At 37.4% G+C, this 72,089-nt stretch overlaps 2 protein-coding genes and 1 long non-coding RNA gene across 19 annotated transcripts; all 3 read left to right on the top strand.

The window, feature by feature from the left end:
- The first annotated feature begins 18,273 nt into the window (after positions 1-18,273).
- On the top strand, positions 18,274-19,520 carry LOC120293134. The gene is made up of 2 exons (XR_005550830.1): positions 18,274-18,595; positions 18,696-19,520. It is a non-coding gene; the product is annotated as an uncharacterized LOC120293134 (long non-coding RNA).
- Positions 19,521-26,520: 7,000 nt separating this feature from the next.
- LOC120293860 (disease resistance protein RUN1-like) lies at positions 26,521-30,075 on the top strand. Its single transcript, XM_039313634.1, has 2 exons — positions 26,521-27,318; positions 28,938-30,075. The coding sequence occupies exons 1-2, from the start codon at positions 26,846-26,848 to the stop codon at positions 30,073-30,075; spliced, it is 1,611 nt and encodes a 536-aa protein (XP_039169568.1). The 5' UTR covers positions 26,521-26,845.
- Positions 30,076-35,130: 5,055 nt separating this feature from the next.
- On the top strand, positions 35,131-52,186 carry LOC104444934 (tRNA-specific adenosine deaminase TAD2-like). Of its 17 annotated transcripts, none has more exons than XR_005550803.1 (8): positions 35,131-35,681; positions 38,212-38,365; positions 40,548-40,658; positions 47,527-47,686; positions 47,784-47,871; positions 50,360-50,487; positions 51,183-51,283; positions 52,082-52,186. XR_005550803.1 is itself a non-coding variant. In XM_039311938.1 (4 exons), the coding sequence occupies exons 1-4, from the start codon at positions 35,604-35,606 to the stop codon at positions 47,568-47,570; spliced, it is 306 nt and encodes a 101-aa protein (XP_039167872.1). In that variant the 5' UTR covers positions 35,131-35,603; the 3' UTR covers positions 47,571-49,592. The 17 variants fall into 17 exon arrangements, 4 of the variants coding, with proteins under 4 accessions (XP_039167872.1, XP_039167873.1, XP_039167871.1 ...); XR_005550806.1 differs by having other exon boundaries at positions 47,766-47,871; XR_005550798.1 differs by having other exon boundaries at positions 35,132-35,681; positions 47,776-47,871.
- Positions 52,187-72,089: the final 19,903 nt, after the last annotated feature.

Genomic DNA, 72,089 nt, shown 5'->3' with positions numbered 1-72,089 from the left:
TTGATCCACTTCCCCCGTCTCTCCCTAAATCTTGCCCAAAGTTCACTTCTTGGAACTCCATTGACTGTCATTATGGTTCTCACTTGTTCATTGGACGAAGGAGATTGATTTTCCTTTGTCAATCAATCTGGCTTTCTTTCTTCCGTTGTAGTTGTTTTGAGGAGATTTGGGTTTATAAGTTTTCACTAGTAGTCTCGTGTTTCCCCGAAATAAAATCGTCAACAAACTACCTTTCAGCAAAAGTTTAATCTTTAATTTTCAATATGAATCGGGCTCTGTTGCAATTTGATAGGAACTAATTTGCATAATAAGGATTACCGATGATGACAAAGGTGAATCTAAAGAATTTAAAGAATGAACAACAGCAAATCAATATAAGTGGAAATTGGAATTGGTTCGCCAGCATCCAACTGTGGTATGGACAATCTATTCAGGAGAGAGAGAGAGACTTGCACTTGTTATGTGGTTCGCGGAGGAGTTAATGGTTGGCCCAAAACATACAAATGGAGGTAGTAATGAAGCCCCAGGGGTCACCAAAACGGACCTTGGGAGCTTCCTTTGAAACATGCACCCATCTCTCTCGCAAACTCTTGGAAACCTTCGACAAAAATGTTAGATACCTAAATTTTGACAATCTATTTTGTGATTTGTTGCATAAAAAATTAGAGACCATCGTTAGCCCTTAAATAAAAACATTAGTTAAATTTACATATTTATATTATGAAGCATTTTAATTTAGTAGTAATAAGCCCGCATATATTTGGATTTCAATTGGACCGGTGGCGGATGAATTTAAATGAATAATTTTAAACTTGATTAGATTAATTAGACTGAGTCCATAAGAGCATGAAATTTTGGCCAAGACCATGGATGCTGGAGAGTTGAAAATTGCATAATTAAAATGTCAAATTGGAAAATTAATTTATGAAAAGAAAACTTGGGAACAATTAATCTCGATATTATCAAAATTCAAATCATAGAGGATAATTGAGCAAATTCATTTGATATTATCACAATAAGAGAAGAGAAGAGTTTCCTACTTTTAACATAGAGTACATCCTTTAAAATTCGAATTATTAGGAAACAAGGATATCTCTTACTGTTAAAAGAAATCCTAATTGTCAGCCTATAGAAACTCTATTATGTTCCTTGTTGGATTATTTTAGAATTCGAATTGGAGTGTGAAGCGTGATTTGCAGAAAAGCGTGAATCCAAGCGGTGAAAATTCGTTCCTTGTTGGATTATTCAAGCTTGCAAGTAGGCTCGAAAGGCCCGATCTCACCGTCAAAATTCGTGCACGCCTTCACTTCTTCAACAGAGTATCATTGAAGCCCAGGCCGCTGAGGCTCTCCCAGCACGACCTCCTCCATTTCGACGACGCCGTGGTGCTTACCGAGAAGCGTGAGCTCTGCTCGGTTCCCTCCTCTCCATATCAATGTTTTTTCCTTTTTTAATGATCTTGGATGGAGCGAATTTGAATTTTGAAACTTACGATTTAGTGCTCTGAACTTTCTTTTCTTTTTTAATCAGTGACGGAGAAGGTTACAATACACACCAATTTCTCTATATTTGGATAGTATTCAGCTGGGAGTAATGCAGAAAAATTCGATATACACGTACACTAAGTGATTCTTTAATTGGGTTGTGATCTTCACCTTCTACATGTTGTTCACTGTTTCGCTTCATCCTTTGAGATGTTATCACAAATGGTAATGGTTTTCTAGATTACTACAGAATTTGAAGCCCACAAATTCACAATGAAATCGTTAGCAGATATATTCTTTGACAGTGATGTTTCAACTTTGTTTAATTAAAATGCTAAAATTAATATACAAAAAGGCACCCTCCACGTGGCTCAAATGGACGAAATAAAACAGTGACCACAACTATCAACTTTGTGAACATGCAAATCAGGATCTTCTGCATCGCTCCAATTGAATGCTATCAAAGTACATAGAAATTGGGGTATATAATCCTATCCATCGCCGATTAAAAAGAGAAGAAAAAAATCAAAACAGGAAAAGCTAAGCTTGAAACCCAAACTCTCACAAACGTAATCTTCTCATGATAAAATATAAAAAACTTAGATAGAAAGACAAAGGGAACAGCTCTTACTTCACGTGGAGATAGGCTCCTTCGAGCAAGTGAATGGTGGGTTGTACAAAAGCTTGAAGCTGTTGAATATTTCTATAGTGTGAACTTTGGAGTCCTATTTATGGGGCCTAATCTTCAGTTACATAAGCTCTCTAGAGTTTTCTAGATCTTTTTTTCTTCATGGATTCTAGGTGGGAAGACAGGCTGCGGAAGAGGAGAATAAGGTGCAAAGAGAGATAGTAAGGGAGAAGAGAGATTGACGGAGGGGTTAGAGTAAAGGCGTAAAGTGGGCCTCACCATAAATACGTAATGATTAATGAATGAAGTGATGACCAATGTGGACAGACAGGCTTATGTAATACTTTTCGATTTTAATTTGTGTCGAATAAAGAAAAGTTTAATTTGTTACATGTTTAGATAAATATTTCTCTTTCATTTTCCACTTGAATTTAAATTTTGCAATGCTCTCATTTTTTAATTTTTTTCAATTTGTAAAGAGAGAGAGGAATCAACTTATTTTTTTTTCCATGAGGCTCTAAAACCACATCAGATTATAAGCGGCTTCTTAAGAGGATTTTACGATTCATGCTTCTTATGCTGAGCTGTGATGACTCCGGCTTTGCACCAAAGACAAGCATTTGACATGCTTTGAAATGTTAGAGAGCTGATGATACATGGGAAACAACGGGAAGAGATTTTGTGAGCTCACACCGCCTCTCAAAATGTATACGTGCATATCACAACATTCATAGTAAAATACATACACACCAGTAGTTGTTGGAGAAATCTTTCTGGAATATTTTGAAGCTGACAAAACATTTCTATCAGTCTAGTCTGAAGTTTTGCAGACTCTCCTATTAAAGTCTGAAGACCTCCGGACTACCAGACTTAAGACTCAAAGTCTATTCTCATTGACAGTTTCTAATCCATTGAAGAAAGGCTATCCATATCTACTTCATTAAGGATTTGGCCTTATCGACTGGAGAAGATCTCTTGGCTGGATATGACATAACGGATTCATTTATTCAAATCAAGAATGATTAAAGATCCGATGATTGGCAAAGTATTCTTGGAAGGTTCTACTTATGGAAACCAAGATCCTGATTGTATGGGCGAGCAGAATTGATGGGCTATCGACATGTTCTTTTAATAGCTCGAATAATCTTCCTAATTGATTCTGTCCAACGGGAGGATTGGAAGAATTCCTTTGGTAAGTGCCAACGGGTATGATGGCACAAAGGAGTATAAAAGGAAGACGTTCCAGCTGTTCGAGGTGGTGTACGAGAGAAGAATTCCAAAGTCTGAAGCTCTTTGATTCTTAGTCAATTCATTTGCTGAGCGAAATCTTGTACACAAAAGAGAGTCTATACTTTGAGATACCTTGAGGAAGTGTGATAGAATATCTACACTTTGTGGAATCAAGGGAAAGCGATCTTTGTAACATCTCTTTTGTTCATAGTGAAATCCAGCCAGTGGGCTATCAGTGCAGAAGAGTGGGCGTAGGCTTGGAATAAGCCGAACCACTATAAACCTTCTGTTCAATTTTCTCTTCCCTACTCTCTGCTTTACTTTAATCGTAGTTCGATCTATTAACCAAAGGAGAGCTTCCTTTCTAATTTGTCTAGTATTGCTTTCATATCTCGAGAAATTATTTAAACACCTATTCACCCCCCTCTAGGTGCTATTACTAGCTATATCAGTAGTCACATATCAGTCTAATAAGTTCAAAGAGACAAAAATTGGAACGGGACAATGTAAGAGTTTTCCTTATGTGGGCTACATTAATTAAGATTGTAATTACCATTTTACGAAGTTGGTCTAATAAGGTAAGGCATAAAGTTTCTTAACAGTCGAATATGGGCCTGGCTTGTGTTGGCCGAGTTGAGCCTGGCCCGTAATGAGAGGGCCCATCCAAAACTCTATAAATAGCACTAAGGTCCCTCCTCTAGCCCTCACTCTTCCAAAATTCTCTCTCAACTCACATAAGGTAATCTGTGAGTGGCGGTCTCATCGAGCCAGGAACCGAGGGTAATAGAGGAGAAGATCTTCAGCATTGAAGGCTCGGATTGCTGTCATTTTGCTCCAAGAACAATGAATACAAAATTAGGTACACAGATCTTTGTCCTTCCCTTTAAGATGTTCGATTTTCTAGCTATGTTGATCTTGGGAAGTCGTTTAGATGGCCTACATTTGGTATCAGAGCCTGCATAAACTAGAACTCGAACATAAGGAAATGTTTTGAAGAATTTATCTGCATGAAACCTGATTTTGACCATGTAGTCAGATTAATCTTGCTGAGCTGAGAGTTTTCATGGGTAGCATGTATCTGACGATGGCCGAAATTCATGTTTATACCCATTTTTGGACTTGACTTAAACTCGGAACATTTTGCTCTTTTTCATGATTTTTAGTCCGATAAAAGTGAAAATTTATTGCATATATGGCTTCTCATCGTCAATACGAGCATTTTGGTGGGTAAAATGCCTCTAGACGATGCCGGAAGCGGCCGCACGCGCCGAGACAGAGCTCGAAGTCGGTCCCACGCGCCGCCGCGCCGTCTCGCGCGCACGCTCGATGACGCGTGGCTCACGCGCCCGCACGTGCGCGCATGCGCGCCGACGCATGGACCGACACGCGGCTTCACGCGCGCGGACCGCCTCAGCGATTCCACCTCCGCCGACACGTGTCGGCGATGACGTCATAGTGACGTCACATGCACTGCCTTACGTGCGACCGCCACATGGCATGTGACGTCACTGATGACGTCACCTGGACCCGACCCAGGTTGACTAGGTTGACCCGACCCGTTGACCGGTTTGACCCAACCCGTTGACCGGTCGAACCGGTCGGACGATCCGACCGTTAGACCATTGACCGGTCGGACCGATAACCGGCTTTCGGACCGAATCGGTATGCCAGCGAGTGCCGCACACTCTAGCGACGCGTGAGGGCGCCGTGAGGGCGCGTGTGACGTCCGTTGGGCGCGTGGTTGATATTGGCGTGCTCGTATGTGAATTTCCTATCTTTTGGTGTGCTTATTTTCATTTTTTGATGCCATTAAGAATATAAAAATGCATGTGAAACCCTAAGGTACGTGATTTTGGGGTAATTTTGGTGTATTTTCATGTATTTCTCTATGGTTTTGGAAATATAAAAGCATGCCTATGATTATATCATCACTTGAGGAATATGTGTAGTGTTGATTTACTAGTAGTATGTATTAATAGATGGAGCAATGCAATTAGCATAACTTGTGGTTTTAGTGACTAATAACCCCTATCATCAAGTCTAAAATCACATGTGAAAGGTAAATTTGAGTTATAAAATTATATTCCTGATACGAGAGAATTTCGATAATTCAGTTAGGTTGTGACCGCCAAAGTGGCACACTTGATTGGTTTTGAGAAACATCGTTCGCATATTGTAAAGGGATGTCTCATATTCTGATGCATGTTTATACTCCCAAAGGAAGTAATTGTGTGTTAGTTTATGGAGGGATACATGTACAGCATATGGTTGAAAAGTGACTAGCCTTAGTGGTTCATACACCCAAAGGTGGTGAATTCGCGAAATGTTAGAATATATTTTCATGGACCGCTGTCATGTGAAGAGTATACAATTGCATGTCATGTATTCTGCCTAAAGGTGCTTATATGATGATGTATGTAGTTCTTGAGATATATGTTTAGCACTCATATAATGTTAATTATATGTATTGCTTGCAAAATCAGTCACATTCTCTATAAATGGCAATTCCATTGCGATTAAGGTTCTTACTGGATCAAACTTCAAGAAATGGAAAGAGGATTTTCTGTTTGGGATGGAGTTGGCAAATGTTCATATTGCTCTTACTGAGGATAGGCCGGCAGACCTTACTGATGCCAATACAGAAGTCCAGAAAGTACGTTTTGCTGCATGGGAAAAGAGTAATAAAATTTGCTTGCTCATTATGAAACAGTCAATTCAGGAACATTTGATGAGTGGCTTGCCAACTGACTGTGCTGTTAAGGAAATGATGGAAGCTTTGGAGGCTAGGTATCGTGTCTCTTCTAATGCTAAGATAGGTACACTTATGCAATCACTCTTTAATATGAAGTATGATGGTTCGACTGGAGTTAGAGATTATGTGCTTAGGATGGTAGATCTTTAGACAAAACTCCGAATTCTTCAGGTTGATATCCCTGAAGCTTGCATTGTGCACCAAGCATTAAATACTCTTTCTCTTGACTTTGGAATTATCAAGACGAACTATAGTTCGCAAAATGAGACTTGGTCAATCAATGACCTTATAGTTAGAGCAGTGGTAGAGGAAGAGAAACTGAAGAAAGAAAGAGGGCATCTTGCCTTGTATGCCTCTAGTCCTGCCAGTAAGAAGGGAAAATGGATTGCACATCATAGAGGAAATCCTAAAGCCATAGGGACTTCTAACCATATAGCTCCTAAGAGGGGAAATCCTGAAGCTATTGGCCCATCCACCACTGTGGCTCCTAGAAAGGCACCTTTTAAGATGGAGGGTGTCCTTTGTTATTTTTGTAAAAAGAGGGGACACATAAAGAAATACTGTGATGGCTATAAAGCTTGGCTGTCTAAAAATGAGCATAAAGGTAATGATTCTTTGGCATTTGTCTGTGAATCCAACCTATCTGAAGCCTCATCCAGTTCTTGGTGGCTAGATAGTGGTGCAACTAATCATGTTTTATTTACCATACATGAATTCACAAACATAAGGACGCCAAATCAGGATGAATCAAAGCTCACTGTGGGAAATAACAACAAGATCGATGTTGAGTTCGTGGGAGATGTCATTTTGATTTTAGATACTGGTTTTAATATGACGTTAAGAAACACTTTCTATGTACCTTCCTTTAGACAGAACTTAGTTTCCGTATCATGTTTGGACATGTGTGGTTACTCTTTTGAAATAAAGAACAATACAATATATATGTTCTTTAGTTCAAACAAGGTTGGATGTTGCAACATGTTCAATGGATTGTACGGATTGTGTTTATCTCCTAATGATATATACGTTGCTAATACAGTTGAAAGTGTTGTTTCCAAAAGACCTCTACCTAAGGAACGGTCTTATGCGTTATGGCATAAATGATTAGGTCATATATCCAAAGAAAGAGTAGAAAGACTGATAAAAACACACATCCTGCCTACTCTTAAAGGTGACCTAGAGACTTGCATAGACTGTTGTAGAGGAAAGATGACTAAGATAAAGAAGAAAACCGCAGTTCGAAGTTCTGACTTACTGGAAGTCATTCACACCGATATCAGTGGACCCTATATTGCAACTTTGGATAGAAATTTTTATTTCATCACGTTTATCGATGATTATTCTCGGTATGGTTACCTATTCCTGATTAAGGAAAAGTCTGAATCTCTTGACAAATTCAAGATCTATCGAACTGAAGTTGAGAAACAATTAGGAAAGGTAATAAAGGTGATTAGATCTGATCGAGGTGGAGAATATTATGGTAGACATGGTAATGTTGGGCAAATTAAAGGACCATTTGCTAAATACTTAGAGGATTCTGGGATAGTGGCTCAATTCACTATGCCTGGAAGTCCTGAACAGAATGGAGTGGCTGAAAGGTGCAATCGTACTCTTATGGATATGGTAAGATGTATGATGAGTAGGACTAATTTGCCAGATTATTTTTGGGATGAGGCTTTAAAAAAAGCCCTTTATATATTGAATCGTGTTCCTACCAAAGCTGTTACATCGACTCCTTTTGAGTTATGGACTGGACGCAAACCAAGTTTGAATCATTTCAAGGTCTAGGGATGTCCTGCAGAAGTAAGATTGAATAATCCAACATTAGGTAAGTTGGAGGCTAAAACCACTCGATGCTACTTTGTATCTTACTTAGAATATTCAAAGGGATATTGGTTTTATAATCCAAGTGGAGGAACAAGGATTGTAGAATCACAGACGGCCAAGTTTCTGGAATTTGATGTAGCCGAAAAGCATGATTGCTCACAAATTGGTGAACATGACAACATGATGAGACCGGCTATGTCTTTCTCCTCACTTATGCAGACAATTATGGAGCCTACTGTGCCACAAACTGAACCTGTTAATACTGAGAATCCTATTGATGAAACGGCCACAGATGAAGTTCTTCAAGTTCCTCAGACTCAAAATGAAGTTACAGTGGCTCCCCTTAGAAGGTCTACTAGGGAAAGGCGTTCAGCTATACCACCGGACTATATAGTCTATTTAGGAGAACATGATTACGATATAGGCTGCATTATAGATCCAATGACTTATATAGACGCCGTTTCCTGTCCTCAATCAAGTTTGTGGTTGGATGCAATGAGAGATGAGATGCAGTCTATGAAATATAATGGTGTTTGGGAGCTTGTCGAATTACTGGAAGGTTGTAAGCCTATAGGTTGCAAATGGGTTTATAAGACTAAAAGAGATTCAAAAGGAAAGATTGAGAAATTTAAAGCCAGACTTGTGGCCAAGGGTTTCACTCAAAGAGAAGGGATAGACTATGAAGCAACTTTTTCTCCAGTTTCTTCTAAAGACTCATTTAGAGTGATCATGGCATTAGTAGCTCATTTTGACATGGAATTACATCAGATGGACGTTAAAACTGCTTTTCTAAATGGAGACCTTGATGAGGAGGTTTATATAGTGCAACCTAAAGGTTTTACAACAAATGATCCAAGTAAGTTTGTGTGTAAACTAAATAAGGCTATTTATGGTCTCAAACAAGCTTCCAGACGGTGGTACTTGAAATTTCACAATGTTGTTACTTCTTTTGGTTTTGTTGAGAACAAAGTAGATCAATGCATATACTTGCAAGGTCAGTGGGAGGAAAATTATTTTTCTTATACTTTATGTGGATGATATTTTGCTTGCAAGTAGCGATGTTGGATTACTGCGTGAAACAAAACAAATGTTGTCAAAGAATTTTGACATGAAAGACCTAGGTGAGGCATCCTTCATTCTTGGTATTGAAATCCATAGGGATCGTTGTCATCGTATTTTAGGTTTATCTCAAAAGGCATATGTTGATCGTATTTTGGAGAGATTCAACATGCAGGATTGCAAACCAGGAACTGTTCCTGTCGTTAAGGGTGACAAGTTGAGTCTCTCACAATGTCCTCAATCAGATTTTGAGAAAAACCAAATGAAGGATGTGCCTTTTGCTAATGCACTTAGAAGTATCATGTATGCTCAAGTTTGCACCAGACCAGACATCGCTTTTGTAATAGGGCTTTTAGGCAGATATCAGTCAAATCCAGGACATGATCACTAGGTTGCTGCCAAAAAGGTCTTGAGATACTTGAAAAGAACAAGAGATTATATGCTGATGTATAGATATGTCAATGATTTACGATTATTGGCATATTCATATGCAAATTTTGCTGGTTGTGAGGATGATAGGAAGTCGACAACAGGATATATATTCATGTTGGCAGGAGGCGCAGTATCATGGAAAAGTGAGAAACATAAATCTATATCTTCCTCTACCATGCAAGCAGAGTTTATAGCATGTTTTTCAGCTGCCACTCAAGCAATTTGGCTTCAGAACCTCATTGAGGAATTGACCGTATTTGATTTTGTGGATAGACCCATACAGTTATATTGTGATAACAATTCTGCTGTGTTGTTTGTCAATAACAACAGAAGTCTCAAAGGGTCTAAGCATATGGAGATCAAGTTTTTGACCATAAAGGAAATGGTACAGAATGGTGAGGTTATAGTAGAGCATGTTCCCACGGATGATATGTTGGCAGATCCACTGACTAAAGGCTTACGCCCTTGTGTATTTGAGAGACATATCATGAACATGGGCTTGGGAGAATCGGTGGATACTATCGTTTAGTGGGAGCTATTTCAGGTTTGCTCTAATGAAGTTTGCTTCTGTATTTTGTTACTTTTTGTAACGTTTTGATATATGTCAACTCCTTCTCTATAAGTTGTTATTGAGTTGTGTACATATATCTAAGGAAAATCTCAAGGTACTGTGTAAATCTTGAGTAAAGGCTAGGGGCATCCAGTTATTAGCCTTATACATATATCTCAGTTACACATAAAGAAATGTTAACCATAAAGATGAGACATATGTAGGTTCATTAGAACCATAAAGTTATTCTCTAGTGCCACATCCGGTTTTTTGTGACACTTAAAGGAAAGAGAATGGTGACCAACAAGGGTGATAACACATAAGGTATTACTCTTTATGAGGTGTTATCCATTTGCCACACAACCATATTGAATACATATCAATAAAGTTGAAAGCATTCGTGATCATGGAAGGCTCTGTATGAATACATGCAGTTACCGCCATGATTCGGTGTTGGAGATCTTATGGGATAGGATTGACTATTAAGAATTGCCACTAGACCAACATAAAGGTGCGCACATACAGTACAATCTCAATTAATATAGCCCAAGTGGGAGAATGTAAGAGTTTTCCTTATGTGGGCTACATTAATTAAGATTGTAATTACCGTTTTACGGAGTTGGTCTAATAAGGTAAGGCATAAAGTTTCTTAACAGTCGAATATGGGCCTGGCTTGTGTGGGCCGAGTTGGGCCTGGCCCGTGATGAGAGGGCCCGTCCAAAACTCTATAAATAGCGCTAAGGTCCCTCCTCTAGCCCTCACTCTTCCAAAAATTATCTCTCAACTCACATAAGGTAATCTGTGAGTGGCGGTCTCATCGAGTCAGGAACTGATGGCAATAGAGGAGAAGATCTTCAGCATTGAAGGCTCGGATTGCTGTCATTTTGCTCCAAGAACGATGAATGCAAAATCAGGTACACAGATCTTCGTCCTTCCCTTTAAGATGTTCGATTTTCTATCTATGTTGATCTTGGGAAGCCGTTTAGACGGCCTACAGAAAAAAAAATTATCATTCGACTGTTGTTGGAGGGTCTGCAACTGCAGGGACATGGCAAGAGGGAGAGAGGCATTGAGGTTGGTGATGGGCCATTTTCCCAGCCCTTATGGTACGACTCTGACTCCACAAGCCGATGAGTTCCAAGAAGAAAGAGACTCTTGTGAATTCCGCTGTGAAGCGAGAAATCGTTTTCTTGGAAGTTTGTTATGCAAATGATGGAGATGGATGCAAATAGAGCATAGACATAAGCTGTCTTTCCTCAGGATGCATTTCCCGAAAATTGCCAAAATTCTCCATTGAAGGGCCTTAAACGTGAACTTTGTCTGCACTGATGAACTTTGTCTGCACTGATGTTATGATGTGTTCAATTTTTCTTTTTTTATTTCGCCGGGTAACTACGTCGACCACTGTGGTTATTATCACATTATATAGGGCCCACAGCCCATTGCTTAGAAGACCCGGGCCTCTAGGTAGTAAAGAAGCAGCTGCATGAGTGAGCCTGGTGCTGCAAACGCCATACCACTAAGCCCAAATTTTTCCTTTTGTATTTATATCATTTATTTTATTTGTACATTTATCGGAGCGACCCCTCATTTCTCTTCCGTCCAATTGACCCAACATTCACGCTCACAGAAATCCATGAGCTGAAAATTCATTGAAATGTTTCAGGATTGTGGATTTCTAATGGTTGGTCACGATGAAAAGTCATAATATCTTCCTTGTAGAAACTATGGTCGACCCCATTCTTAAGGCGTATTGCGACTAGATATACCTAAATTCCTTGTAGAAACTATGGTCGACCCCATTCTTAAGGCGTATTGCGACTAGATATACCTAAATTCATCACTTAATCAGGGAAATTATAATTTTCTGAACAGCCTTAAGATCAGAAGCCATAGTTAAAAGTCATGATATTTGCAATCAGCCATCCCGATATGAGTAAATTAGGCGTCATTGCTCTTGCAAAACACACCCCAATTACATCAATTGCTAGTAATTTTAACTAAGTTTATTTTTTTAATCAACACTCAAGGTTTTGATATATTCAAAGTCAAGAAATTTTCTATTGGAGCGGGGGCTATCTAAGAATAGATTGCGTGGTCAAACATTGGTTAAAGAACAGAAAAAGAGGTGCCTACAATAATAATTGCAAAGAGAGAAGTACTTGTATTTGTTTAGACAATCTAAACCCTCGTGCGAAGCAAATACTAAAAAATGCAAAAGCAATTGAAGGCCACCATGAGTCCATGACAATGAACTTTTGGAATATCAAGATCTGGCTTAGTGTTATCGCTCTTGATTTCGAGAAGACTCCTTGAAAGAAGAGATATATGCTCTCATATCATACTTGATGAGGAAGAAAAAGCGAGCAGCTTCCTATATTTGACGCGTTTCTGTAGAGGTTGTTTGAACGTTAATTATGAAATATTAAGTATTAATCAATAATATAGGCGAATGAGAAGAGAAACGGGCAAGGAAGAGAATGAAAAAATTTCTTACCTAAAATATAGAGTAAGCCTTGATGCAATTAGGAAAATTGTAGAAAATAAGAAGAGTTCTAGAAAGCCACTTCCACAATAGTAGAAGCTCTTTCATGAACTTTTAGTAATCCAAATGGCTACCATTTGAGGATAATAGATTAGATTAGTTTGCAATTATATAACGATACAGCTAGAGGAATGGAGCAAGACAATGTCAACAATAGGGATAGAAGAATCCATCCGTACCTAAATAGAGTCTTTGATTGACCGATTGGTCTTGGCTACTTGTGTCGAGGTCCCGGTCATCCACCGAGGATATGGGTTTAAGCGTCCATGAGGCTGGCATGGGGTCCTTGGACTAGGGTGTCGAGGTTGTGGGCCCAACCCTAAGTTCCTAGTGTCTCAAAGTATAATATCTCTTGATGTCTCTCCAAAACCTTATGGACAATCTCAACCAGCAAAGAGAAACAAATACACTAACATTTAGCTAGCCCTCAAGGTCCTTGGTGACTCAAATGTCCCATGATTTTGATGGTAATGTAATTGGGGTGTTACTGTTAGAGAAACAAATACACTAAGGCTACGTTTGGTAGTCAAGATAAAATTTATAATAGATTAGTCTATCCTACATTTGATGCCTACTCAAAATAGGATAAAATCGGATATAAGAGAGATATAAGCTAGATAAAACTATCTCATAAGGGAAGTGAGATAATGATAGATAGGATTCCTAACATTCATATTAGAAAAGTTATTTTTTTTTAATAATAAACTTCTTAAATTAATAAAATTAACAAAATTAAAAAAATATTTCAATATAATAATACTTGAATTCTAATATAAGAAATTCAAAATAAAAATAAAAAATTAGTTATTTTAATTTAATCTTATTTTTATTTATATATACGAATTTAATTCTATTTTAGAATATAGATTCAACATATTTATTACATATTTTTGGTATTTTAGAATTTTAGGTATATCAAGTATAGTTTACTATTTAATAACATTTTATTAGAGAGTGAGGGAAGGGGAAGAAAGAAATAACAAATAAATTAACTAAAAAAGAGAGAAAAATAAAATAAAATAAGCAAATAAAAATGAAGTAGGCAAAATGTCGCGAGAGACTTTTATCATCTCTATTTGTAAAATTTTTGATTCATTTATACTAATATGTCATTTATACCAAATAATGTAAATAATATGATGTGAATATATATGACCGTGGTAACCAAGCACTTGATAGAATATAATAAAATCATTGGATTTCATATCTTATCTTATCCATTTCTATCTTAGTTAGAAATTTGAACGATCAAACATAGCTAATAGTGTTAGTGAAATTTCAATAACAAGTGTCGCTTGGTAATTCAATTTGAAGTTATGGGATAACTACCCTTAATAGGTTCTCCAATAGTTGTATTTCTCTTGAACGATTTCCACCGATTAACTTCACCTTCCTTTATTTCCGAGAGTTATGTATTCAAGCTTTCACGATCTCCTGACTTTTAGACAGTTATCCCATGCGTGCTCCTCACTCCACGAACTTGTTTCGAAAGTAGCATGTGACATCCTGAAATTCGACCCCGTTTCGATAAAGTGAAATGGGCATGTCGTCAACGTGCCTATGGTCCTTTTTCTCTGAGCTGATCACTCACGAGTTAACTAACCTATTGGGTGAAGCCGTTAAGGGATGTATCCGCAGTAAAATCCCTAAAAGCTACTCAATTAATTGGATTGGACTAAAATCGCGTTTGATTGATTCTAACCATGAAATTTAAATTGGTTTCGGGAATCGAATATTCGAGCGTGTCACAATTCATTTTTAGGACCGTCTCATCGTCTATCAATTTATTGACGAGTCCGAAATTTCAAGAAAGAAATTATCGGAGGAAAAATCGAAGACCGGAAGGCATTAAAAAGGAAATGGAAAAGAAAAGAAAATTTAGAATAGTATTATTCTTTTTCTTTTTTTCTCTCTCTCCCTTTTCTCTCTTTCTTTTCTCTCTCTTCTCTCTCCTCTCCCCTCCCCCTTCGTGCGGACAGCTTTCCCCACCGACTTCTCTCTCTCTTTTCATTTTGACCGGTCAATCCTCATCCTCTCTCTCTCTCTCTCTCTCTCTCTCTCTCTCTCTCTCATCTCTCTCCCTCGACATTCTCTCTTTCCCCCACCGTTCGAGCGAACCAGAAGCTACAGGAGATCGGAAGCAAAAGCCAGCCACCGTCGCCGCCTGTCCCGCCGCCGCACCGCACGCCCGCGCACGCCGCACGTCCGCCGTTCGCCGCCCGTGCGCCGCCTGCGCTTGCCGTCCCTGCCGCGCGACCCAGCTCCCGTTCGGTCTCTGTTTAGCCACCGTGAGCGGCTGAGCAGGCCGCTGGAGCCGCCGTCCGGCCTCACCGGAGCCCCGCCTGCTCTCCCGACCTCTTACCGCCCCCAACCCTCTCTCTTTCTCTCTGTTTTGCAGCCAATCCATCAAACCCGCGAGTGGGTTTCAGCCGGTTCGTGGGCCGTTTCGGGCCGTTTCCGGGCCCCGAACCCGAGCCGTGCTTTGGGAAGTTTCGTTACTCACGTCGCCCTCGTCGGATTGATCCGATTTGCGCGTGATTTGGTGAGTAATCTCACTAATCCAGGATTAGTTGGCTAATTATGCTTAAGGTTGATTTAGATTTAATTAATTATGTTTAGGTTATTAGATTAGAATAAATTAGCAATTATTAGTCAATTGTGATGCGATTTAAATAAATTGATTGCGCAATTAACAAGTAGACGTGGTCTACTAATTATTGGAAGCATCTCGGGAATTTTTCCGACCCTTAGTGGGTTTCAATTAGGCTTTGCGGGCCTAAGTGGATTTTTTTTTTAGTATTTAATTATTAATTTTCGGAATTAAACTAATTAATTATTTATTTTCCAAAAATTCAACTGAGATGGTCTGGAACCGGAAAATTATGCTGATAACCGTGGTGAAGTCCGTTTATTTAATCGGGCTTTATTTTGAGCTAAATTGAATTTTTAGTATTAATTATTTAATTTTCGAAATTAATAAATTAATTAATTATTTTTCAGAAATTAAGATTTTGATGGCCGACGACCGAAATCTCGTGCTGATCGTCGTGGCGCAGTCCGTTTATTCATTTGAGCTCCACGTTGTATGGAATTGAATAAATTGTGATATTTTAGGATTTACCCTAAATTGATTGAAATTGATTGAGATTGAATTGTTGATTGGTAAATGGCCAAGTATGTTATTCAGCGGTTATAATGCTTGTTGAGTTGATTTAATTATTTGATTGAGAAATCGTTGGGTATTGGTTATAACCTGAAAGGAAATTCGTGGGCTTGGTGAATCGGAATATCACCTGGAGAATGCACGTGTATTCAGTGGTTGATTATGTCATCTTGGCGAAGAAGTTGCCTTAGAGAATGCTCATAAATTGTTGAAAGTTGATCATGCCTGTGTGGCGATAGTTGATCATGCCTGTGTGGCGATAAGTGATCATGCCTGTGTGTGGCGATAGTTGATCATGCCTGTGTGGCGATAAGTGATCATGCCTCGTGTGTGGCGATAGTTGATCATGCCTGTGTGGCGTAGATTGTGCCTACGTGGCCGTATTTCTGTGTATCGATTATCGAAAGTGGTCGAGTGGGACCGTAAAGCCATTGAGTATCGAAAGTGGTCGAGTGGGACCGTAAAACCAATAAATATTGAATGTTGTCGAGGGGGACTGTGTCTTCCACCTTTGCTTAAGATGTGATATGAGGATCGTAGTTCGTAATTAATGATTGAGATGGAATAATCGAATTGACCCAGAATGGTCCATCTGACATGTAATCGACGAGGTCGATTGATCATTGTTTTGATTTGATGTTGTGAATTGATTGACTGAATGGAAATGACCGTGAGTGGTCTTGTTGGCTTGTAATCGACTAGGTCGATTTGATCGATGCTTCGATCGGTGATATGATTGCTTAAGTGTCTATTGTAAATTGTACCGACTTGCGGGTGGGATCGATGCTAAGGTACGTCTTCCGAGCTATGCGTGTTTAGGCAGCCTTTAGTATAATAGTTTACTAATCGGGCTTAGTGGGGAAGAACTCGCCGAGACGTAGTCTCATCCCAGTTTGGGGAAAACATTTCAGGATCCCGACGAGGAGCCGAGGAGGAGGAATTTGTGAAGGAGAACTCGCAGGTGAAATTGAGGAAGAGAATGATCTGAGTGAAGAGGAATCAGAGGAGGATCAGGATGATCTCGAGTATGACTTAGACGAGGATTAAAATCTCATCTCTTTGTGAACCTTTTGTATATGTGTAGATAGAGTGAGACTGAAGTTGCGAATAGTTTGTGAAGTGCTCTATTTAATGCTATGTATAAAGGTTTGGTTATAAATTTCAATATGAAAAATATAGCCTGCTTTTCTATCCCATTGTTTTATTGTCTCGGGGATTTATAATTGCTTCCGCATGTGCTTAAATATGAAAGGGTCGGCGATACATTGTCCTGGGATATCGCAGTATAAAATCGACCAAGTGAGAAGGATGTGTGCGTGCCCGAGGATCGGGGCGTGACATAGCAACCTTTCCCTGCCCACTTTGATTTTTAACTGCTTTGTCGATTGTGAATCCTACATTTAACGCTTCTCAGTCGAAGACCTGTCGGTCAATCTAATGTCTTGACTCGAGTCAATTACCATAATCCTGTGCTTTTCAATCCTTCGAAGAACTCTGATGGTATGCTGCTCTTTATTCGTCGGTATTCATGCCGGCATTCATAACTTTGTTGTTCATCTTCGTATATTTGACAATTGAACATTGCCAAATATTAACTCCTACAGTCATCAACAAGATGTCTCATGCGTGATGATGTTAGCCTATTTTTCACATGACTGTTTGTGCTCACGTGCTAATTGTTTGTATTCATGGATCGAATATTTTTTGTGTAAACAATACCCAACCATCTTTGAGGCCCAATGAAAGCTATTCATAAGAAAAGGTATCATTAAGCATGTATCTATCTTTATATTTAAGAATACATGTAAAAAAAAATTGTAATTGATTTTTTAATATTATTATTTCGGGGGTGCATCCATGTTTTTTCCAATGCAGCTCCTACTCATTGGCAACCTGATATCAAAACATTACTTTCAATGACATAGTCTCATCAATTTCGTTTATAACTTAGGATCAAGAAATCTATAATTAGTGTTGGAACACAGGTCTCTATTCATTTTCCATTGAAATTCTTTTCTAACAGCTAGAACTTCGTCACTAGAAGCTTTAACAATAGTGTTCTCATGTATCAGGGCATATCTGCCAAGGTCTTGCTTCGAAAACTAGTTAGGAAGTCACCACATTGTCCCTTGATCATATTATTACATCATTTATTTGATAGCAAAGCATTTACTATCAAAGGGACCAAAACAATTACAAACCAAAGTATTGACTTGGCCATAACAACCATGCTTCGGTAGGGAAATAGTCCGCGTGATTTTTTATTTTTTATTTTTATTTTTTTCTGTTAATGCACCCTCCCAATTGACAATTACCGACGTCGATCTTTTGGTTTTAACGGAAAGGCAAATTTTCCTTTTTCCGGAAGCAAAACGCGAATAATTTTTCTTCAATGTTTTGTGGGGAAATCAAGAGGGCCCCGGCTTGGCTTAAAATTAAAAGGCAGGCATACATGCACCATAATTGGCAGAAATCTAAGGAAACTCAAAAGTCATATGAGATCAAATTGTAGTTTTTGTACCGTAATAAAGGATGAGATGGGGAACTTTATTTAAAAAAATACGTATGAATAGAAGGGTGAGGTGACGCAAGCAAGACCTCAAGAGAAGGTTCTAGAAGATGTTGCGTGGCTGGAGACGAGAGATTCTCTGTAACGGCACGGGAGGAACACGTCCCGTCACTGAGAGATTAACGGATTTCGGTTCGAGGAGATAAAGAGCATCGGCTGATGGGGCTGAAGATGATCAAGCTACTTTTCCGTCGCCGCCGTCCGCCGCCCTTCGCCGCCGTTCGTGATCTCAGCTGCGTTGGCTAATGAGCCGGACTCGCGTTGGTACCGGTTTGGCTCTGTTCTTGGCCGAGCTGATTCGAAGGTCGGAATCCTTTGCAAAGCCAGGATTTCGTTCGTTGGTTGAATCGCGAAAGGTCCTGTTGCCGATTCGAGCGTTCGTCGCAATGCAAACGTCACGGCTTTTTTAATATCTATTATTATCCTTGCTATCGAGATCGATGTTCCTTCTTTTAGGATTAAAGCACGCGTTGGGCGCGATTGGATTGTTGCCTTGCTCCGAGTGCTGCTGGTTGATCTTACTTCGAATCAGGCCGTGAATTTGAGCCTGAGACAGCGTAATTTTACTTCACGATTTGTTGACCACCGAGTGTTTGATAATATGCCTCTTAGTCGTTGACATTGAATGGATTGCGGTTTCGTTCGAACTGAAGATGCGCAGACGTAGACTCATTATTTTCTTGGTGCATTGATTTGGTTCGGGTTATGTTTCATGATCATCAGGATTGATTCTGAACGTGTTCTGTTCTGTTCGTCTCTTCTTTGTATTTGGCATGTTTCTTTGCTGCGTTCGATGACAATGGCCGCTGACGAGAGGAATCGGGATTCAAACTGATGGTCCAAGTATCCTTCTCTAAGCTCAGAGGAACGGCGCTTGTTTATCCAAGTATGTTCCTGTTCCTATGCTCTGCGTTTGAGTGATTATGGCCTTCGTGAGTGACGGTGATCTGGTAGGGAATGGAGAGGCCGATAATGAAATTGAATCGGTTCTGTGGTGAACCGAGACTGTGATGGAGATCCGGGGATGGTTGCCGGCATCGACAGCAGACGTTGAGGGGAAGGAGGTTTCCGGGAAGGAAGTTGACATCTCTAGATCTCAAGGTTTCACTGGCAATATAGTTTTGTCGTATTTATTGATGACGCTTCATTCAGCTTTTTGAATTAAGGGGAAGAAATTATCGACTCTGTAAAATCTGACAGCATATGAGCGGTTTCAAATATTGGAAGAGTTCGATTTGATGCTCCCTTCCTCCAAGTTCTTTACAACTTGTCAAGTACCAAATTATAATTAATACGTTTCTCTAAATAGCATGGTATATTTATGAAGGATGATGTTTTTGAAATGAAACTCAGGTTATAAAGAAACTTTGTTGGCTGACTACCTTTTCTAAAAGGTTTGATGTTTTGCGAAAAATATGGTAAGTTTAAAAGTCAACAGTACTTCTCAAAATTTAATTTGAATTTGGGTCAAAACCAGAACTAATGATTATTTGGATTTAATGCGAATCACTAAATTCAACCTTTTGATGAACCTACATTTGGTATATTTTTAGTAGGCTCGGCTTGCTAACTTGCATGTTTTGCAGTATGTTAAATATTTGACATAGCAGAGTCAATATTTGAAGATTGTCAAAGGGAATTCATGCATATCATTGGTAGTGGTTACCAATGTAAAAAAAAAAGGGTATTTTGAAATGTAAGTTGTGACATGCTTTTAAATCGAAAGCTTCAACACCATTAACGTTTTCGGCTGCTTCTTTTAACATTCTTTACAAGTATAGTAAAGTGTTGTATAGAATTGCTTTTATTAGTGGGAGTTACTTATATTATCATGCTGGTTATTATGTTTTAATGTTTCATAGTTGGTTCCATCTAGAAGGTACTGAAAATCAATTGAAATCATTTTATGGCATATTTTCTCGTAGAAATAATAAGAAATCTTTGCAAGTGCATTACATTGCCAAAAGATTAATGATTGGATAGCAGGGACCTGAGAATTTATTTTTTGTTTGAAGATTTTGGAAATGTTAATTGATTTTGATCAAAGTACTAGAGTACATCATTGATCTTGTGAGATTTTGCGGGACAATCGCACTATTACTAAGGTCTAGAAGACTTAAACTTATGAATTCATGCTTTGATACAATGTGAGATTTTGTGGGACTATTGTAACTGTTCTAAAAGCTTAAATTATTAGATAATCCGTGCTTTAATATTTATTCATTTTGATCTTCTTCATTTTATTTTTTAAGATGTGCATAAGGTATTACTTCTCGAGATTGGATGGCCATCTTGGGTATGACGGTTTTGCTAAAAGGATATCTTTCAAGGAAAATAACATAAAATAATACTGCAAGGTTAATATCATAAGTGAGGCATAAGTGTCAATTGAGTCTCTCTGACTTTTTTTGAAGTATACAGTTTTACATAGAAATCAAAGGAGGACCGGACTTTAAAATAGCATTAATGGATCACATGCAGACATGTTATTTTCGGCTATGTCATCACATTGACCCATCCTGATAGACTAGCATATAGCATTTGTAGTCATGGTTGTCTGACATTGATTGAGAGAGGGGTTATGATGGCTATGGTTCGAACTTCGATGTTATTGTGTTTGTTGGTGGTGGTTGTTTAATGTTTTAGCAGCCTTAGAGTTATTTTATAAAATTTAGTTTTTTCAAAAATGTCTTGCAATTAACGTTGCCCAAGTGAAAGAATGTTGAAAATACTTATGAATGTGAGTTAACATTAATTGCACAATATTTTAGTTTGTGAAACAGATTGTTATAAAGTTAATAAAACGAGACAATGCTAAATCACCAAGTTCGTTCATGTAATTATATTATATTGGGCTTAGCACATCTTAGTTACAGTGATCGTAGTTGAATGATCAATATAGGTCAGTATTTTAATAATGACTTGTGATAGATGAGTCTCTTAGAACATGCTATGTAAATATGTTATAGTCCTCTCTCCTCTCCTAATTTCATACGCTTATTGTTTATGCAATGAGACCGTCCAAAGGAGAAGAAGGACAAGAAGACCTACTCTCGAATTCGTACAATTTCATTTGTTTTGATCAGTTCAAGAACGATGTTTGGCTAAACCAGCTACGTGTTTTTTTATTTAAGGATAGGTATTTCTAAATTATGTATACCAATTTTAGATTGTTGAATTTCTTACATTATCAAATCCAAAACATGGAGTGAAACGGCAAACTGTTTTTTCAAGCCTAGCTCTCGAAAATATTGTGAGAATTTCTTTCATCGATATTCACCTTGGTGCATGAATTTTAAAGACTAAAAGAAAAAAAAAAAAAGGGGCCAAATTATTATATGAAAAAGAAAAAAAATACATCACATATGTGCATAGTAACGTAAAACACCACAAATTCTCTGGTAATTATTTCCACTCATGTTTCGTTTTTTTATTGTCAATTAAATATATAAATAAATGTTGCGTATCTGGGCAAGCTTCCAAAACACATGTTTTTCCATTGGGCGGGCTTGGGCCTAGGGAAGGTCCCTGGAAAGTCCGAACAAGAGTAGCTTCGGCCCGAGCCCGTCTAGGTCCGCACGGTGATCAGGTCTAGTTCAAAGACAATTCCTACGTTAGTAGCTATACCTTGACTGACTTAGCAAAGTTTGCTTATACGCAATTTTGACATGTTTATTGAATATTGGATTATTTGTCACTCCTCCCATATATTTGGAAATCCATTGTGATTTTTCACAGTCTAACCGATGTGGTGAATGAAACTATTTCTTGACTTTTTTGTGCATGTAAAAGCTGTGTTGTTAATTAGATTTGATGACTTGCTAGCTGAAAATCAAAAAAAGAAAAACAAAATTGTGGTGACATTGGGAGAAATGCTAATCTTTGCAAACAGATGGAACACTAGTTCCTTTTTCTTTTTTTTACCCCTTTAAAATTTTATTGTTATATGCTTGCATAGACAGCTTTCTAAACCTGGGAAAAATTATTCAGGGTTAAGAGAGAGAGATCTATGCAAAGATGCAATGAAAATACAAGCTCCTGCACATTGAAGCATAAATAATCTTTCTTGCTTCGATACGTCCTCGGCATTTTATTGATTTGTATATTTATAGATGAGCAAAAAAGAAAACCACTCCCCTAGGCAATCTTATTGTTGTCTCATAGTCACATGATTGATCGAATTAATATGCCATGCTTTGGTGCTAATGTTGGTTCTACGACAATGATCTCATACTGTGACATTATATACACCTCCCAAACTTAATCCACAGACTGGCCAAGTAGGATCTTGAAGAATGCATTGAAGTATGATTTCTCCATCACTGCGTTAAGGTCCGACACAAACCCGCACCTTAGCCCAATACAAAACTCTAGAAAATGTGCCGTCATGGCGTACTTATCGTTCCATCTAGAACTAGACCCTCACTAGTGGCCAACTTGCTCAGAGTGATAGGCCTTGCCTAGCCGGGACCTCTCACATTTGTGCAAAAGAGGTGAGCAAATGATCATGACTTCAGAGACCTTACCTAGTCGCGCAAAGGCAAAAGGAGATTCAACAGGGAGAATGGATGACCTAGACCTAACGAGAAGCCTAAGTAACCCCGTGACCTATGAAGCTTATGTTAGTGATCTAGGTTTAAAATTGATCTAAACCACTTGCATAACATTTTTCAATTAAAAATAAAATGTACTGAAAGTGCATTTGATTTTTCTAGCGTGAGTAAGTCTCATATTTATGAATATTTGGTTCATACAAGTAAAAAATAATTAATGACGATTCTTAATTGAATTGAATTGTATGTTAAATCGATTAAATTAAAACCCTAAAGTTACAATTGGTATAAGCTCGGGATATTTTGCACTAAGTCTTCGGCTTGGTAAACCCATTAACTTTCCTTTTAATAGGTCGCCCGAGAAAGGTCGCAATAGTACTCCTCCATGATAATCTAAGGTTCAATGACTTTCTATCTAGAATTTATGTGTAAGTATAAATATGAAAACAAAAGAAAAGAAAGGAGCATGTTGAGCTTGAATGGAGAGCGACTGTGACCGTGCAAAAGCCCATGAAAGAGACTCAGCCCATGTTTTCACCGCGAGGATTTCCTCTAAACGTTTTCACAATTCCTGTCTAAAATGCTAGTTACACGCTCGGGTTTAGGGAAGGCCATTTTCGTCGTTCACATCCGAGAGAGAGAGAGAGAGAGAGAGAGAGAGAGAGAGAGCAGAGAGATTTTTCAAACGAAAGTTCGCCCTTGGGAGAAAAATTTCACCGTCTTAGCTGCATCACTGGTGAAAAAATCCTGTGAGCGAAATAATCACCCTCTATCTTGTTGGTTTTAACTCTTCCGAACGCCATTCACCATTTCTATCTGTGGTTTGCATTCCAGTTCACTTGTAGAGCCATGTCGAGATTCCCCTGTTTGACTCTGTTTCAAGATTTAGGAGCTTGAATTGTTGAGTTCCCGCTCACTCTACTCTTATCGGTGTGCTTCTTCATCATCGACACCTCAGAGGATCTCTACTCTTGTATTTGCTCACTGGCCGAGGGGGTATATTTGTTTCAAACAAAGTTACAATCGTGTCTCTTGTTACGGTTATTCTTCTATGTAAAGAAATAGGTATAGATATAAGGTCGTGATTATTTGAAAACTAGCATCTAATGAGTCTGTTTTGATTATTTGGGTCTGATCTTTGCTAATTGAAATGATCAGAAACAAGTCGCACTTGAAATCTCATACATGAGTCCCCTTTAGCTGAGAATCGCTTCACCTATTCGATAATTGCCTGAACCAAGCTTGTTTGGATTTGCCTCTGATTTTGGTTTATTCCGAGATTATATGAAAGTGTATCATATGATAGAAATCTTTCATTGATTGAGAACCACCATTCTCTTATTATCCTGTCATTGCTGAGGCCGAATCTAAGTGTGCTTTTGTTATGTGTTTCCTGCACATTATTGCTCTATCTGTTAACCAGAGTCCATGAGTTGTTGTTTAGGCTTGAATGAAATTCGAACCGTGATTAAGTACTGGTTAGTAGTTGTAACTCCTGAAGATGTTGTCTCCTTTGTTTGGATTGAGATAAGCACTTTGTTAATGTCTCTGTGAATTGCGTTAGAAACGGACACCATATGTTTGTGAAAATGCTTAAATGAAACAACGGACATACTCGAGGAATTTCTTCTGGATTATAATCATTCATACGTTCATAGCATGATTCAAATCATGATTGGTAATTTCGACACCCATTTTAACCCTGTTTCTTAAGATTTGGATGTGTGGCCAAGAGTAACTCCGATTTTTCTTGTGTTGTTCTATGTTTTCATGTGTGTCCGGGTGCTGTTCTGTGGCGACTGCCGGGGAGGAAATAACTCAAGATCGATGACTTGAACGTTAATCTCTTCATTGGTTTGTCCATAGCTTACCTTCTATCCACTTGATTCGGTCGTATTTGGATGTGACCGTAAGTGTTGGGTGACTGGTGATTGGAACGATGACTGGCGGTGGCCCCTAACAACGGCGGCAGCGGCCGCATCGGTCTAGTGACTGGAGGTTGTTGATAGAGAAGCGTGTCATTTTCGGTTCAAGAAAGAATAGACATGAGTCATTGTCGAAGTTTTGGTTTTCTCGTATGCGTGGGTTCCAGGGTTGTTACGAAGAAGATGATGGGGGCAAGAAAACGAAGTAAAAAAATTGTAATATTTTTATATCTCTTGAGTGGTTGCGAGGTAAATTACTATACAGCAAGGAAAAGCTCCTTCTCAGAAGTTGGGGATGAAATTTCGAGGAAGACTACAAAAGTTGGCTTCATGGGTGAGCCCATGACCTCACGAGAATCCACTGCCCTACTTTTGCCGGCCACAAAGGGTGTGCATGGAAACGTTTCTTCCGAAACACTTCGTACGGATTTTGTTTAGGGAGAACGAAAAAAAAACGTAAACGCGTTTGGTTGCGTTTATTCTTTTTTTGTTTTTTTGTTTACGGAATGAAATAAGAACAAAAAAAGAAACAACAATTTGTTGTTTCTTTCTCCAGAAACAAAAACGAAGGAAACGTTTCTTCTCTCTCTTCTTCTTCTTTTCTTCTTCTTTTTTTCTTCTTTTTTTCTTTCGCGGTCGCCGGCCTCGGCCATGGCCGGCGGCCGCCGTCGAGGCTCGGCCTTTTGGGGGGCGGCGAGCCTCGCCGTGGCTGGGCGAGGCTGCCGGCCTCGTCGGCCGGTCGCCCGGAGCCGGTGACCGGCCGAAAAAAAATAAAAAAAAAAAAAAAGGAAAAAATGAAAAATAAAATAAAAATGTTTAAAAAATTAAAAGAAAAAAAAAAAAGAATAAAATTTACCAAATGTGTTTCCGTTCATTTTTTATTTCCGGACCAAACGTTACTAAACGCGTTCTTTTGTTCAAAAATTGTTCACCTAGGAACAGAAACACTTTTTTTTTGTTCCCTGGAACAAAAAAGAACAGAAACATTACCATTCGCACCCAAAAAAACTCGTGTCACGCAGTTGTATGCGGTCTTCGTTCTCTAAAGTTCGAATATATTATTCTTTGTTGCCCTGCCCCAAAAAAGGTAATGCATCTTTGCCTCTAGTAAAAGAATAAATCAACAAGAAGATCAAGGGGTGGGTGAACCTAGGTTGCATCGACACGGCGTGGCACGACACGACACGTTGACACGCATTTTTAAAAATGGAAAATTCCAATACATTGAAACACATTATATATTAAATAAATATTTTTATTTTTAATTAATAGAACTTATTATAAATTTATACTAATCATTCAACGATTTCGATAAGATTCTAAGTTTTTTTTTTTTAATTTCATTATCTCAAATTTACTTTTATTTCTTTAAAATCAAACCCCCTCCCCCCCCCCAAAAAAAAAAAAAACCCCGTGGGCCAAAACTCCCTCCCTTTTTTACGTCGACAGACCCCACGCCCAAAATTTTTCACTTTTTTTCCCTCCCCACCACCTGACAGCCGTCCCCTTCCCCTCCCTCCTATCATTTCCTCCTTCCTCCAACACGCAAGCCTATTTTTAATCTTTTATTTTGCTTCACAGTTCTCAAAACCCTAGCAGCACGGCACCTTCTTCTCCTCCTCCTCCTCAGCCTCACCGCACGACGCCTATCTCCGAAAGCATCAAAGACTCGCAAGAAAAGCACCAGCATTCACCGAAGGAGCGGAAAAGGGAGTAACCTAGAAAAATTTCAGTGGAAGGGATCGGAAAAGAAGGCGGAACGCGCGGTCCTTGTGCGCGGAGAGGCTGCACACCGCCGCGAACTCCTCCTCCTCCCCCTTGCCGCCGCTGCCGCCACCCCACTTGACGACGCCGCCCTCCCCCACGAGTGCCTCCCTCGTGAAGTTCCTCCTCACGGCCCTCGCCTCACTCTTTTCTCTTTCTCTGGCCGTCTCTCGCCGTCGCGGTCTCGCCTTCACTCGCGGCCTCCACCCTTTCGGACACGCGTGTCGAAGCGTGTCCGAGTGTGTGTCAACGTGTCTCGGAAGCTCCGGCAACGTGTCGGTGCTACCTAGGGGTGAAGTACCTGAAAACAGAGTCTCAAATTTTCAGCAAATAGTAGTTGCCGATTGGTAAACTCCATCATCCGATGGCTTCTTCATTGGAACCCAAAAGGATTTATGACGTCTTCTTGAGTTTCAGAGGCGCAGATTTGCACAACAACTTCATTGCCCATCTTTACCAAGCTTTACACCGAGATGGAGTATACACTTTCCGGGATAGTGAGGAATTGAAAAAGGGAGATCAAATATTGCTGGTACTTATGAAGGCTATTGAAGAATCATGCATTGCCATCATCGTTTTCTCCGAGGACTATGCTTCCTCAAGGTGGTGCTTGGAAGAGTTGGCGAAGATTATAGAGTGCAAGGAGCAAAAGAACCTCATTGTTCTACCGGTGTTTTATAAAGCGGACCCAAGAGAAGTGAGAGAGGGCAGAAAGAGTTATCAGAGATCTTTGGGTAAGCACGAGTTTAAGTTCGGGAAGGATTCTGAGAAAGTGAAGAGATGGAAGAAAGCTCTTTTCGATGCTGGGAATTTGTCCGGGTGGCACTTGAATGATGGGTAAGTAGAGTGGAATCCATTTTTTCTATAAGAAAAGTAATATTTACAATTAAGTATGAATATTTAAAAAAAAAAAAAAACACACACACACACACACATGCTTATAAGTATAGATACTTCATCTTATGATTCTTGAAAATTCTTATGTCTGTTAAGTTTAAGTTCGTAATTTCATTAAAGAATTGGTGAATCTAAGTGTAATTTAGAAAGATAAATAAAATATGGCAAAATATTAGAAAAAAATTGCTAATTAATAGAAAAATAAACTTGGCCAGTAACTCAAATGAGAATTGTTAATCTAAAATTAGTTAGTAACTTAATTGAAGAAAATTTGGTAAGTCAAATTAAGATTGACAATCTCAAAAATGAGTAAGTAAGAAACTCAAATGAGAGCTAAGAACCCAATAGAAAAGTTGGCAAATTAGAAGAACAAGTAAACATTGATAAGTAGCTGAAGTGAGATTTGGTAGTCCAAAACTAGTAGGCCATTATCTAACATTATCAAAGATGGTAAGTCACTCTAATTATATTAGTAATTTTAAATAAAAATTAGTAAATTTGAAGCCGTAAGTTATGCAAACCAAATTTTGTTAGTTAGTATGAAATGGGTAATGTGCAGTTTATAGAAAGTAGTTGGTGATTTTATGAAACTATTGGTAAGTCACTAACAAGTTATGTGAAAGAAAAGTCACCGATTTTTTTTTAATGGCAGTTTTTTACAATTACCAATATTTATTAAAATTCACCAGCATGAAAAAAAAAAAAAAAAAAATCTAATTTTGGGCATCAAATGATAGAATTATGCCTTTAGCTTTTGCTAAGCCCTGTTCCATTTGGGTAAGGTTGTGGCTCTTTCTTTTGGATCCTCGTTGCCCTCCTCAAAGTGTAATAAAAGTTCTAGAAATTTTATCAATGGGCTATTGAGGTCTTCTCGTTTCATTTTGGTAAAATTGAGTTCCGTAGATTTTCGATTTTGGTCGACCAAGTCTAAACACGTTACAATTGGTATTTTTAGTTCAAAAAATCACATGTGGCTTTTCATAGAACAGAAACTTGGCTTTTTTCAATAATAGAAAATCGACATTGGGACTTTATCGGCTGAAAAATTCACTGGCTCATTTGAACAGAATAAAAAATTAAAACTTGATTGACCAACGGACAAAATGTTTAGTAGTATTATTGCACTTTCCCCATTTCTTTGGAAGGAAAAAGTTCACAACGCTTGATACAGGATGATTACTGTTTACAGGACACCTAAAGGCAATAACATCGTGCTTCAGGGTATTTAATAATTTTGGAATCAAAACTATAATCACCGTTTAATGATCTAAGGAGCGCTTTTTGATTAAGCGTATAAATAAATCACATATTTGTCATGTAAATTGTCATGTATAAATCAAGAGAACACGAGTCACTTGGATAACTGAAGGTTAAAACCTTGGAACTTATTTTGATTGGTGTGGAGCTCTTGGAGTTCTAGTTCGCCTCGGTGGGAATACATTGGCTGTCATTATCTGAAAATATGAGCACTGCTTTGTCATTGTTAGCAATGTGCTCTCGTTATTTGTTTATTCACATCGCTAAAATGATTCTACAACTTGTTTCTCTGTTTTTGTCAGGGATGAGTCAGAGCTTATACAAGAAATTGTGAACAAGATCTCCACTTACCTAGACCGTCCTTTACATGTTGCTAAGCATCCGATTGGCATATATTCCCGAGTCACTGAGTTGAAATCGATGTTAAAACTTGAGTCTAATGATGGCGTTCTTATGGTGGGATTATGGGGACAGGGAGGTATAGGGAAGACATGTTTAGCAAAAGCTCTTTACAATGCTCTGTTCAGAAAATTTGAGGGTGCATGTTTTCTAGCAAATGTTAGAGAAACTTCAAAAGATAGCAGGGGTTTGGTTACTTTACAAGAAATGATAATAAATGATATATTATTACCACAACAAAGATTAAAAGTGTCCAATGTGGATGAAGGTAATAATCTAATACAACGTAGACTTGGTCGCAAAAAAGTTCTCCTCATCCTTGATGATGCGGATGCCTTGTGCCACTTGGATGCTTTAGCAGGAAAAGGCGAGTGGTTTGGTAATGGAAGTAGGATCATTGTTACTACAAGAGATAAACAATTGCTAACTTGTCACCGGATAGATCAAGATCATGTATACAAAGTTGAACCACTAAGTAACAGTCAAGCTCACGAGCTGCTTAGCAAGCATGCTTTTCAAACACACCAAATCAAGACAGATCTAGTGGATGGTGCTCTGGAATATGCTAAAGGCCTCCCTTTAGCACTTGAAGTGCTAGGTTCCTTATTATGTGGTACAACAGAAGATGTATGGGAAAGTACAATAAAGAAACTTTCTAGGAATCCTGACAAAAACATAAATAATGTGCTCAAGGTGAGTTTTGATGGATTAGATGAAAATGAGAAAGATATCTTTCTCCACATTGCTTGCTTCTTTAAGGGGTGGGCAAGAGAGTGCACAAAGAAAATTCTCGACAGTTGCGATCTTGAGACAATTGTAGGATTTGATGTTCTCATTAAGAGGTCCTTGATAAGCTTTGAGCATGGAATCATACGAATGCATGACTTAATTCAAGCAATGGGTATGGATATTGTGAACCAAGGATGTCGAGATGATCCTGCAAGACGCAATAGACTATGGTTGTATGATGATGTCATCGATGTTCTGTCATGTGACATGGTCCTAGATTTTTTACTCTTTTACCAAACACGCATAGTCTAAATTAGTTCTATATTTACAGGGAGATTATGCTGTAAAAGCCATAGTGTTGGCACTACCTGAGCCAACAAAGATGCATATCAATCCCGATGCTTTTACAAAATTGAGAAGGCTTAGATTGCTCATCTTGCACAACATGCATAGTTCCGTTCAAGGTCCTATATGTCTTCCTAGTGAGCTTAGATGGTTGGAATGGCCTGGATGTGCTCACGAGATTCCAAAATTTTCAGCTAGTCCAAAGAAATTAGTGGGACTTGATATGAGTAACGGCAATATCACAGAAGTTCTAAAACAATTTAAGGTACGCATTACCGACATAGACCTTTTTATTATCTACTTAATTTGTATATGTAGATGCATATTATATGTATAGTATATGAATGGAAGTGTTGTTCTTCTATTTCAAGCACCAACTTGCTATTTTCTTTCAAAAGACCCTAATTACTTATGTTTTACATGCAGCAAAATTGACATTTGAAAAATTAAGCGAAAAACTTCATTAGAAATACTCAATGGAAACATTTTTGTTAATAAAATACAAAATAGAAAGAAGTTTTATACATATATGTGGAAAGAGAAAGATATTGCAAGATTTAAAAATTTTCTACGAAGGCCATTGCATCATGAAAAAATTCGACTTTTCATATTGAAATATGTGAGATAAAAAAAAATCAATTTCATGTATATGTCCATGGTATAATATTTGTAGAATAAGTAATTAAGGATACTTGATGGAAGTAATATTTATAAAAAAAAAAGATTGAAATCTTTTAAAGTTTTAAAGTAAGAGATCATCTTTGCCTTATGTATGGTATCGATAAAGTTTGCATACTTTTTAAACCTAATATCTCTAACTATCGACTTAGATGTATTTTGAAATCGATCAAATCTACCTAGCGAAGAAATTCAAAATGCAATTTGTTGTCAGTTGTTTACATATAAACTTTTTCATTTCACAAAAACAAAATTGTATATTAATCGAACAAAAGGGAAATAAAACTATGACGTATCTTCCCATTGACATGTATATAGAAGTAAAACACCCAAGGAGTTGCTGGTTCAGTGGTAGGCCACGTACCCAATGCACGTTCAGCATCAATAAAATTGGCTGAGTCGAAGGTTTGAAAGCAAGCAAGGCATTGTTAATTGCTTAAATAATTTCTTAAGGAGCAGCACTTCCAAGTGGACATAATAGTGTTTTTTAGGAACTTTGCCAGCAATGTGTGCACAACTAAATCAACGTCAGTGATCCAGTAGGGGCATTCACTAGTTTCTTAATAGAAAGTTAGAACTAGATTTTGAATTGAGTACATGAAATTTTTATTTTTTCCGAATGTTTTTCAAAGTTGGCTTCGTCGTACTTGCATGACTTAAAAAAAAGTATTAATCTTTACGCAAATACGTTGTGAAAGTGTTTAAATCGCCCATTTTTCTACGATATATAATTAAAGCTAAATTTAGTGGAGTCTTCATTCCTATGCTCGCCACATGGTACTTCATTTTATTTTTGTGATTGCCATATGACATCACATGTGGAATAGTTTTGTCACATAGTCCACATCCACACTCGCCATGTGGCACTTTACTATGCTTCTATGGTTGTCACATAGCATGAAATGTGGTATAGTTATGTCATGCGGCTTGCATTCGCATGCTCGCCACATGACACTTCACTTGAATTTTGTGATGCCACATGCATGACACACGACATAGTTTAATTCCAAACTAATTTTCATTTGCTAGATTTGCATGAGGAGTAGTAGTTTGGGATTTTTTGTTAGACAAAAATTAGTTTGGGATAAATGTTTTATCATTGTACTAATTAAGGATTTTTGTGAGAAGAAAATTAATTAGGGGTAAATTTGAATAATGCTTTGGGATTTTTAATGGTATTTATTCTAACTTTTTTAAATAATTGTTAACCCAATTTTATTTGTGATCTTTTTTGTATTGTGTATTTATATATTTTCATTTTTTTCAAATAATCTCTAAAATGTAAAATGATGAGAGTTAGCTCTAATTTGCTAATTTGTATATGCGTGTGTGTGTGTGTAAGTACTGGTAAAGTTTTTAAGTTTTTAGTAATTTCTACTCAGAAACGGGAATAGTAGGTTTCGAGTTGTCTGATTTACCAAAGGTCCTTGCTTCCTTCCACCTTAAGAGTGTGGTGGCCAAAGCTTATGTAATTATGAGATATACGCCAGGTCAACATATAGATTATATAACAGTCAAGGATATGTAATTATCCATGAGAAACCCAATCTTCTCCTGTTTTGTGTAGCCAATTTTATAACCCTCAACCAAGCCAAGCCCCTCCAATTAAATTATTATATTGTTAATGATCAATATATAAAACCATGGACAACATGAATGATGTTCGAAATTACATTACCATCATTTCACAAGTTTGACTCCCCCGTCTATGTACAACAACTTACATAGGCCAATGTGTAGACTCAATAGCAAATCACTTCTTTAAAAAAACAAATTGCTCCATATATCGACAACCTAAAATATAATAATTTTAGAGTGTTCATCAAAGTTGGTTTCTCTATTTTTGCAGGCCTTCCAAAATTTGAAGTACATTAATTTCAGTCACTACGAATTGATGGTTCGCACGCCAGACCTCTCATGTTCTCCAAATCTCGAGGAATTAGATTTTAGTAATTGCAAAAATTTGGTAGAAGCCCATGAGTCCATCGCATATCTTGACAAGTTGTAGGTGTTGAATTTAAGCATGTGCAGTGAACTTAGTGTTTTTCCCAATGTGCTCATGTCGAAAAAAATACGAGTTCTCAATTTTTATCATTGCACGAAATTTGAAAGGTTCCCTGATATTTCACATAAACTTGAAGGTTTTGAAGTGCTTTTCTTAGAAGGGGTTGCTATTAAAGAGCTTCCTACATCAATAGAAAATCTTGTCGCTTTGAAGATAATGGATATACATGATTGCAAGAACCTGGAACATCTTCCATTTAACATTTATAAGTTACAAAACCTTGAAAACTTGCGAGTTTAGCATTGCACGAATTTAATCGAGTTTCCACAATACGAGAATTCAGTTGATTCATGCATGAAGGCCGGACTTTCAAATTTATGCCAATTAAACCTTACAAGATGTAATCTGTCTCAAGTAGAGTTTCTTGAGAATCTTCCATGTTTTCCACTCTTGGAAGACTTAATTCCGTCGGCAAAAAATATTACTACCCTTCCTTCAATCAATAAGCGTGATCGTTTGGCTAGATTGAGAGTTCGAGAGTTGCCATCAATTACAAGAGATTCTCAAGCTTCCCTCATCTTTGAGATATTTTCTAGCGAATAATTGTGAATCTCTACAAAACATTGAAGAATTAACCACAGTTCATAGTTTTGTCCATGGAGATTTGGCTGATATGGTTATTGACTCACATGGCAAGGTTAGACTCTCTCTCTCTCTCTCTCTCTCTCTCTCTCTCTCACACATAGCAAAAAATGCAAGATTGAAGGCTTAAGAAAAGTAAACAAATATGAAGTGGTTCTGCACGTATATGCATGTAACATTGGTGGCTTCTGTACTTTTATGGGAATGATTTCTATAGCATGAGACTTGTGTATTAATGCAAGCAAGGATCAATGGATCTTCTCCTTTGGGTACTAATATTAACTTGGATATTTTTTATCGGTCTATCTTTGTAACAGGATTGGCCTATATTTACACTTATCCCTAGAGGAGAGATGCCACAGTGGGTCCTTCCCATTGAAGAGGGCTTCCTATCGTTCATGGCTTCAAAGGACTTGTATGACAAGATTCTTGGATTGGTAATTTGTTATGTTCTCAATAATGATCTACTAGGGCGACCCTTATTTCAAATCGAATCGAGTGTTAATGGAAAAATGCAACTTTTGAATATAGAAAATTATAGTCGATTGGATTCAGTTCATCTCGGGATTGAGTACGCCTTTCCATCTAAATTGTGGGGCGACGTCGATTTTGTTCAAATCGATAGGCGTTATATACAATTTGGTCTTACATTATCGGGTGAAAGCCTTAACAAGTGGGGAGTTCGAATAATATGCAAGCAACTAGGGGAAGATTTGAAGGTTGAGCTTCGAGATAATCAGCTTATAGATCCAGCTTTACTCTATGAGGTCGGTAATGAATTAACAGACTCACAAGCGGAGAGTTCACTTATGCATGAGGATAATTCGAGCAGAGCAGATTGACCGGAGGACTTGCAAGATAGTCAAATGGGTACCAAGGAACATAGTCATACAGGATCAAAGAGAAATCACGAATTTATTCTCACCCAAGACATGCGAACTAAGATTATATCGACTTCCAGTTCGACCGGCAAAGATGAAAATGGTGGTGTTGGCTTGCAGCTTTTGTTGTTAGAATGATGGGAACTTGCTAAGGAAGCAATTGGCAGGTAGGAAAGTGAACTCAGTTGATCTTCATTACAATGCCACCTCCTTTTCCCTTCTCGTTTTCTTTTTCTCAATAGCAAGCTGTTAGTTACCCATATATTTCCATTGCGGTATTTTATGCGTCACACTTAAAATTAGTGTTGACTTTGCCAGCTACGATGATGGAAATGACCAGCCTCGGAGAGAGCTCGACAAGGAGAGAGAAGCTCGACCTGCTTCTAGACTTATAATATCGAGAAAATGAGTTCGAAGGTTGTGGCTGGAGAGTTAAATGAGTGGGCTTGGGACGTGCATTTTGCTGCTAGTGAAGTGGAGGAACATTTCGGAAGAGAAAGATACAACACACTCTGTGGGCATTCTCTATCTTTGTTTCCAATTTTACTCTCTTTCCATGCACTTTTCAATCTTGCGCTTTCATTTCCATGAATTTTCGTTTCGATTCATTCCCTTTCTAGGTAATTTCAATTTTCAGTGTATCCGCTTTTATTCACACTTATTCACCATTTTTGTACTTGGATACGGAACCATGGAGCAATCCCGATTGCTCTCCCTTCACTCTATTATTATTATTATTATTATTATTATTATTATTATTATAAATAGATTCGAACATGTGTTTCATAACAATTTATCTGCAGCCTCTTGCGTATAGCTATTTCTGTTATATCATTTTTGTTTTGGAAAATGACTTTTTAAAATTATAAAAGATTTACCGTGAAATAAAAGGAATGTATCAAAATCGATCGCTTTCATCTTTCCCGATAATTAACCTTCCATCCACACATCAAACCGTCTAATTATGTACTTCCTCGTCCGCTCTTAACCTTCAATTTCTTTTTATTTTTATTTTCCCGTTGTCAGTAAGCTCCTTCCTTTTTTATTTCTTCTTTTTCTTTGATTTTCCCGTTTGTTAGGAAGCTCCTTCCGTTTTCCTCGCCATAGCCAAACTTCCAACCCCATCGATACGACACCATTGAGCTGTGACGAAATGGAAGATCGCCACCTGCCAACGGAGGTGACGCACAGAAGAAGAAGAAGAAGAAGAAGTTCCTCTTACTGAAACGGAGTCCCTAGGGAACCCGACGGCCAGCGGAGGCGACGGACTGCCACCGCCAAACGAAGCCATGGAATTTCCATTGCTTCGGGTGAACGATTCTCTGCTGAGGTTCGTTCTGGGCTTCATGCTGCTTGCTATAGATTAGGTAACGCCCGGCGCATCCGAATTTTATTAAGATGATTTAATACTTGAGCTGGATTTTGAGTTCGATTCGTTTGGTGCTGCAATTGCGCGGGAACTTGAAGGTGTGTCGTTGAATTTGTTTGACAGCCGCTGAATCAGTGTTTCTTCGTGAGTTCTGTCTTGGGATGCTTGGTAGTGAATTCACAGGTTAAAAAACTGATTCTATGCTGAGGTTCGAAGGAAAAACAAGCGAGGGAGAGGAAAATAATGGGAAGTAGATTGTACACGGGTTGGTTCAGTTCTGTTTCAGGCCAAAAAACTGAGCCGATCTGGGCACTGTAAGTTGGAAGGGATGCATAGATTTGGATGATTTTGAGGTGTCTAGGAAATGCGGATGTGCAGTATGTACTCATCATACAGATGTGCAGTGGATTATCGGTTTGACAGGAGAATTGAATTCTGAGAAACTTCGATCACTGGGATATAGGGCTCTGTCTCTATGTTTTATGGGGCGCTTGAATAGGCAAAACCATAGAGAAGTGAAGAAGATGCAGAGAGATGGCAAGCCACTAGGAAAGGTCACTTGACACTCAAGTCCTTTAATCACTAGAGAGAATTGAAAACCAAATTTACTTGGAGTGTGAGAGTAATGTGAACATTGGTTGTTCCCATGGATAACTGGTTAGGTGGTTATTTTCATTTGCCCTGTGGACTGTGGACATGAAAAAGAAATGAGAAACATGGAGGTTACATAAGTTATTCAGTAGATTAGAGACAAAAGCACAAGAAGCTGACCTTCTATTCTGAATTCTGAGGCCTCCGTAACAGTTTAGGATTCTCTTTTTATCCATACGTGCCATAGCTTTCACGAAGGAAAATGACTGAGAAGCTAAAACTCCTGGATGCTTCTTGAATGTTTGAGTGATACTTGATTAATGAAAGATAAACTTCTGAGGTACCAATAATAAGACACACTGGAATAAGCAACATGTAGTTTTTCAAATTAGTCATTGTTTTTTGCTTTAGTGTTGGTAGAGCCATATCAGTTTCAGTGTTAGGTGGGATTCGCATCTGTACTACATAATGAGTATGTATTAATAATCATTACTTGGAAGTATGTTACCGGCATACTATACAGGACCTGCAAGATCTTGATCTTATAGCTACAAGATATGGGTTCATTCGATTAGTAGCTGCATATTGATATATAAATATTTCTATTGCTGGCAAGTTGATGCTGATTTCCACTTGAATTGCCTGTATCATGTATGAGAGAAATTCTGACTATTATACCCATATTTTTATTCTGCTAACAAGTAACTAGACCTATTTGCTTTTTTCTTTTCTTTTTATTTAATGAATAAGGCAAAGGTTGCTTTGGACAGCCTTGAAGTTCCAGTTGGGTAAGAAATCGATTTCAGTAACCAGGTGCGTTTAAGATATGTTACCTAATTTTCTAATTTAGATGATTAGTATCTTCAGTCTTAATTGGTGAATGATTTCACATTGTACATTATATTTATATTATACCTTGATTGAACAGCTGTTTGATTGTTGAGGAAGTGCACCTCACTGCAACAGGAAGAAACAGTACTAATGAGACAGGGAATGTATGTCTATCATTGCTTCTCCACCCCTTTCTAAAATTTTTGGCCAACAGTACTTTGTTGTTGTTATGAATTGATACTCTCAAATTATCCACTTGTAGTTATTGTTGATCTTTTTTGTGTTTCTGCCTTAATATATGTTTATTATATGATAAAATGGTATATCTGAACAAATATTTTTAAATGCGGAGTTTTCTATGCATTATTAGGCTGTAAATGGTTTTGTTCCCATTGTTCTTTCATAAAATATGACTACAACTAACAATAGCAAGAATCTTGCTTTATTATGTACAGTGTTTCACGATTCTTGTTTTCCATTGTGCTCTGTCTGAATTTTGGACCAAGAACAGTCAAAGAAAAAGCTTTAATGAGGATAGAGAGAATAGAGGAATGATATTTATTTTTTTGGATAGAAATAAAGCTGTTGCAAGCTGCTGCATCAGAATGTTGAGTGCTTATAAATTGTGCTGTATTGCATGCTTGAATATGTTAGTGAGCAGTTGATCGCCTAAACAGATTATAATTTTATAGATTATTCTGGGTGTTTATTTATTGCTTTACATTACACGAGAACAAGTTGTTATGGTGGCTTCACCTCTCTTGGTTAAAAAGGTGTCGTGAGAGATGCAAAATTCTGAAGTTATAGGAAGTGAGTTAAGAGACTTCACAAAATCTCCAGTATAGGGAAGATAAGTACAAATTTCACATAAACTTTCAAAGAATCTTGCACTTCAGTACTAGAAATTAGAATACCTAATGGTAAGTAGCAAAGAGAATTGTCCATGCTTCATGTATAAGATCATCTGTTAGACTCTCAGTGTTGTGGGTATTTGAAGAAAGGTCTGAAATTTTTCTTGAAATGCATTTCCTACTAAGAGCAGCTTTCTCTCTAACAAAGCTCCTATGTTTGATATGCTTTCTTTATTTCTCCTTGCGCTTTCCTAGGCAACAAGACATGGAGAGATGGAAGCTCTTGATGTTTTTATTGAAGAGAGGACTGGATTTTCATCTGCAGAAGTTGCAGAGAAGTTTTCAGCATGCTCCCTTTATGTGACATGTGAATCCTGCATAATGTGTGCAGCAGCAAAATCAATAATTGGTACATCTGTTGGTCATATTGAAATAAAACTAAAATTTCGTCAAATTTGTTAATTCAAATGTGATTAGATGGCTCTTAGCCATTTTTAGGTATGAGGGAAGTATATTATGGTTGTACAAATGATAAATTTGGAGGCTGTGACTCAATACTGTCATTTTATTCATGTAGCTCTGAGGTATGCAATAGGTCAGTTTTGGAACTTGCTTTTGTTAATGATTTCATATCTATTTGGTCCCACTTTCAAATTGTGACATCTGTCAATTGACAACTAAAGTTTGCTGGAGGTTTATATGACTCCTATTGTTGATTAATGATGGATGTGGTTTTGTAGTAATTCTGTTTGTTGTCACACTTTGAATATTGCAACACATAACTATGAAATTAAATGGATGCTTATGGAACTAATTTTGGAACTAATTTTCCACTTTTTATGTTCTTTTCCAAGTCCAAATCTAGGAAACTCGAGTTTCCAGAAGTGTCAAGAAGTTAAGTTAAAATTATTTCTTCCTTTCCCTGCTTTGTTTTCTTTTATTTTTAAAATCAATGTGACTTGTTAGAAATTTGCTTATTTTTTAAATTTTCCCTAAAAAATTTACATTTTTGGGAAGTATTACAAGTTAAGGTAACCTTAGCTTTTTTCTTTCCTTTTCTCATTCCCCCTGTTTCATCCCTTCTTCCTTGCTTTTTTCATTCCGGCGAGATTCTTTGATGTCTCTAATGTTCTTAAACGGTAAATTTAGCATCTGAAGAATTATGATTCTTTAACTATGAGAAATTTACGCTTTCTGCTATGCCTTTGGCAATGTACTCGATAAGAAATCTCTTTTCTTGTTTATTAGTTGCAATTGTCTCTTCTTGGATACATGAGGACTTGTGCTTGCTAGATTGAGGTGTATGGCATGCGTTTCCAATATTTAACAATCATAGCTTCTTAAAAGAAATGTGATAATTTAACTATGAGGAATTTCTGATGTGCCATGGGCAATGTACTCGGTAAAGAAATCTCTTTTCTTGTTTATTAGTTGCGATTGTCTCTTCTTGCATAAATGAGTACTTGTGCTTGCTAAATTGTGGTGTACAGCATGTGTTTCCAGTATGATTTTTCATCTGTCTGACGCTGCCATGATTTGACATTTCATGTCTCCTAAGCTTGTTCAGAACTCATCAATCTTTTACTCAGACTTTGGTGACGTAAAGTTAAAAACTTAGTGAAATAGATCTGTTTAATTGTGATTGGAGCAGTGCATAGAGTAGCTAATCTAGATTACAGATGATGTCTTTCTATGGAATTATTAGTTTTAGAAGAAGAGGCTCAAGTATGCTGCTCTTAATAATCTGATTATAAGTCAAAAGTGTTCTCATTGCCTTTCTGAATACGGCATCAAGCAAGGGGATGCTCCTTGCAGATATAGGACCACCTTGTTCAATTTCCACCTTGTGAAACTCAAAAACCGGCCCTAATTATTGCATATTTTCTTGATAGAGAGAATAAGACTGTTGTTAACGGTAAGCATGGTTCATATGCAATGGTTGGAAATTGTAGCTGATTGAAATCCATCCTAGACCAGTATTAGTATACATGTCATCCATAAATCTTCTCTCAATCAGATCACCAGAGTGCCGATAACTCTATGAGAGAACTTGCCCATCCGTATTAAAAGCCTTGAAGTATGCCCTGTTTACGGCATGTTGTTTGATCTCCTAGGACACTAGGTTTAAGCCATTGCCAACCCAAGTACATCTCTTTTAATCTGATGCAAGAAATTTGCCAAGGTGTATAGCCTAGTTACTGTCAATTGATTTAAATGGTACACTTCAGAGTTAATTTGCTTGCCTCAATATCTGTTTTCTGCAGTACAGACATGTCTTAAAGTTGATATACTTAGGACCCAAATGTAAACTTCCTAAGTTAAGCATATTACTTTCTCTGCAAACTTGTTTTTGCTTGGATGGTACCTTTTGCAAAGCATTTTGTCAATTAGTTTGCTAGATTACCTCTTGCATGGTATTTGGACATGTTTTACAAATAGAATCTGTTTTGGGTTTCAAGCTGACGAGCTTTGTGAAAATGCGGAATCATCAGAAATAGTTGGTTGCTTCCATAGATATTCATTCTTTTTCGGCTTTTCAAGTGTATATGGATTTATGGATATTTCCAACTTTTTCCTTGTTTCTCTTGTAGTAATGGAAATTCTAGATCAAATGCACCCTAAGTATAGTTGATTCAATGGAACGGTCTTCAGCCATGTGATGGTTGCAAGGAATGGGTGTAAAATTTGCTCAGTAACAAAAGGTAGAGTAATAGATGCCCAGTCTTTTCTTTTGGCCATTTTTCAGATGCCTTGTTTGTCAAATGTGGCTTTTTCCCCTAGATTGGGTATTCTTAGCCAGATTGTCTTTTGAGAAATGGGATGGCATGTCCATGTTTAAGGAAAAAAGATGAAGTGCAGTATCTTAATTGCTAATCCATTCGTTAGACTCGTTGAGAGAAGTATCTTCTTGATCCTTATCGTGAATTACTAATAAATATGGTTCTTGGTCAAGCAATTCTCTAGTTTGAGCTCTTCAATGCATATATTTCAAGAGACTGATCTGACCTTAACCTTTTCATGCTTTTAAGATAATTAGTACGCTTTGGCAACTCATTACATATAGAAAAGATGGCCTTGAAATAATTTGTCTAGGCAATTGAGAAATGAATTTGATTTCCTTCTCTGTTCTATAGAACCCTATAACTTGAATGTCATTTCTCATCGCCATTTTCCCATCCTTTTCCATTCATTTGCTGTTTATGATATTACATAGTCTATGATTCGTTTAAATATGATAGATCAATGCTGTATGCTAATATTATAGATCAATAAGTAACATTTAGTTTCTCAAAGTCATTGCTGTTTTTGCTTCAATGTTGTTAGAGCATTGGTTTTTGCCCATGGATAACTGGTCAGGTGGCTAATTTCTTTCACCCTGTGGACTATGTGAAAAATACGAGAAACAGAGTTTAGATAAGTTATTTAGTAGAATGGAGACAAAAGCACAAGAAGCTGATTGTCAATTCTGATTTGCGAGGCCTTTACAATAAATTAGGATTCTGTTTTCATCCTTTTGTGTCATAGCTTTTATGAATGAGAATGACCTGGAAGTCCCGGAAGCTTCTTGAATGTTTGAGTGGAACCTGATCAATGAAAGATAAGCTTTTGGGGTACCAATGATCGGACACACTGGAATAAGTAACATTTAGTTTCTCAAAGTCATTGCTGTTTTTGCTTCAGTGTTGTTAGAGCCATATCAAATTAGCAGTTAGGTGAGATTGGCAGATGAATTACAAGGTGAGTATGGGTTGATAATCATTTCTTGGAAGTTTGCGATCAGTATATCATACAGAATCTGCAAGATTTTGATCTGTTGGAATGTATTAGGAAATCTTCTAGAATTTCTCCCTGATTATATTACGTGATTATATTACGTGATATTATGTGATTTGTTTTTTATTCTGATTGCTGTAAATTAGATATTGATAGATATTAGAGGCAACTTAGGATCTTTATCTATATAGGTTTCTTACCTAATTTAGATTCTCTGTTCATGTATTTATACTCATTGTAATCACTCTATGAGAGATAAGAAAACAGATTCTTTTCTTCATGGTATCGAGCCCAAAGGTCCTTCATCTATTCACCTCGAGTAATTTTTTTTTCTTTCGTTCGATCACTATGTCGGACGAATCATCAACCACCCAATCTAACCCTCCATCACTTCTTACAAAATCCACCGAAGCTCATCCCATTCAGATCACTTCCATAAAGCTGAATGGTGATAATTTTTTCGGTGGTCTCAATCCGTTCTAATGTATATACGGGGTAGAGGAAAAAGTGGCTATCTGACTGGAGATAATGCAGAACCAGCGACAGATGACCCCACTTGGGCTGTGCGGGATGCGAGAGAATTCAGCGATTATGACGTGGCTGACCAACTCCATGGAAGAAGATATTGGTGCAAATTATCTGGGCTATTATACCGCAAAGGAACTCGGGATGCGGTGTGTGAGATGTATTCAGATTTGGGTAATCAATCTCAAATCTACGAGTTAACCTTGAAGCTAGGGAAGATGCGACAAGGAGAGGAAACTGTCACAAAATACTTTCACTCCTTGAAACGTTTGTGGCAGGAATTGGATGTATTCAATGATCATGAGTGGATGTGTATTGAAGATGGTAATCGATACAGAAAATTGTAGAAGCAGAACGTATTTATGCTTTCCTAGCAGGGCTTAGAGATGAGTTTGATGAAGTACGGGGCAGAATACTTGGGAAGCAGCCTCTTCCACCTATTGGAGAGGTCTTCTCGAGGTTCGGAGAGAAGAAAGTAGACGGGGAATAATGCTGGGCAAGTCAGCTACCGGCGGAAAGGATGGATCATTGGAAGGTTCAGCATTAACTATATTTGAAGACAAGAAGGGCCATGTTCCTACAACAATAGTTTCCGAGGCAAATATAAGCAAGATCCCCATTAACTTGCGAAGATCAAATGGGAAACCTCGTATTTGGTGTGATTTTTGCAACAAACCCCGTCATACACGGAGACTGTTGGAGGATTCATGGCCGTCCAGCTTCTACAACTAGTGAAGCAAGGAGACCAACTTCATTTAGCCGTGATAATAAGTCTTCTCAGCGTATGCCTCCTACAGCTAATGAGGCCATTGCATTCTCTTTCAGCAAAGAACAACTAAACCATCTTCTCGCAACTACTTCAGGTGGGTCCGTATCGGGTAATCCTACCGCTTCGATTGCCCACCAAGGTAGAAATCTAAATGCCCTCTCTTGTTGTTCACAATCTGTACCTTGGATCATTGATTCGGGGGCATCCGATCATATGACTAATCTTCCATATTTGTTCAAATCCTATATTCCTTGTCCCGGCAACCAAAAAATTCGGATTGCCGATGGGAGTTTTTCATCTATTGCGGGCAAAGGATTAGTTCCACTTTCTCGAGTCTATTAAACTTCATAATGTACTGCATGTTCCTAAGTTAGCCTGCAGCCTCTTGTCTGTTAGTAAACTTTCTAAAGAGTCAACTTGCCGAACTACACCCCAACAGAATGGCATTGCTGAACGCAAAAATCGCCATCTCCTTGAAGTATCGCGTGCCCTCTGTTTTTCAATGCATGTACCTAAATACTTATGGGGGGAAGCTGTGCTAACAGCATCTTATCTAATTAATAGGTTGCCTACTCGGGTATTAAATTACACTACTCCCTTAAATTGTTTCAAAAAGTGTACCCCACAGCTCGTATTTTTCTGATATTCCTCTAAGGGTGTTTGGTTGCACTACATTTGTCCATCTCCCAATTCAGTGTCGATCTAAATTAGATCCTCGGGCTGAAAAGTGTGTGTTTATAGGGTATGCACCTAATCAAAGAGGTTACAAGTGTTACAATCCACATACTGGTAAAACTCATATCACTATGGATGTAACATTTATCGAGTCACAACCGTTTTTTTTCTAACAAATCTCTTCAGGGGGAGAATGGCGAAGTTAGTGAAGAGATTAACTCTCCTGTCCTTCCTAATCCTTTGTTTGAATCTTCGAAAACACCTCTGCCAAATCTTGATGTGTCAAAGATAGGGGAGAAAAGTTCAAGATCACAATGTGATCAACAAGCCCGAGCTTCAGGTTTATACTAGAAGGAAAACTCTTCAAAATATTGCAGATCAGAACTTTGTCCTGGAGCCTCATCCATCTACAACCCCGAGAGATGATCTCTTGCCTTCGTCATCAGGTGATCCTAGTAGTACTCTTTTTCCCTCCATTCCTATCTTAAATTCTGATACTAATGCTTCTAATCTTGATATGCCTATAGCTCTTAGAAAAGGAGTTAGATCATGTACTAAGCATCCTATATCAAAACATGTGTCATTCCAAAAGTTATCTCATCATCATAGAGCATTTGTGTCAAATCTGTCTCACATATCTATTCCTAGAAATATCCATGAAGCTTTGAAGGATCCAAAGTGGAAGATGGCTGTTGAGGATGAAATGCTTGCACTTAAGAAGAATGGCACATGGGAGTTGGTTGATACACCGTAAGAAAAAAAGATCGTTGGCTGTAAATGGGTATTTACTGTAAAATGTAAACCCGATGGGAGTGTTGAGCGGTATAAAGCAAGGTTAGTGGCAAAGGGGTTCACTCAGACTTATGGAGTAGACTATCAGGAGACTTTTGCCCCAGTTGCCAAGATAAATTCTGTTCGAATTTTACTATCTTTGGCTGCTACATTTGATTGGCCCTTACATCAGTTAGACGTGAAGAATGCATTCTTGAATGGTGACTTGGAGGAAGAAGTGTTTATGAGTTTACCACCAGGTTTTGCAGAAACTGAAGGCAAAGTTTGCAGATTAAAAAAGTCGTTGTATGGACTTAAACAATCTCCAAGAGCGTGGTTTGAACGATTCGGGAAGGTGGTTAAAAGATTTGGCTATCACCAAAGTCAAGGAGACCACACTCTATTCTATAAACACTCAAAGGAAGGTAAGCGTGCAATTCTAATCGTCTATGTTGATGATATAATATTAACCGGTGATGACAAAGTTGAGTTGAAAAGCTTGCAAGGGAAGTTGGTGAGGAGTTTGAAGTTAAGGATTTGGGTGCCTTGAAATATTTTCTTGGAATAGAATTTGCGAGATCCAAAAGGGCATTTTTATAAACCAACGCAAATATGTTCTTGATCTGCTTAAAGAGACAGGTCTATTAGGATGTAAAGCAGCAGAGACCCCGTGGAACCAAATATGAAGCTTGAACTTGCCAAGGCTGAAGAAGTAATAGACCGAGAAAGGTATCAAAGGCTTGTTGGTCGACTTATTTACTTATCTCATACTCGACCTGATATATCGTTTGCTGTAAGTATGGTGAGTCGGTTCATGCACTCACCGGGGCCAAGGCATTTTGAAGCGGTATATAGAATTTTACGCTACTTGAAGGGAAGTCCTGGTAAGGGTCTAATGTTTGAAAAACATGGACATCTGGAAATTGAGGTGTTCACGATGCAGATTGGGCTGGAAGTACTATGGATAGGAGATCTACTTCAGGCTACTGCACGTTTGTTGGTGGTAATTTAGTCACTTGGAAGAGTAAAAAGCAGAGTGTGGTGGCAAGAAGTAGTGCTGAAGCTGAATTTCGATCAGTAGCACATGGTGTATGCGAAGTTATGTGGATTAAAGGTATCTTAGATGAACTACAAATTCCAAGTTCCATACCAATGAAAGTATATTGCGACAATAAGGCAGCAATCGCAATTGCTCATAATCCCGTGTTACATGAACGGACAAAGCATGTGGAAGTTGATAAACACTTCATCAAAGAAAAACTTGATAGCGGACTAATTTGTATGCCGTATATTTCAAGTGATGATCAGACTGCTGACATTCTGACCAAGGGATTACATAGAAGGCAATTCATTCGTCTAGTGAACAAGCTGTCTATGGAAGACATCTTCAAGCCAGCTTGAGGGGGAGTGTTGGAATGTATTAGGAAATCTTCTAGAATTTCTCCCTGATTATATTACGTGATTATATTACGTGATATTATGTGATTTGTTTTTATTCTGATTGCTGTAAATTAGATATTGATAGATATTAGAGGCAACTTAGGATCTTTATCTATATAGGTTTCTTACCTAATTTAGATTCTCTGTTCATGTATTTATACTCATTGTAATCACTCTATGAGAGATAAGAAAACAGATTCTTTTCTTCATGATCATATAGCTTTGAGATATGCATTCATTCCATTAGTAGCTGCATATTGATAGTGAAATATTTCTACTGCTGGCAACTTAATGCTGATTTCCTCTTGAGTTGCTAAATGCATGCATGCATGCATGAGAGAACCACTGACTCTTATCCTCATATCTTTTTCTTGAAACAAGTAACAAGGCCCTATGCGTCTTTCTTGTATAAGGCAAAGTTTGCTCTGGACAGCCTTGAAGTTTCAGTTGGGTAAAAAACTGATATTTAGTAGCCACGTGCATTTCAGATATATATCTTTATTTTCTAATTGAGATGATTAGTAGTTGAGTCTTAATTAGTGAATGGTTTCAGATTGTACTCTTTGATTGAATAGCTATGTGATTGTTGAGGATAGGCACGTCATTGTGGCAGGAAGAAACCGGACTAATGAGATGCGAATCGTATAGTTTATCACTGCGTCTCCACCCCTTGTTTAAATTTGGCCAACAGCACTTTGTTATTATTCTGAATTAATACCCTCGAATAATCCACTCGTAGTTATTTTTTATCTTTTTATGTTTTCCCATGATCATTTCTTTAATAGATGATAAAGAATTATCTGAACAAATCTGTTAGTAAGTAGAATTTTTGATGTATTATATAAGGCTGTCAAATGGTTTTTTTCCCATTATTCTTTCATAAAATATGACTACGGCTAACACTACCAATAATCTGGCTTTATTATGCACAATGTTATATGTATTTCATTTTCCATCGTGCTCTGTCTAGAACCATATTATGGTCTTCATCAGCTTTTGTGAAGTTACGTTAGCTAGACTGGTCAACTTATTTTGTATAAAAATGAATTGTGAAATTATTGCCCATTATGATGTAAGAACCTGCTTCTTGGGCACAATTTTTTCACACAACGGCCACATTTACACAAATAGTTTAAGCCCGATTTCTCGTAGAGATAATTTCTTGTCTAATAGTCTATTCCTGTGATCATTTATAGTTATGTGGTGACAAAACACTAAGATAAATGACTTTGCGGACAGTAATAAATAGTTGATGAGAAAAATATTTGGCCCTTTTATTACCTTTTTAGAGCATAATGAAAAAAAAACAAAGGCACCTTGCTTTAGGGGTATATAAAAAATACTGTTAGAAAAGGTGGAGGTGGCCAATCCAATAAGAAGCCTCTTTTTCATTTGAAATTCCCAGCAACTTCAATCGATCAAAAACTTGTTGATATAATTTAATATATGCCTTGATCAATCTTTTATATACTCAATCAGGTAACTTTTCAAAGAAAACATTTCTCATGAAATGCATTCCTAGATTTATGATGAAACTACATGAAGAGCAACTTTTTCTCCTGCAAAGGTCCTAAGTTTGATATGCTTTCTTTATATTTCTCCTTGCGCTTTCTTAGGCAACAAGACTTGCAGAGATGGACACTCTTCATGTTCTTCTTGAACAGTGGCAGAGCACAGGATTTTAGGCAGCAGAAGTTGCAGAAATGTTTTTAGCATGCTCCCTTTATGTGACATGGGAACCGTGCATAATGTATGCAGCAGCATTATCAATCATTGGTATGTCTGTTGATCATACTAAAATAGAACTAAACTTTCCTAAAATTTGTTTGTTCATAAATGATTAGATGACTCTTAGCCACTTTTAGGTATAAAGAAGTATATTATGGCCTTGCAAATGATAAAATTGGAGGCTGCGACTCGATGCTGTTGTTGCATTCAAGTACCTCTGAGGCATGCATTAGGTCAGTTTCTGAACTTGCTTTCGTTGCTGATTTTGTATCTGCTAAGCTCCACTTTGAAATTGTGACATATGATAATTGACAACTCAAGCTTACTGGAGTTTTATGATTCCTTATGTTGATTACTGATGGATGCGGTTTCGTAGTGATTCTATTTGCTGTTGCACCTTGAATATTGCAACACATAACCTCTCGGAGTTTCTGAAGCCTCAAGAAGTCGAGTTTATATCAATTCTTTCTATCCTCGCTTTATTTCCTTTTTCTTAAAGTCTTTATGATTGGTTAAACATTTTCCTTTTGTTAATTTCCACTGAAAAGTTTACAGTTCTGGGAAGTGCTACAACTGACATTAGTTTGTTCTTTCCTTGTCCCTTTGTCCCCTGTTTCTTCATCTCTTCTTCCTCGCTTGTTTTCAGTGCAGTGAGATTCTTTGATGTCTTAATGTTATCAAGATTAGATCAGGAAATATAGTTTCTTCAAATAAATATGATTTTGTGACTATGAGCAAATTATGCTTTCTGATATGCCATGGGCAATGTACTTGAACTTCTTGCATACATGAGGGCAAGTGCTCGCTAAATTGTGGTGTATGGCTTGTGTTTTGAGGAAGATTTATTATCTAACATTTCATGTTTTCTAAGGTTGTGCAAAACTCATCAATTTTTTATTCAGACTTTGTTGACATAAACTTAAAACGTAGTGAAATAGGATCTGTTTGAATGTGATATGAAGTATCTAATCTAGATTATGAGATGATCTCTCTGTTGAAGTATTAGTTTTGAAAGAGGAAGCTCAAGTACATGGGGTAAGAAGCATGAGACGTACCAAGGGATGCATCTAAACAAAAAAGTTCAGTGGGAAAAAAAAAAACCATGAAAACTGACTTTTAGAGCATGAAATACATAGATATGCTGCTGTTAATAATCTGATTATGAGTCAAAACTATCGTGGGAAACATGACCTGGCTCATTACCTTTCTGAATACAACATCAAGCAAGGAGACTCATCTCGCAGATAGAGGACCACCTTGCTCAATTTCCTCTCTTTGGAGCTCAAAAACTAGGCCAATGTACTGCATAGTTTCATGATAGAACGAGACTGTTATAACAGTGAGCATGGTTCCTGTGCGATGTTTGGAAGATGTAACTGATTGAAACGCCCCCTAGCCAGTACTAGTACACAAGCCATCCACAAATCTTCTCTCAATCAGATCACTGTTGCAAGATTACTCTGAAGAGAAGTTGCCCATCCAAATCAAAAGCCTCTAAGTATCACCCAGTTTACAGCATGTTGTTTGTTCTCCAAGGACATTAGGATCCATGTTGAAGAGAAAATATAGAACAACCCAAAGGCATCATGAAAGTTAAAAATTTTAAGCCATAGTTACCCCAAACACCCACTCTTTTATATTTGATGCAAATATTTTGCCAAGGTCAATGCCTAGTTACTGTCAAGTTAATCAAATGGTACAATTCATAGATGATTTGCTTGCGTGAAAACCTATTATCTGGACTACATACATTTCTTAGAATTGATATTCTCAAGACCGATATGTAAAATTCCTAGCTAAACACATTCTCCCACTGGTGAACTTGTTTTTGTTTAAATAATAACTTCTTTTGCAAATTGCTTTGTCAATTAGTCTGCTATATTATCTCTAGCATGATATTTGAACATGTCTTGCGAATGGAATTTGTCTCAGGTTTCAAGCTGATGAGCTAGGCAAAAAAAAAATGCAAAATCATTGAAATATTGGCTGGTTTCCACAGAATCATTAGGTTTCAAGTGTCTGCTTGATATATGAATGTTTCCAACTTTTTTCTTCTTTATCTTGCCATAATGGGAATTCTGGATCAAAGGGTTTCAAATGTTGGAGGTATAATGGTGTAAGAAACAATATCTCTTATGCAAAATTTTAATGAATGAGGAAACCCTGATGGTATGAACAGCGATCAACCACCAGTTGAACTGTCTATTCGAAAGAATTTTATAATATTCTACAGTTAGCACCTATTTACATCAGATAAACCTAGGGAAAATTATAGTTCTTTTTCAATGAACCTGTAGTTAAGTACACAAATTAAGAGGCTTTAAAGAGCATAATAGAGCAGTTCTATTTTTTGAACCAAAGTTTACGTTATCAATCAATGAAGTAGAGCATTGTGCCTGCTAGCTATATCTCCCTGAAAGACCCTCTCGGAAAAGGTTCTGTTATAAAATCTTATACAATGGTCTTCCTAGCACTCATCCATTTCCATAATGTTTAAGAAGAATTCAGGAAGTCTCTTTCTAATTCTACCTTTCGATCAATTCTCCCAACTAGCTAGAGAAAGGATTGTAGCTGTGGCTTTCAGTGATTGTAGATCTTGCTGAACAACTAACTCTCTCTCTCTCTCTACGCATGCATGTGCACTTGTCCATATCTAAATCGTTTGCTGCAATAAAAAATGTCGTTGTATCCTTACTCTGGAGAATTATCTGCACATCCCAGGTAAATACAGCTGGCCCAATTGAATGTTTTGAAAAGAAATTGCAACCTTAGAACTAGCGGGCCATTGGTTGGATTAAAACCCATTCAGAGGTTTTCTCCATCAAGGATAAGGTGCTTATCTTGAGATGGTGGGTACACTTATCCAGACTGACACTAAGTATAGTTGCTTGAGTGGAGCGGAGTTCAGCCATAAAATGGTTGCTATAAATAGGTGTAGAATTTGCCTAGTAAACCAAACAAAAGAATTTTGGATTCCCAGTCTTTTTACTTTTGCCAGTTTTCAGATGCCCTGTTAATCCTCTGAAGCTTTCCTCTAGACTAGGTACTCTTAGCCAGATTGCCATTTGAGAAATATAATGGCACGTCCTTGGTTAAGAAAAAAGACGAAGTGCAGTATCTTAATATTTGATAATCCCCTAGTTAGACTGGTTTGAGAGAAATATCTTCTTCCTTGATCCCTTTCTTGAATTAATTAACATATACGGTTATTCGTCCAACAATTCTCCAATTTGGGCTCTTCAGTTGCAAATATTTTAAGGGACTGACAGACCATAACCTTTTCATGCCTCTTAAATAATTAGTACACTTTGGAAACAAATTACATACAGAAAAAAATGGCCTTGAAATAATTTGTCTTCGCAATGATAAAATCAATTTGGTTTCATGGTTCTTCTTTGTTTTGTAGAAACATGTTACATCAATATCATTTCTCTTTGCCTTTCTTCCCCTCCTTTTCCATTCATTTACTCCTAATGACGTTGTGGAATCTATGATTTGTTCAAGTATTTTATAGATATGCTGAACACTTCTATTTGATGTTCAGCTCCAAAGCCTGACAGTTCATGGGTTAATCATCAGGCTTCTCGTTCGATCTGCATGCATTGATTCTTCCTGTCGACTCCTCTTATACCTTTGCACAACTAGGTAAGACTTTTGAACAATTGAATCCTTACCTTTGATGAATATCATGTACACCATGTATAGTATTATGATGCACCTCTGCTACATATTAAATGATCATCAGTTACTCGTGCTTGTAGCAGGTGGTCTGCATGGTTTGACCTTTCTCTGTCATAGCCTGTTAACATTGAAATGGCACAGATTAATGCGCTGTGGCAATTTTTCTTGTAGTGATATGAAACTCATGCTAAGATTGAGTATACCTATCGCTATAGATTTCCTTTTATAATAGGAAATTAATTACAACGAGGACACTAGAAAAGGTCTTCAAGAGAAGTTAGATGACATCCTTACTCTTCATTCCTGATTCTTGGTTTATTCTGATTATATTGTTCATTGTTCTTATTCCCGATAGTTAATCTCTTCAACCTAAATCAAATTTGCAATCCAGATAGTTCCCATCCTTGAGGTGAATTCATTGCAAAATGACTTTTGAACTATAGTTTTGCGACTCTTTGTATTCATGTAAAGTGCAAATATGAATGTTACATTTAGATACTCGCATCATAAGATTCTCTCTTGTTTGTGTGTGATGACAGTAATGGTTGATGTTAATTATTTTGTCTCATGATGTAAAACATTTTATAATCATAGCGTTTGTAGATAGTCCTTTAAGGGTAGAGATCTGTGTGAATGTTATTTGTGATGATAAGCATTCTAATTTATGGTCAGAGGATGTTTCTAGCATTCCATAGTGTTTTAAATGATTCAGTCCACTCTGACTGATAATGCATGTGCCTTTTATTGCTTTTCCAAACGCAGAATTTCATCAAGGGACCCGAGAAAGGAAGCATAGTGCATGAGCAGATCGTTTTTGCCCAAATGTTGATGTGTTTACTGAGGACTGCAGCTGTGATCAAAGTCCATATTACAGTATAATCTTGTGTAGGCATCATTTTTCTAATGCTAAGTTTTTTTTGTTATCACACGTTCTCTAATCTAGCTTGATTTTTTTTGAGTTTTTCAATTTTTGAGGTAATTCTGAGCGTGCTATTGATGTGTCTAAGCTTCATAGTTTTGAACTATATCATGTGCTTTCCCTAATGATGACAAAAGAAGTGAATGATTTACATGTGATTCACATGGAGTTCTAGGTAAAGAATTGCGTTAACTAGATTTAGGCTTTGTGGTTATATTAATTATGTCCTAAATACTTTAATTTATAGTAATGTAGAGTGAACTAGTATCATGATTAGGAGTGTGTATTCGTCCGGTTCAACCCAAGAACCAGATTGAATTGAACCGGACCAAACCGGCTAGTTCTGAGAGGTTTTCATGGGAACCAATCCTATTCCTGATTCCATGTAAAAGACTAGAGAACACTATTTCTCCAGGCTTGAGATGTTACGTGACTATATGCTTGAGACTCACTTTTTTTGTTGTCAAAATTAACGATATTACTAACTCGGCATTGTAGAAAAACATAAGGTTTCGATGTCCGAACATAAAATCAACATCAGCAAATTAGGGGGATTGGTAATCCAGTTCTTCGGGAGGGAATCGGCTAGGTGGGCTTTGCGACCTAGTCGGCCGCTTGATTGTATGCTCGGCTCAAAACAGAGAATCACGCCCTTGAGCTGGCCCAATGGATCTTTGCAGTCTTTAAAGATGGATTGAACAGCCCATGTGGGCTCAGCCCGGCCCAATATAAAATCCACCGCGTTTAGGCAATCTGAAGCTAACACAGTTGACTTTGCAGGTGCAAGTACACCGCGCGAGACTCACTTTTGCAGTGCGAAAAAAGGAAGAGGGTGAGGTAAAAGCATTAAGGTGACCGATCTGGTTCTAATATTAGTCGAGGAATAAGAATTGACTTCAGCTTTTTTCTCTATTTGCATGTGTTGCTGTTGCCACCTTCGTTACAATAATTTGTGGGCAGGTGTAATGTGGAAGGGGAAGTAGCCACTCATCCACCATTATAATTACACCCACCAATGGTTCATTGCTATATGCATCTGCATATAACCTTGCTGAACACCCGAGCTGAGATGTGAAACCCACATGATGTGCCATCAGTCCTCAGTTTCTATTACGCTATAAAGCAGAGAGCCAACATCGACCCTTTATGATTTGAATCTTTGCTTCCTCCCATCATTACCACCAACAAACAGAAAAAAAGGCCAAAAGAGAAAGATGACTCGGAGTAGGAAATAGCAATCTGTTCAAGAGTCATATAACTTGTTTGCGCATCCGCACTTAGCAATACCTAGACTTGTAAGGGATAGAAGGAAAAAAAATGAAAACAAAAAGTCACTGGTTTTGGGATTATCCCTAAGAATCGGCCCGATCGGTTAGTGCAGTTTCAAAACAGGATAGGCCAATTTCTGATTCCACAAATGGGAAACCGACCATGCCCAATCGAGTTCTCGGTCTCAGGGGAGAACCAACCCGTTTGAAACTGATCACCATAATCATAATCATTGTTGATTTTCCTTAGCAAACTATTATAAATCTCACTGACATGATCGGCCACGTGGTGACCATGACACGTTGAGATGGTCATGTTATGGCTCTGGAAGAATGTAAAAAAATTAGTGTTTTGCTCGGTCAAGAGGCAATTGTCAATTGCTTCTTTCCTATGTCGCTTTCAGTGTTGTTCAATCCTGAAGCAAGAGACTTCTTTTCTTTTGGTATTTTTTTCTCTTGGTCAGAAGTTTTCTTCCGGTATTAAAAAGTCGAAATTTTGAGTTTTTTTCTTAAGCTAGTAATGATTATGTTATAGCCAATTCTATTAAAACATTAGAAAATACCAAGCCATTTGTCTAAAACACCGCAGTCTAAAACTAACAGGAAGATTGTAATTTTGAGCCTTAATTTATTAGAAGTTTTTATAAAATGTAAGCTAGCATAATTGCATTTTAGTTTGCCAAAAGTTGTTACAGAGTTTATAAAATATGTGAGAATGCTACATTGCTCAAATACGATTACATTATCATATTATATTGGGAGCCTAATTCTCCTAAAAAAACACAAACTTTCACTTTGTATCCAATTTTGGCCCAACGTTTTTTGCCTCATAAAAAATCACCGACTTTCACTGTATATCCAAACTCGGCCCATTATTTATATTGCTTTTAAAGTCTGATGTGTAAATTCCATGCATACATTTCCCTCTTTCTCCATAGATGATGTGGAATTTCAGCAGAAGTAAATATTTATAAAAAATATATCTTATTTTCTTTTCTCCTTCGTTTTTCCTTGCAACCTCCATGGATGAAGGTGCTTGAGCTAAAATCTGAGTCGCGCAACCTCAGAACTGAGTCGCATGACCTCAAATGTCAGGTTGCGCACCTCTATCGCGAGTGGCGAACTCCATCAACGTAGGTCAACCGTAGGGCTCAGAGTGAAGGAAACGATGTGCGCCCTCTTGGCCACGGTGGTTTTAGGGAAAGCGTGGGCTCTTTTCGTCATCGTCCGGCCACGGAGTAGATCTGCAAAGCTTCGAGGATGGCTGAGCGAAGATGGTGGCTGATGAAAACGGCTTCTCGAAGCTTGAAAACCGGAACAGAAAACAGGCGTTTTGGCCTAGCTCGCCAGAGATGATTTCGACGACAGCCAACCGTCGCGGAGGGGTTGTCAGAGGTCGGGGCGCCGAGTCGGATGTTTAGATGGCGATGGGTGAGAGGTGGTAAAGCTGTGCCCGAGTGAGTCCTTGCGAAGAAGACGATGAACGGTGACGAGGAGGAGGAGCTGGGACCTCTCGTTTGGTAACTGGCTGCATCAAAGACGTTTTGCTGGTCAAGCTACTTATTTTTCTTTTTCTTTTTCTTTTTTTTTGGGTCGGAAAGCCACTTCCATTGATGTGGCATTGTTTGCAGTAACTCTTTGAATAGGTATGGGCGTCGGCTGCTTGTTTCGAACTCGAGCACCTCCCTTCAAAATAAGAAGATAGAAAAAGAAAAGATTTTTTAGAATAAATTATTTAGTTGAGCCGAAATTCCACGTCATCAATGGAGAAAGAGAAATATATGCGTGGATGTGACACATAAGACTTTAACGGCGATATTGGAAGGATAAATAACGGGGCCGGATTTGGGCATGGAGTGAGATTTGGTGATTCTTTATGAGATAAAAAAAATAAAATGTTTAGACCAGATTTGGATATAAAGTGAAAATTTGTCCTTTTTAAGAGAATTGGGCCTTATATCAGGTGTAGCACGTTTTGTTATAGTAATGATGTGATTGGATAATTAATATAAGTCAGTATTTCAACAGTGACATGTGATAGACGGGTTATTTATCACCATCTAAGTACAACGAAGGAGAGCAAGACTTAGTCTGAGATTCGTACGGCTTCATCTTGTATTGATCGGTCAGGTATGTGATTTCCATTCAAGGCTAAGTATTCGAAATTCTTTATATAAAATTAAGATCACTAAATTTATTACATTTGTCATCGTCAAAGCACATACATACGAGTTCAAAATCTAATTGATGCATAATCTGGATGCAATTGTATGTAGTGCATGGATTTCAAAGTTCGTGGGTGAGTTTGAGAATTTGATTCTTTTGATTACTTATTTTCGGTATCTATACGGGGTTTTAGTTACCCCATTCTGTGGGAAATATGCTGGCAAATCTTCTTCTCATATGTCGTGTTGATTCACAGTAAAAAAGAGACAAAGCGAGTATAGAACCTGAATTTTCGACTTGGGGATCATTTCGGGTCTTCACTTCCTGGCCTTGACCCATTTCCACTGCTACTGCCACAACGCAACATGCAGCAGATGCTAATGGAGGAGAGTTGAGAGCAAACCAGAGTGTCGTGGACCGCGGACACGTTCAATTTGTGGACAACGCACGTTCCAGCACCGAATTCTGCCGCGTCTTTGTGCGTTGCTGTCGCCGACTGAACAGCAAACATGCCGGTGGAACAATGCATTGCAGAGGGACTTCCACGTGTCCCGATGTTTCCTCTGTCCTCGGAAACACCCCACGTTTTATAACAGTTTTAACAGCGTTTATTTCCGAATATAATGGTCATGTTAGAAGTTACAAGCTTTTATAAAGATATAAACTGCTCTAATTGGAGTTCACTTATCAATATGTATTAACTTGCAATGTTCGTATGCTGGAAAGCTCCCCAACGAAATGTGGTTGAATTAATGAAACAAATGCTGGGTGGGTTAAATAGGTAGTATGGGGATTACGAAAAACCTATTTCTAGTCAAGTTAATTCCAATACAAAGAAACCCATTTTATTGTCAAGACAACATGTCTATCTTATGAGATCTTTCGGAACTCATTTGTGTTTGCTTTCAAAAAAGCATCCCTTGAAAGGATAATTGACTATAAGTTTAGCGGAATAAAAATACCACGAATGTCATAATTTTCATATGGCGCTTATTTAAATGCTATAGCTTTTTTTTTTTACTACTTGAGTGTCATGATTTCTAAAAAACGATCATTTGAATATCATAACTTTTAATCAATTATTTGAGTGTTAAAATTTATTAAAGATGTTTAGTCAATTATCCGAAATCTAACATAGCATAACACTTTTGGTGAATGATTTTGTAAAAATTATAGCATCAAAAAAAGCAAGTGATCGATTGAAAAGTCATATGACGATCAATAAAAAAAGAATTATAACATTCAAATGAATGTCATACGAAACTTATGACACTTGTAGTGTTATTTTTCCTAAATTTAGCATTTTTCGAAGCTCTTGTGGCTTAGTAATAGTTCAGTCACTTCAAGCATATTCCATAGATCAACCGGCTTCACTGATACTTTTGGATGACATTTCCACAGTCCAGTATTGACAATGGTCTTCTCCAGTATGACTGCATCCTCCGGAAGGAACTTAGCCAAGGCAACCAAATGTTTTGAGCTAAGAGAACGAGAATTGAAGAGAAAGATTTCGACATGCTTGAGATAATTTGCCACACAAGGGGAAAACTTCCTCTGCAATTTTTAAAATTCATTGTCATCGAAGTTAAGTATCGAAAGTTCCTTTGAAACCGACGCTATAGATTTACACTAACATTGGGTAACTCACTAAATCAAAATGATGAGTAAGGGGATAAAAAAGAAGCAACTTACCCAGACCAAAAAAAAAAAAAAGGTGATTTCTTTGCCTCTTTCGACAGAATGAAAAATACACTTGCAAGTCATATATATTAATGCTCTCATCATCTGCATCAACATGATCATTTTCTCTTCTTCTCTGGTAACTCAATATCTAAAATTTTCATTAGTTGGAAATGTTTGTAAAGCCTACAATGCAATAGAAGAGAATTGATGACACTGCTGCAGGTTTCTTGTTGATAACACAAAACAGAGAATTTAAAGCTTCCTTGCGTGGATACATTATCCAACAGGACCAGATGTTCAAGTAGATTAATACCCCCGACACAGTGAGAGGAATCGGGCCTCTGTATGACTAATTTTCCAGGCCCAGCAAACTCTTTAGCCGCATTACTATCCCGGAGAGGTTCAATAGACTTGTCATATGGGTGATTTAGGTTATAAATGATCCAACCCAAATAAACTATTTAACTTATTTTAACCCATATCCATGCAATGCAAATCCAGTAATCCATATCCATACCTAACCCGACTTATATTATAGAAATACTTCTATATTTAACCAAACCTATGAAAATTCATAATCAAACTAAGGTGAGAGTGAGTGAGTGAGCACGACATGAAAGGTGAAAGAAACTAAAAAAGAGTCATAAAAATAGATTAGGTTTTTATGACCCATTTATAACTCAATATGACCCATTTAACACTTATATTGAGTTAAAACCTATTTATGACTCATTTACTTATTATAATTAGCCTATCTATAACCCATTTAACACCCATATGGGTTATGGGTTAAGAAATGGGTTTATAACCCATTTTTATGGATCTAATCATGTATGCAAAATAAGATTCCACCATTTTGCGGTGCCAAGCACGACACAGTCAAACCACGTGCTTGGATAGGGCGCCTTCTCCAAATTGGCCCCACCTAACCCAATCCCTAGACCAGCCACTACTAGTTTGGAAACGTAGGAAGAAGGAGGCAACACATATGATGTTGAGTAGGCAACGCATCAATCTAATTAATCTAATAAGAAAGTAAAAATAAACAAAATCAGATGGAATTTTTGAAAAATTGCTAAACGGACAAACAAAAAAAATTAAGAATCTTCAAAGGATCTATTGCTGTATATGGCGGTTGTCCATCTCCATATTCTACAAACTCGCAAACACTTATCTTGTTCGCAAACCTTTATATTCTCTCTATACCTCTGTGAATGTTTGGCCTTGCAAACTCTTATCCTAAGTAACGTAAAAGTTTGATGGGCATGACCATCATTATGTTGATTATGTTAAAGAGGAAATACCTAGAATTTGTCAATTAAGTAATCTCTTTACCAAAACTAAATTGATATCATTGCTCTCGCAATTGATTTTTTTTTTAAAGAAGGGAAATTAACTTGAATAGGATGTAACAGTTACTACAACTTTATGTGGAAGGTAATTCGACGACGACTAAGTATGTATGTGAGTGTAATATATATGTGTAAAACATGTATTTGGTTTTGCAAGTGTTCCTTTTCTTTTAGAGTGCGGACTTATTTTACATCTGTGTGATAATATAATTACTAATTTTATTTAGATTTATTGAGAATTTCATTCTTCAATTTTGTTCCATGTGTTGGCGCCTAGTTACTAGTAATATAGAAAGAAACAACATCGTAAGTACGGCAATTAGAAGAGGAGGAGGAATAAACTTCAACTTTTCAAATGCAGGTCGCTGCTGCGCCTCCATTAGAATCATGGACGGAAAATATTGGCGGCTGATGTGGACTCAATTGCCAAAAAAAAAAAAAAAAAAAAGCCTCGACGTTCCATTGACCCATACGTCCTCCGCCTTCCATCCCACAGCGACCGCACCCATAAGCTATCCTTCGTTGAGGACCTTGCCTCGTGACCTGCAAGTTGAGTTGCAGCAGAATTTTAGGGGTTTTAATTTTGTTTAGAAACCAAACTAACCCCTATTTATCAATTTAGGGCAATTTATTGTCTCAATCGACCGCGTGCTACACATATTTTAAGTGCACGTGTGCCTCAATGAGTCAAGTCGTGTAACCTATTCTTAAAATAATGTCACCTTGAATTTCAAGCAACCTAAATTACCAACGTCCCTTAAATAATGTTTTTATTGTGCAGAGAGATTAGAGATATATTGCCATGTAGAAATCATTGGGTTTGCTTTATTGCACAGAAAGACTAGAGATATAATATCAAGATGTAAATTCATGGATTAGTCCCACGTTATAGAAAATGTCTAGTGTTCTTATAAGCAGGGGCATGGCCCCATCCTTGATTATGTTGTTCCTCTAGATGCGGAAAACTAGGATACAGAGTTTCTTTTTTCCCTAGAAATATGAGAATCGCATTGCTGTGTAATAACAAGATGAATATATAAAGTCAAAACAAAAACATATTCACTAATTCAAAAATAAAGGGGGGGAAAAGACAGAAATCTTATGCCCGGCATGGGCCAGTTTACTCCTAGGCCCCCAACTTCTTGAAATTGCAATTATGTCCCAATTAGGGAAAAGTATGTTTACATATAAATCCATAAAGCTGCCCCCCTCCCCCCAAAAAAAAAAAAAATTAATACTATTTCTTTAAATTCCAATGTTTAAGGAGCTATTACGAAGTTCTCGTAAAAAAAAAAAAAAAAAAAAAAAACTGAATTAAGATCTATTTTCCTCTATCGATATTGATTATACGGTAAATTACTAGGACACCCCCACAATTTCATTAAAGTTACTCGAAAACCTCCGCATTTTCAAAAAGTACTACGGCCCCTTATTAGAAACGTTTTTGGATTTGATAGATTAATAAAAAATTATGTGGTCTAATTAAGTTCTCAATATATAGCTGGAATATGAACATTGACATGGAATTTACAAAATTTCACGTCACCTTTTAGAGAGAAATTTATTCATACCATGAGTTTTTGGATTTGCAGTTGGACATGATACTATCCTCCTTGGTATGCATCCAACCGTAATTCAAAAGGTACAATATAAATCAGCATTTTAAAAGATGTCAAACAATTTAAAATTAGAAACCAGAATAGCATGACAACAAATATTTTTTAAGTTAGACTCAAAAAGTAACCTATACTTTCATAATTCATATTGATTGCTACCTTGGGTCAAATGGCTTTACCACTGAACATGAACAGTGTTCAAGAAGAGGGGTTCACATGCCCGCGCAAGTTATTATCTAAAATATGCCGACAAAATACCCAACATCTAAAGCTGGTTTAGGGTATTGGTCAGCTTCTTCGTGGGATTTTGTTGTCGTTGATTGCGGAATCAGATTTCTCCTTGGTCAGCTACTTCTTCGTGGGGTTTTGAAGGTTGAACTTGGGAATCACCTCTAAACTGATCGAAGATTGAATCACGCTCAACCGTGACTTGAACGTGAAAGAAGGTGTCTAAGATTGAATCGAAATTGATACAGCAATTTGCCAGTCAATCTTTTCAAGTGGAACCCGTGTAATTATGAAAGAATAAAATACTAAAGCTATAGTTTTGCACTAACGTAAGCATCAAGCTTTGGATCGTAGCCTCATGGCGTATCTGAAATCCTTCAATTAGTCTTATGTCCTCCAATTCCATATACATGAAACCAAAATATTGATAAAACATATGACTTAATCACTATAGCATGTCCCTCGTGGTTTCTGCAAAAGAATTATAATTTGATTGCAAACTAAAATGCTAACTAGACTATAAAGCGACAGCCAAAAGTTTAAGACTTGACCACTTAATTACATGGAGGAAAGAGTAAGCATATTCCACATCACCTTCCGATAGCACATTCCTTCATTAAATCCTCATATCATGAGATTTCTTAAAGTAAATACATATATAGTTTTCTTTTTTTTTTTTTGTTTCAAACATTAAAAATTCTATTACTCGATCTCAGGTGAAATTGCCGCATCATGGAGTCGAATAAGGGCTTGACTGATCATGGTGTGTGATCCATGTTCTTTCAGAAACAGAAAAAGAAAAATGCTCCATATGAGTCCAATGTATCAAAAGAGCATGAATCAATCTGAATCAAAGCAGCGAGAAAATAGGGACCTGAATGTGATGCCGTGTTAAATGAATGAAAGCAGATTTGAAGAAAATGTTTGAATGTCAATCGTGAATCCGACGTACACAACTCAATTACAAAGATGAATTCAGTCCAATCAAAGCAACATGCATGAATATGTTGCATACGATTCAAACAACAGCATCGCATTCAATCATAATAGTGTGCATGAGTCCAATGCATACTGTTTTATTAACAAAAGTGAATCTAATCAAACTACCGAACTAAATGGTCTTTGTGCTTCCTTTTATATTAACCTTCTTCCTACCCTTGCGACCTTTTGATAATTTGCAAACTAGAGGATTGCATCTCTTAATTAGAGGAGCAGTGGATTGGGCTAGAAGATTTTCTCTTTTTTAAATTCGCTTTCAATATAAATTCTGTTGCCTGTGGTCACCGTTCTTCTTTTTCCTATATTCTGATTGGGTGTCTATGCAATAGGCTGTTGCGATACTATTCACTTTTCCAGGTGAAATACCATTTTCGATGTATGACGTGCAACTAGCTAATTTCGTGAATGGTATGAACGTGTCCGAATTATTCATGGCTTAAAAAATGCAAAATGACATGTGTTGGTCCTACATGGATAGATCATACGAACTAACATAAATCAATATCCAAATGTCCGATTCATGGCATAAGTTTCACGACATAACATGGATGAGTCCCCATAAGCAAATACAATTCAATCTATGTCGCAAATGATCGAGATATGGAATCGGTTTTTTTAAAACCTAGTTTTCAAATATTTTTCCATTATTCAAAATTCTTGTAGACACCTAATTTTTTAGGAAGAGGTTTGACAAAAATTGACTGAGAATATTAATTCCTTAAAAATTCAATCCAAGGATATAATTAGATTGTACTTGTTAATAGTTTTCCAAAAATATCCAATTTGTTGAAGTTGAATAGTCAGTTTTCAAGATATTGCAACTTTTAATGATAGTTATTCAATCATGAGGTGTCAAGAATTTAGTAATTTGACCTGATTGATTAATTTCATTTTATACATCAAGTCAAATTTTTCGAAGCCCCAAGAATCACGTCAAGCAGATTTTTAACAATGAAAATTTCATAACTTTCCACTACAACCATCTCTTGGCCCAATTTTTGAAAATCCATTTCGAGTCACAAGCTTATGAAAACTTTATACATGGTCATAGACTCATAGGGGCCAATGGCCCCTTAGCCGGAGACAGGTTGGGGTTTTGCAATACCCACTTATTGCTAACCAAGGTCTAGTGTGTGCCTACCCCAGCATAGGGCACAATGGCCTTCATCTGGCTTTCTAGCCCTTTAGGAGGGTTCTTCTTAACTAAGAAAATTTACATGGAGCTAATTAATAAATCTTGCTCAAAACAAATCAAATTATCTCTACAAAGTTTTAAATGGCACTCCCTCTACTTAGGCAAAAATATTAATCTCCGTCAGATTTTTCCTCTACATCTCTTTGTGGATTCTGGCGCCTAAAATAATTGGAATTTGAATTAAATCAATTTAGAGCTGGGTTTTTGTTTCCAGGTACTTGGAGCACTATCAACTCCATCGATAATGCAATCTTCCTTTACAATGCAATACGTCCAAACTTGGTGACTTCACATAATCTCAATCTATTCATCTCCTATATTTAGGTCCTTCCAAGTATATTGATGTACTCATATTATTGAAGTCATTCTCCATTTATTTGGTCCGTCCAAGCATCTCGATGATTTAATGTCCTTCACTTGTTCACCAAAATCCAAAGGTTCTTTCAAGTCTAACACTTTCCACTCAATATCTTGTTCTCTATATGCAAACTAAGAATATTCTTAAATAGCATAGACATCATTGTGTTAACACTATCTGCATATAAACTTGTGTGCACACATATGTGTGTATATATATCTTCAAAATACATAAGGAGTCTTATTAATATAATTTACCTTGTTAAAATGGGCATTTTTTTTTTTTTTGGTCAGTTAAAATGAGCATTTGACCCCCTATTTAAATGGAAAAATCGGAAGCAAGCGAGGGAAATGATGCGCAAGGGACCTCGGGATTGGGCCACTGCACACCACCATGGGGATATTGTACAGGACCCTCGGCCTGGTGCTGCAAACGCTATGCGGCATTTGCTCGTTAGGAGTGCCACCACCTGGATCAAATTTTGCCTCTTTTTTTTTTTTTTTGAAAAATCACTTATTTTATTTTTATATCTGTCCGAACTTTGACCACTCAGAAAAATTACTTATTTTAACTTTTGTCTGAAATTTGACCCCTCGTTTCCCTTCAGTTCGATAATTGTAAAAGTACTGGGATTATGGATTTCTGCAAATTTGATCAGAATGGGCATGGTGGAAAGTCACAACATCTTTCTTGTTGAAATTCTGATTGACCTAATTCTCAAAATATTAGTTGTGACTAAATATACCTGAATTCATGAGTTAATTTGGAAAATTGCAATTTTCTCGACGCCCTCAAAATTGGTTGGCAGTAGTTAAAAGTTGTGATATGTGTGATCCGGCCATCCAATGTGGGCAAATTGGCGTCATTGTTCTTTCTAAGCACAACCCAGTTACACCAATCATCGTAATTTCAACGATTTTTGTTTTTCAACACTCAAGGCTTCGACACATTGGAAACCAAAAATTTTCCAATGGAGCAAGTGCTATCCGAGAATAGTTTGCATGGTCAAACATTGGTAAAAAAATTAGGTGCCTTCAATAATAGTTGCAAAGAGAGAAATACTTGTACCCATTGAGAAAATTTTACACCCTTACAAAAGAATGCAACAGTAACCGAAGGCCTCCATGCTTGGCATTAATGCTTTTTCTTACCATTGTTAGCCTAATTTTTTCACTGCAACAAATCTGGAAGTATTGTCGCCTAGTCGTCTTTTTAACTCTTCTTCTTTTTCCTAGTAAAGTTGGGAAGTGCTAAAAAAAAAGAAGATGCCTTTTTCCAGTGCTAAAAAAGGAAGCCTTGTTAAGTGGGCAACGGGACCGACTGTACGCTCAAAATGTTCGAACTTGACTTGGATTCAACAACAATATGCATTTTTACAATTTTCTTTTGATAATTATAGCATACATCGTCAGTGTTAAAAAAGATTTACACAAGTGGCCTCATAGTTACATCACTAACTTAAGAAAGAGGTATTATGATCACAAAATAAATTGTCAATAGGTTGATTTTGCAAAATATTTTATAAACTTGCAGTCTCATTTTTTTGTTCTCATTTCTTCATGATAATTAAAATTTAAGATGACTTGATTCTAGGAGGGGAGAGACCTGTGATTGTAGAGGACTTGGTCCGATGCAATTCTTTTGCCAAGAGAATTTATATCGACGGCTTCCATTTATGGTTTTGGGAGGGGAGAGAACGATGATTTTAGAGGAGCTTATCCCAAAGTTCTCATGTGATTCCCTGCGCGCCACCGTCCCTGACTTCAAGAGAGCGTGCCGTCTTCGCCCGAACGCCAGCAGCCTGTGAAGCCACCGTCTCTGCCCGCGCTTGCAACTCCGTTTGATGCCGTGAGCACCCTCCTCCGAGCATACAATGATTTCCAAATATGGTTTTAGGCTCGCGTTGATTTTTTATTCCATCTATAAGCTTTAGATGGCAATTCTTTTGCCAAGAGAATTTATACATGATAAAAAAAATTAGTTTTTTTAAACATGTTTAGATGATATCTAGTTTAGATAATATCCATTTATGGTTTTGGGAGGGGGGAGAGAACGATGATTTTAGAGGAGCTTATCCCAAAGTTCTCATGTGATTCTTTTCGCAAGAGAGGATAATTTTTACTCACAATACCAATCAACAGGAACCGGTCATTATAGACAACCTTATCTTGAGGTTCACAAGTAATTCTTTTAGCTAGAGAGGGTAAGTATTGCTCAAGAGTAATTCAATTATCCGGATGAATATTGTAGAGAACTTGTGAAAGGAGATTCGGGCAATGTTAAGGGAGTTCAATGCAAGGTGACGGGTGAGAGTTTGATACATTACTATCGGAGAGACTAAAGCTATAGTTCTTCCTTTGTGAAATTAACTATCAAATTATTGGTTTAGGGCATTTTATAGTGAATAATGAGAAATTTCATGTTGAACATGATGGTGTATTAAAATCAGTGGATAAGGAAGAAACAAGTTAGAAGCAGCCCATGTCATAAAGCTGGAAACTTTTTTCCTCCACTTTGGAAAAATTTTATAGACTTGACTTAAAAGTTGGCACTCTTGTTTTGTTTTGGTACTAAGAGAAAAAGAAGATGCCTTGTCTAATGGTCCACTTTGGAAAAAATTTCATAGACTTGACTTAAAAGCCATCACTCTTGTTTTCTTATGGTGCTAAGAGAACTTGACTTAAAATCGCCACTCTTTTTTCCTTTTGGTGTTAAGAGAAAAAGAAGATGCCTTGTCTCATGGTCTACTTTGAAAAAAATTTCATAGACTGGACTTAAAGGTCGTCACTCTTGTTTTCTTTTGATGCTAAGAGAAAAAGAAGATGCCTTGTCTCATGGCCCACTTAGGAAAAAAATTAATAGATTTTACTTAAAAGTCATCATTCTTGTTTTCTTTTGGTGCTAAGAGAAACAAAATGCTTTGTCTCATGGTCCACTTTGGAAAAGAAATTTCATGGGCTTGACTTAAAAGTCGTCACTCTTTTTTTTCTTTTGGTGCTAAGAGAAAATGAAGACGCGTGGTCTCATGGTCCACTTTGGAAAAAAATTCATAGACTTGACATAAAAGTCGTCACTCTTGTTTTCTTTTGATGCTAAGAGAAAAATAAGATGCATTGTCTCATGGTCCACTTAAGAAAAAAATTCATAGACTTTACTTAAAAGTCGTCACTCTTGTTTTCTTTTGATACTAAGAGAAAAAGAAGATGCGTTGTCTCATGGTAAAAATTTCATAGATTTGACTTAAAAGTCGTCACTCTTGTTGTCTTTTGATGCTAAGAGAAAAGGAAGACACCTTGGCTCATGGTGAAGAAACCTTTGTTCAGTGCATGGTGGGATCAATAGTAAACTCAAAATGTTCTAACTTTACTTGGATTTGACGACATGAAATTTGAGGTTGAGAATTTATAATGAGAAGTTATTCCATGCGTAAGGTTTAACTTTTGTGGTACTTTGCTAAGCAAAGTCCTCTTACTCATTCTTTGTCCACAGGATCATCTACGATTGAGGGATTAGGAACATGGCTAAAAGTCTTGTCCACTTGCAACATTATGTTGATACCTCTCATTTCACAAATTCATTTAACGAATCCAGTGTACAAAGGATGATTCGATTGTATACATTAGATAGGTGGTCTTATGCAATATCCATCCTTTTAATGGAGGAGATTTAGCAGATCGAGATTAGATAAGTAGTAACATTTCCGTTGAATAGTCAAAAGGATAGTTAAGAAGTAGTGGCACAGTTATCTATTTAGAAAAATTATTGAGTGAACTTAGTGTATAAACTAAATTGAATATGAACTATTAAAAATAGTGGACTTCATAAGAATCTCTTCAACTTTTCTGATTTACATTTAGTTTATCATGTATATTTTTTATTTCATAATTTCTTACTTATTAGATGCGAGTAACATCCTCCAAGATTGGATTTTTGGTCGTGAAAAGCACCTAGGACTCGAAGTGAAGAAGATTGAAGACAGAATAATTACAGTGGGGAAATGCATGCGGAAATAAACCAAATAATTGCAGCAGGTGGTTGATGCTTCGAAAGCACTTTACATTTTCTCATGAAAAAACAAGCAATTGTGGATGAGCTATTGCTGGCTCATTAATTTTATAAATTGGTTGAAACGGTACATCCATTTAGGAAATATAGATACGTGTCACCCTATCCAAGTCTGATTTATCCCCTTGCCCGTTACATTTCCTAAACGGTACATCCATTTAGGAAATGCGTAGTTTTTACATGTTCAAGACCGGAACGAAGCTCATCCCGAATACTGATAAAAAAGAGTCAGCGCGGCAAGGAAAGGGAGGACGGACTTAAGGGGCTAATTAGCCATATCGGAGACTACCCGGAAACTCCGCATCTCTGACTTGAGGTCAATTTGCACTGTTTAAGTATGTAGGGACTCTATGCATTTATAACAGAAGATAGCATGACCAGAAATTCTTTCTTGATTTCCATTTCAAATTGTTCTCTGGACTTTTTATCAATATGAGGTGGCAACAATTTCGTTCCATCTCATTTTTTAACCTGAAATTCAAGGGCAGGATAAAAAGGAAAAAGGTCTAATCATGGTTCCATTTATTGCGAGTCTTACAAACAAAGTTCTGGGGCGACATTCGCCTTCCTTTCCCGCACCTAGCTCTAGGAATCAGCAACCAATAGAGCAAGGTTCCTTGGCCAGTCTTTCCGTTCAGGAGCTTAGACGTTCTGAGCAAAATGCCGCTTTGAAAAAGCAACAATGTTGATTCACATAATTCAGCATAAGATGTTATGGATGCTTAACAATTTAGCTGTACCAATTTCTATATGAGTCCACGGTACTTCAATTATTTGGAATTTTAATCTCCAAAAGATTTGAGTTATGTGATAAAGCAAATATAAACTATTTATACACCACATACAAATACAACATTAATGAGATTTACAGAAATCTTTTTATTATATCATATTTTTAATATGCCTAAAGCCTAAAATTTTCACAAGGCTTGAACACAACTTGTTTGCTTGATCACGTGCAATATGAGAATACATATTGCTTCCTTTTTTAAGACTGCAAATCCCTCACAAACACTAATATTTTAAAGACAAATCCTACGACAAAGAGTACAGATATTATAACACCCAAGGAAGATATTGAAATGATTTTTAAGAAATTCGATATGATGGCAAATATTCTATACCATAACATGAACTTGTGTGATTTAAGTTCAATACGTAATTTCTATGTTTTGACTTTTCAATTTATATCTTGATAATTGTGAATGATGCAAAAGAATGTTTATTATTAAATGGTTTAACAGATAGTGAATTTCAGGTCAAAATAGAGTGAGAAAATAATTGTGGAATCTAGAAACAAGCATGGAAATTCTGAAATTGTGCTATTTCACACGAACACCTTAGTATTCACACATTCATGGCTTTGGGACTCTGCAAATAAATCGCGAGAGTGGCAAACATGGAATTTGGTTCTGATCAAATTAAAACATGAACAAGGGAAGGAATCAGCGGGCTTTACCATGATGAGCAGATAGCGGAGTGCGTGAATTGTAGTCCCCTGGCGTGCGTCGCTGGCATCTTGTTCCTCCTCAAGATCACCGAATCCTACACCTTTTTGACTCTTCAGCTTTTTCTTCCGCTCACTGCTTTTGAATCTTGTCTGATTCCGATTTTCCATCACTTTCCAACTCACGCTCAAATCTCTCTTTTTGCATCACCGAAATCCATCCCGCGCTTGAAGCTCACGATCGGTTTAACTATTTCAAAGGGTCCCCATCTCTCGCATTTATCTCTTTTTTTCCAAAAAGAACCGCCGAATCAAAACTTGTTTTTAAATAGAAATTCATTTGGTACATAATTTCATTTTTTATTTCTAGAATAAATTTTTAGTCAAAAAATATGTTTGAAATAGAAATAAGAAGTTAAACTTTTTTACTTCTCTATTTTCAGAATAAAAATGAGAAAAAAAGATATATAAAAACTATTATCATTACTTGTCCTCTCTATTAGTCGGCCACCCACTCACGATTCACTACCCCCTGCCGCCCCCAGCTACTGCCGATCATCACTGGTTGCCAACAGCGACTAGGTTGGATTTTTGTGTAATCCAAATCTCATGACCGTATTTTGCTCCTTCAAAAACTGGTTTTTTCATAACAATCCGCTCTCTTGGTCGGCCACGACTTGTCTAATCCTCATCTTGAATGTCTTTGATCCAAACTTCCACAATTATTGGATTCGTGAAATACCTTGTCTAAATGATATCAAACTCTATAGTAAGGAATTAGGACCAATTCCACTATCTTGGAGTTGTCCAATAACTCTATATTTATGTTAGTTTGGGAGAGATAAAACCAAGTACCAGTAACGAAAATTGCGAGTCCTTGGTATATATGTAAACATGCGGAGGTTCTCTCCAGTACAGATGGAAGCTAAGGCGAATGTTGAGTGAATCCGTGAAAGGAGAGAGAGAGAGAGAGAGAGAGAGAGAGAGAGAGAGAGAGAGAGAGAGAGAGAGAGAGAGAGAGAGAGAGAGAGAGGCAGATACCGAACAAATTGATCCAACATGGGGTTCCAGACAGGATAACCATTGCCAACTCCGTATATCAAAGAGGCCCTATTCCTTGTCCAGGAGCTCGCTATGACTTGCTTTGTTGCTTGCACCAGTCATTACGGGTACACATGATAATCATTTTATTTTGTTCCAAACTTGTTTTTGGAATAGAAATTTGTATGGTAAAACTATTTTATTTCTTTGTATTTGAAATAAATTTTTACTCTAGAAATAGATTTGGAATAGTAATCAGAAGTAAAAAAATGAGAAATAGATTTTCACTTCTCTATTTCTGAAACAAAAATGAGAAATAAAAGCTCTTTTCATCATTTGTCCTAGCTGCTAACTAGCTGCCCATCCGCTGCTGCCAATCACCGTCCATCGTCCACCCGGTTGCCATCTGTCAATGGACGCTAGCCGCTGCCAGCAACGATCGCCATTTGCTTGCTGCTTGTTGCTGGCCGCCATCCACCACCGCCCACCACTGCTGGCGTGCCCTTCGCTAGCCATCAGGCTGTCTACAAGCCGTCGTTCGTCGCCATCCAAAAGGAAGAAATTTTATGTCATTATCAAACGAATTTCTATGCCGGGAATAGAAATTTTGTGTCGTCATTAACCGCGTATTTTTGCTTAGAAACTCGTTCAAGAATAAAAATAAAAATAAAATATCTCTTTTTCTTTGTTCTAATTTCTTCGTGATAATTAAGATACAAGATTACTTGATTTATACAATGATTTCCAAGTGTGGTTTTGGGAGGGGCTGAGACCTTGATTGTAGAGGACTTGTCCCGAGGCTCGCACACAATTCTTTTGCCAAGAGAATCTATAAGATGGCTTCCATATATGGTTTTGGGAGGGGGGAGAGACCGATGATTGTAGAGGAGCTTGTCTCACGTGATTCTTTTCACAATAGAGGATAAGTTTTACTCATGGTAATGTCAATCAATTGGAACCGGTGATTATAGACAACCTTATCTTGAAGTTCGCATGTGATTCTTTTAGCTAGAGAGGGTAAGTGTTGCACCCAAGTAATACCATTATCTAGATGAATGAAATAGAGAACGTGTGAGAGGAGATTCGAGCAATGTTAGGGGACTTCAATGCAAGGTGAAAGGTGAGAGTTAATAAGTACATCGATATTGGAGAGACTACAGCTATAGTTCTTCCTTTGTGATATTAACCATCAAATAATTGGTTTAGGGCATTTTATAGTGAAAATGAGAAATTTCATGTTAAACATGATGGTGTATTAAAATCAGTGGATGGTGTATTGCCACATATAAGGAAGAAACAAGTTAGAAGTAGCCCATGTCATAAGGTGACATCCCAATTGTCTTCTAGGCATCCACATTCTTCATGACTATTCCGCAGCGTCATTGTACCTCTAACTAGTAAAGGCAGTAACTTTTTCTCTCCACTTTGGAAAAAATTTATAGGCTTGACTTAAAAGTCGTCACTCTTGTTTTGTTTTGGTGCTAAGAGAAAAGGAAGATGCCTTGTCTCATGGTCCACTTTGGAAAATTTTCATAGGCTTGACTTAAAAGTCGTCGCTCTTGTTTGCTTTTGGTGCTAAGAGAAAAAGAAGATGCCTTGTTGCCTTGTCTCATGGTCCACTTTGGAAAAAATTTCATAAACTTGACTTAAAAGTTGTTGCTCTTGTTTTCTTTTGGTGCTAAGAGAAAAAGAAGATGCCGTCTCATGGTCCACTTTGGAAAAAATTTCATAGACTTGACTTAAAAGTCATCACTCTTGTTTTCTTTTGGTGCTAAGAGAAAAAGAAGATGCCTTGTCTCATGGTGAATAAACCTTTGCTCAGTGCATAGCGGGATGATAATACGCTCAAAATGTTCGAACTTGACTTGGATTTGACAACAAGAAATTTGAGGTTGAGAATTTATAATGAGAATTTATTCCATGGTTAAGTTTAATTTTTGTGGTGCTTTGCTGAGCAAAGTCCTCTTACACCTAAAAATGGATCATGAGAATTAGAACTCATTATTTGCCGACAAGATCAACTACTGTGATTGAGGGATTAAGAATAGGGCTAAAAATCTTATCCACTTGCAACATCATGATGTTCCCTCTCATTTCACAAATTCATTTAATGAATTCAATTTACAAAGGATGATTGGATCGTACACATTAAATAAGGTGGCCTTATGCAATATCCACCTTTTCAATAGAGGAGATTTAGCACATCAAGATTAGATAAGTGGTATTATTTCCATTGAATTGTCAAAAGGACAGTTAAGAAGTAGTGGCACTGTGATCTATCTAAAAAAATTATTGAGTGAACTTAGTGTATAAACTAAATTGAATTTGAACCATTATAAATAGTGGACTTCATAAGAATCTCTTCAGCTTTTTGGATTCAGATTTAGTTAACCATATATATACTTTTCATTTAATAAGTTCTTACTTATTAGA

Source organism: Eucalyptus grandis, chromosome 5 (assembly GCF_016545825.1).
Source record: "Eucalyptus grandis isolate ANBG69807.140 chromosome 5, ASM1654582v1, whole genome shotgun sequence".
Lineage (NCBI taxonomy): Eukaryota > Viridiplantae > Streptophyta > Magnoliopsida > Myrtales > Myrtaceae > Eucalyptus > Eucalyptus grandis.
This window is presented reverse-complemented; position numbering and strand designations above follow the sequence as displayed.

What these genes read in the sequence shown, in the direction of transcription:
- LOC120293860 (XM_039313634.1), top strand. Translation starts at nt 26,846, where the DNA reads ATGGCTTCTTCATTGGAACCCAAAAGGATTTATGACGTCTTCTTGAGT. An exon ending in GGGTGGCACTTGAATGATGG is followed by an intron (nt 27,319 to 28,937) that starts GTAAGTAGAGTG and finishes TGTTTTTGTCAG; the next exon opens with GGATGAGTCAGAGCTTATAC.
- LOC104444934 (XM_039311937.1), top strand. Translation starts at nt 35,604, where the DNA reads ATGGAATTTCCATTGCTTCGGGTGAACGATTCTCTGCTGAG. An exon ending in GTGAACGATTCTCTGCTGAG is followed by an intron (nt 35,645 to 37,202) that starts GTTCGTTCTGGG and finishes TTGATTGAACAG; the next exon opens with CTGTTTGATTGTTGAGGAAG. An exon ending in GTACTAATGAGACAGGGAAT is followed by an intron (nt 37,270 to 38,211) that starts GTATGTCTATCA and finishes GCGCTTTCCTAG; the next exon opens with GCAACAAGACATGGAGAGAT.